Genomic DNA, 72,089 nt, shown 5'->3' on the forward strand with positions numbered 1-72,089 from the left:
CTCTCCTCTTAACGGTTCCCTCATCTCTGCCCTCAGTGGAATCCTCAGCGGAGGCCGGGGAGTGACCCTCCGTATGGGGCGTTGAGAAGGGGTCCACACAGGGGGCCGGGGGAGTTTCCCAGCCTGCAGGTCATCTACGAAGCCCTCCATCCTGTCGAACTTCGAGCTGAGCCTTCCCAGCTCATCCTTTAGAGAGTTGAACTGCTTGTAGAGATCCCCCAGGGCCTCAGACAGGGGCTGAATTCTGGAGAGAGAGAGATTGAGAGAGACAGAGAGAGTGTGAGAGAGAAGTCGTGTCACTGAATTGCTACCCATGAGGCAAAAACTGGTTGAATCAAAGTGGTTTCCACGTCATTTCAACCCTATGTGATGACGTTGAATCAATGTGGAGAACTGATTGGTTTAGAAAAACGTTATTAGAACAAATTCTTATTTTCAATGACGGCCTAGGAACAGTGGGTTTTCTGCCTTGTTCAGGGTCAGAACAACAGATTTTTACCTTGTCAGCTCAGGGATTCGATCTTCCAACCTTTCGGTTACTAGTTCAACACTCTAACCACTAGGCTTCCTGACGCCATCCTTGGCCCACGAAGGCAACGGTAACTGAACCTAATGGCCCCGCATCACTCACCTCTGTCATCACGAGGAGCTTTGACAGACTAGTCAAGGATCAATCTCAATCACTCTGCAAACTGCCCTATCCCATCTGGACAAGAGGAATACCTACACTACCGGTCAAAAGTTTTAGAACACCTGCTCATTCAAGGGTTTTTCTTTACGTTGTCGAATCATAGTGACAACATAAACTATGAAATAATACATATGGAATCATGTAATAACCAAAACAGTGTTGAACAAATCATATGCATTTTATATTTGAGATTCTTCAAATAGCCACCCTTTGCCTTGATGACAGCTTTGCACCCTCTTGGCATTCTCTCAACCAGCTTCATGAGGTAGTCACCTGGAATCCATTTCAATTAACAGGTGTGCCTACTTAAACGTTAATTTGTGGAATATCTTTCCTTCTTAATGTGTTTGAGCCAATCAGTTGTGTTGTGACAAGGTAGGGGGTCTTTACAGAAGATAGCCCTATTTGGTTAAAGACCAAGTCCATATTATGGAAAGAACAGCTGAAATAAGCAAAGAGAAATGACAGTCATTCATTTCTTTATGACATGAAGGTCAGTCAATACAGAAAATGTCAAGAACTTCGAAAAGTTTCAAGTTCAATCGCAAAAACCATCAAGCGCTGTGATGAAACTGGCTCTCATGAGGACCGCCACAGAAATGGACCACCCAGAGTTACCACTGCTGCAGATAAGTTCATTAGAGTTACCAGACTCAGAAACGGCAGCCCAAATAAATGCTTTACAGAGTCCAAGTAACAGACACATCTCAACATCAACTGTTTATAGGAGAATGTGTGAATCAGGTCTTCATGGTCGAATTGCTGCAAAGAAACCACTACCAATAATTAGAATAGACTTGCTTGGGCCAAGAAACACGAGCAATAGACATTAGACCAGTGGAAATGTGTGTTTTGGTCTGGAGTCCAAATTGGAGATTTTTGGTTCCAACCGCCGTGTCTTTGTGAGACGCAGAGTAGGTGAACAGATGATCTCCGCATGTGTATTTCCCACCGTAAAGCATGGAGGAGGAGGTGTTATGGTGAGGGGGTGCTTGGTGGGTGACACTGTCTGTGATTTATTTAGAATTCATTCAAGGCACACTTAACCAGCATGGCTACCACAGCATTCTGCAGATATACGCCATCCCATCTGGTTTGGGCTTATTGGGATGATAATTCGTTTTTCAGCAGGACAATGACCCAACACACCTCCAGGCTGTGTAAGGGCTATTTGACCAAGACGGAGAGTGATGGAGTGCTGCATCAGATGATCCAGCCTCCACAATTCCCCGACCTCAACCAAATTGAGATGCTTTGGGATGAGTCGGACCACAGAGTGAAGGAAAAGCAGCCGACAAGTGCTCAGCATATGTGGAAACTCCTTCAAGACTGTTGGAAAAGCATTCCAGATTAAGCTGGTTGAGAGAATGCCAAGAGTTTGCAAAGCTGTCATCATGGCAACGGGTGGCTATTTGAATCTCAAATACTAATTGATTCCATATTTGTTAATTCATAGTTTTGATGTCTTTACTATTATTCTACAATGTAGAAAATAGTACACATAAAGAAAAACCCTGGAATGAGGAGGTGTCCTAAAACGTTTGACCGGTAGTATATGTAAGAATGCTGTTCATTGACTACCGCTCTTTTATAGCTCAGCATTCAACACCATAGTACCCTCCATGCTCATCATTAAGTTTGAGGACCTGGGTCTGGAGTCCGCCCTGTGCAACTAGGTCCTGGATATCCTGACGGGCCGCCCCCAGATGGTGATGGTAGGAAACAACACCTCCACTTCGCTGATCCTCAACACTGGGGCCCCACAAGGGTGCGTGCTCAGCCCCCTCCTGTACTCCCTGTTCACCCATGACTGGGAGGCTAAGCACGTCTCCAACTCAATCATCACGTTTCAGATGACACAACAGTAGTAGGTTTGATTACCAATGATGACGAGACAGCCTACAGGGAAGAGGTGAGGGCTCACAACCTCTCACTTAACGTCAAAAATCATTGTGGACGCCAGGAAACAGCAGAGGGTGCACCCCCCTATCCACATCGACGGGACCACAGTTGAGAAAGTGGAAAGCTTCAAGTTCCTTGGTGTACACATCACTAACAAACTGAAATGGACCACCCACACAGACAGTGTGGTGAAGAAGGCACAACAGAGCCTCGTTAGCCTCAGGAGGCTAAAAACATTTTGCTTGACACAAAACCCTCACAAACTTTTACAGATGCACAATTGAGAGCATCCTGTCAGGCTGTATCACCACCTAGTATGGCACCTGCACTGCCCGCAACCACAAGGCTCTCCAGTGTGTTGTGTGATCTGCCCAACACATTACCGGGGGCAAATTACCTGCCCTCTAGGACACCTACATCACCCAGTGTCACAGGAAGGCCAAAAGATCATCAAGGACATCAACCACCTGAGCCACTGCCTGTTCACCCCGTTATCATACAGAAGGCGAGGTCAGTACAGGTGCATCAAACCTGGGACGGAGAGACTGAAAAACAGCCTCTATCTCAAGGCCATCAGACTGTTAAACAGCCATCACTAGCACATTAGAGGCTGCTGCCTATAGATATAGACTAGAAATCACTGGCCACTTTAAGAAATGGAACACTGGTCACTTTAATAATGTTTACATGTCTTGCATTACCCATCTCAAATGTATATACTGTATTCTAGACTATTCTAGTGTATCTTAGTCCGTGCATTACCCATCTCAAATGTATATACTGTATTCTAGACTATTCTAGTGTATCTTAGTCCGTGCATTACCCATCTCATATGTATATACTGTATTCTAGACTATTCTAGTGTATCTTAGTCCATGCCGCTCTGACATCGCTCGTCCATATATGTATATAGTCTGAATTCATTCCTTAGATTTGTGTGTATTGGGTTTATGTTGTGTAATTCGTTAGATATTACTTGTTAGATATTTCTGCACTGTCGGAGCTAGAAGCACAAGCATTTCTCTACACCCACAATAACATCTGCTGAACATGTGTATGTGACCAATACAATTTGATTTGATTTGATTTGCTGTTAGCAGTACATTGGTGCTGGTTACAGAGGTCAGTAAGGGAGCAGGGACAGTGAAGGAAGCTGTACTGTTAACAGTACATTGGTGCTGGTTACAGAGGTCAGTAAGGGAGCAGGGACAGTGAAGGAAGCTATACTGTTAGCAGTACATTGGTGCTGGTTGCAGAGCCCAGCACATATACACAGGAGAGGAGCAACAGAGAGGGAATAGTCTAGATTGGGCCACTGTCATGAAAGGATCAGTGAAATAACTCTGGGCCTGTTTCCCGGATACAGTCCTGCAATAAAAAAGCAAGATCGAAGGAGGATCTCCATTGAAAATGTTTTTTAGTCCAGAATAAGGCTTAATCTGTTTCCAATATGTTTTGTTGTTATGACACCATGAAGTCTACACACTGCTTTACACGCTGCTTTACACACTGCTTTACACACTGCTTTACACACTGCTTTACACGCTGCTTTACACGCTGTTTTACACCCTGCTTTACACCCTGCTTTACACACTGCTTTACACACTGCTTTACACGCTGCTTTACACGCTGTTTTACACCCTGCTTTACACCCTGCTTTACACACTGCTTTACACACTGCTTTACACCCTGCTTTACATGTTGCTTTACACGCTGCTTTACACACTGCTTTACAAGTTGCTTTACACACTGCTTTACACACTGCTTTACAAGTTGCTTTACACCCTGCTTTACACCCTGCTTTACATGTTGCTTTACACCCTGCTTTACACCCTGCTTTACACCCTGCTGTACACACTGCTTTACACACTGCTTTACACCCTGCTTTACATATTGCTTTACACCCTGCTTTACACCCTGCTTTACACACTGCTTTACACACTGCTTTACATGTTGCTTTACATGTTGCTTTACATGTTGCTTTACACCCTGCTTTACACCCTGCTTTACACACAGCTTTACACACTGCTTTACACACTGCTTTACATGTTGCTTTACACACAGCTTTACACACAGCTTTACACACTGCTTTATATGTTGCTTTACACACTGCTTTACACACTGCTTTACACACAGCTTTACACACTGATTTACACTTTGCTTTACACACTGCTTTACACACTGATTTACACACTGCTCTACATGTAGCTTTACACACTGCTTTACACGCTGCTATACACGTTTGTGAAATCCCTACTACAATCTAATGGGCCACGCGGCTATGAGGATAGAATATATTCAAATAAAATTTGATGGAAAACATCTCATAGTGTCTGTTTGCAGGAAACATCAGGAGAGAAAACATGGGAAACTAGAGCCTCATTAAACATCAATGACATTCTTCATCAATGAGAGATGTTTTATGGCTTAATGTCAAGCTATGTTATTGTGCACTACAGCCTATCCAGGCGCAGACACACACACACACACACACACACACACACACACACACACACACACACACACACACACACACACTGAGTGTGCACTGCAGCCTGTCCAGGCCTGTTATTGGAGAGTGAGCGCTTACAGTAAGCATGCTGGTACACATGTGTGTTATTGGCTGCCTGCAGGACTCAGAGTAGGAACACTCAGTCTCTCCAGGACTGGTTGGATGGCTGCTAGCTAGTCGTTTTTGATGTCTCAGCCAGAACTCTCAGTTCACCATCCAAAGCAGAGTGCTGATCTGGGATCAGGTCCTCTCTGTCCATATCATATTATTCATTACGATCTAAAACTGATCCCAGATCAGCACTCCTCACTACTCTAAGATGCTTTGTGTTTACAGGCCCAGGAGGCTGCTGCTGTTACAGATCTTCTGACTGGAACTTTCCGTACTGAGGTCATTACCAAAAGGTTGCAAGATCTAATCCCTGAGCTGACAAGGTAAACATTTGTCGTTCTGCCCCTAAACAAGGCAGTTAACCCACTGTTCCTAGTCCATCATTGTAAATAAGAATTTATTCTTAACTTAATTTTTTTCTAGTTAAATAAAGGTAAAATGACACATACAGTGCATTGGAAAAGTATTCAGACCCCTTGACTTTTTCCATGTTTTGTTAGGTTACAGCCTTATTCAAAAATGATTAAGCCGTTTCCCCCCCTCATTCTACACACAATACACTATAATGGCAAAGCAACATTTTACTTTGCAAATGTATTCTAAATTAAAAACTGAAGTGTCTCCCGAGTGGCGCAGTCGTCTAAGGCATCACTACAGACCCCGTTTAGATCCCAGGCTGTATCACAACCGACCGTGATTGGGAGTCCAAAGGGCGGCGCACAATTGGCACAGCGTTGTCTGGGTTAGGGGATGGTTTGGTCGGGACGGCTTTACTTGGCTCATCGCGCTCTAGCGATTCCTTGTGGCGGGCCGGGCGCCTAAGGGCGGACCTCAGTCGTCATTTGAACAGTGTTTCCTCTGACATAATTGTGTGGCTGGCTTCCGGGTTGAGCAGGCAGGTATTACCTGTTTGGGATAGGGAGCGGTATTTTCACGTCCGGATGAAAAGCATGCCCAAAGTAAACTGCCTGCTACTCAGGCTCAGAAGCTAGGATATGCATATAATTGGTAGATTTGGATAGAAAGCACTCTAAAGTTTCTAAAACTGTTAAACTAATGTCTGTGAGTGTAACAGAACTTATTTGGCAGGCGAAACCCCGAGGACAAACCATCCAGGAATTTTTGTTGTTGTTGAGGTGACTCTGTTTTCAATTTCTCTGGGAACCTAGATTTCTGTGGCACTTGGTTGCACTTCCTATTGCTTCCACTAGATGTCAATAGTCTATAGAAATTGGTTTATGTTTTTCTTTAGAGAAATGAAGAAGTACAGAAGGAGGGTCCAGCCTAGTGCTCTCTAATGTTTTGATGAGCGCTCCAGGTCACGCGCTTCACGTTGTTTTTATCCGTTATTGAACACAGTTTACCCTGTCTTAAATTTGATCAATTATTTATGATTTAAAATACCTAAAGTTGGATTCGGAAAGTTGTTTGAAATGTTTGGACAGCGTTTACAGGTAACTTATTAGATATTTTGTACTCATGCTGTGCGAGTTGGAACTGGTGTTTTTCTGAATCAAACGCGCCAAATAAATGGACAGTTTGGACATATAACAACGGAATTAATCGAACAAAAGGACAATTTGTGATGTTAATGGGACATATTGGAGTGCCAACATTAGAAGTTCTTCAAAGCTAAGGAATAAATTATATCGTTATTTCTGAGTTTTATGTCGCGGGTTGAAATCTGATTGTCATGTGTTTGTTTGATGGGGTGATGTCCTCATGTCCTCTAGCGGAACCCCCAGCCATAACAGGTTTTAAGAAGCACGGTTTGGCGGGTCATGTTTCTGAAGTTTGGCAGGTCATGTTTCTGGAGCCCGGAGGAGAAATTGGAGGCGAAATTTCTTCCATTCTTCTCTGCAGATCGACTCAAGCTCTGTTAGTTTGGATCGGGAGCGTTGCTGCACAGCTATTTTCACGTCTCTCCAGAGATGTTTGATCGGGTTCAAGTCCAGGCTCTGGCTGGGCCACTCAAGGACATTCAGAGACTTGTCCCAAAGCCACTCCTGCATTGTCTTGGCTGTGTGCTTAGGGTCGTTGTCCTGTTGGAAGGTGAACCTTTGCCCCCAGTCTGAAGTCCTGAGCGCTCTGAAGCAGGTTTTCATCAAGGATCTCTCTGAACCTTTGCTCCATTCATCTTTCCCAGTCCCTGCCAAGGAAAAACATCCCTACAGCATGATGCTGCCACCACCATGCTTCACCGTAGGGATGCTGCCAGGTTTCCTCCAGATGTGACGCTTGACAATCAGGCCAAATAGTTTAATCAAATAGTTCAATCAGACCAGAGAATCTTGTTTCTAATGGTCTAAGAGTCCTTTAGGTGCCTTTTAGCAAACTCCAAGCAGGCTGTCATGTGCCCTTTACTGAGGAGTGGCTTCCATCTGGCCACTCTACCATAAAGGTTTTGATTGGGTGAGTGCTGCAGAGATGGTTGTCCTTCTGGAAGGTTTTCCCATCTCCACAGAGGAACTCTGGAGCTCTGTCAGAGTGACCATCGGGTTCTTGGTCACCTCCCTGACCAAGGCCCTTCTCCCCCGATTGCTCAGTTTGGCCGGGCGGCCAGCTCTAGGAAGAGTGTTGGGGGTTCCAAACGTCTTCCATTTAAGAAGGATGGAGGCTCTACGGACAATTCCTTCGACATCATGGCTTGATTTTTGACCTGACATGAAACTGTGGGACCTTATATACTGTAGACAAGTATGTGCCTTTCCAAATCATGTCCAATAAATTGAAGTTACCACAGCTGGACTCCAATCAAGTTGTAGAAACATCTCAAGGATAATCAATGGAAACAGAATGCACCTGAGTTTAATTTTGAGTCTCATAACAAAGGGCCTGAATACTTGTGTAAATAAGGTATTTCAGTTTTTTTGCAAAAATGTCTAAAAACCTGTTTTCGTTATGTCATTATGGGGTATTGTGTGTAGATTGATGAGATTATTATTTTTTAAATCCATTTTAAAATAATGCTGTAACATAACAAAATGTGGAAAAAGTCAAAGGGTCTGAATGCTTTCTGAATGCACTGTATGTCAACTGTTTAGCTGGAATGGAATGTTCGTATCCTGATCACTGGACCTCCCTTTCATCTCTCTCTTTCTGACACGTGGTGATGATGTCACCTACCTGACGTATTCTGGCAGGACAGAGGCGTGATCGTTGATCAGCAGGTCCTTCACCTGGTTCATGATGGCGTACTTCCAGTTGTCCAGCACCTGGGTCAGGTTGGAGCAGATCTTAGTCTGGCTTTTATCTGCTGGAGATGACATGGGAATGTTCATTCACCCCTCAGAAACCGAAGGTAGACTATAATATACTGTACTATACTGTACTGTACTATACTGTACTATACTGTACTATACTGTACTGTACTATACTGTACTGTACCACTGGCTGATCATGTCTTGAAGATAACAAGCTGTTACAACACAATATCATTCAATATTAATGGATGTATAGAACATACTGCTTGAAGTGTGCTACATAAGATACTCTACAAGCACATACAGGAAGTAGATATTAGTGACTGTGTCTGGTCTGCCTTACCTCTATCAGACTCTACACATACAGGAAGTAGATTTTAGTGACTGTGTCTGGTCTGCCTTACCTCTATCAGACTCTACACATACAGGAAGTAGATATTAGTGACTGTGTCTGGTCTGCCTTACCTCTATCAGACTCTACACATACAGAAAGTAGATATTAGTGACTGTGTCTGGTCTGCCTTACCTCTATCAGACTCTACACATACAGGAAGTAGATATTAGTGACTGTGTCTGGTCTGCCTTACCTCTATCAGACTCTACACATACAGGAAGTAGATATTAGTGACTGTGTCTGGTCTGCCTTACCTCTATCAGACTCTACACATACAGGAAGTAGATATTAGTGACTGTGTCTGGTCTGCCTTACCTCTATCAGACTCTACACATACAGAAAGTAGATATTAGTGACTGTGTCTGGTCTGCCTTACCTCTATCAGACTCTACACATACAGGAAGTAGATATTAGTGACGGTGTCTGGTCTGCCTTACCTCTATCAGACTCTACACATACAGGAAGTAGATATTAGTGACGGTGTCTGGTCTGCCTTACCTCTATCAAAGAGACTCTACACATACAGGAAGTAGATTACATACTAGTGACTGTGTCTGGTCTATCTTACCTCTATCAAAGAGACTCTACACATGCAGGAAGTAGATTACATACTAGTGACTGTGTCTGGTCTATCTCACCTCTATCAAAGAGACTCTACACATACAGGAAGTAGATTACATGCTAGTGACTGTGTCTGGTCTGCCTTACCTCTTTCAAAGAGACTCTACACATACAGGAAGTGAATGACATGCTAATGACTGTGTCTGGTCTGCCTTACCTCTGTCAGACTCTACACATACAGGAAGTAGATTACATGCTGGTGACTGTGTCTGCCTTACCTCTTTCCCACTCTGATGTCTCCTGCTTCCACTTCTGAGAGACACACAGAGAGAGCAGGGACAGCAGGGCTACAGCCCTCTTCATTGTCATCTTCATCAGAAAAAGAAAATCAAATGTTATTGGTCACATGCAGCATAGACAACAGGTGTAGACTTTACAATGAAATGCTTATTTATGAGCTCATTCAACCCCTCCACCATGTCTGTCAGAGACAAGTCGACATGTGAGGATCTAGAACCAGTGTCACCACAGGTCAACAGGTGCAGACATCATACATGCTGAACTGGTTTTCATTTGACCTTTATTTAACTATGCAAGTCAGTTAAGAACAAGTTCTTATTTTCAATAACAGCCTAGGAACAGTGGATTTCTACCATGTCAGCTCTGGGATTTGATCTAACAACCTTCCGGTTCCTGGCCCAATGCTTTAACCACTAGAATACCTGCCACCCCTTCCTGTTAACATCTCATGGTTGATGACTAGATGAGATTGGACCTGGTTCTGTAGACGATAAGTCTGTGTCTTTGTAGTCCAACACTCAGAAACTGAAGTTACAACTTCCAGTTAAACCAATCACATAATGATGGTGTGTTATCTGCTAACACACACGACTGGTGATAATTAGAGAATAGTCTGTCTGTGCAAAAGCAGATGAAACACCATCATTATGTGATTGGTTTAACTGGAAGTTGTAACTTCAGCTTGGTACAGAATTACACCCCCATCAGTTAGATGAAGAATCAATATAATATCTGAAGGTGATGTCAGAATGTCGTATTATTTACACATTCATTCATTTCAGACTGGTTCACATTCCATTTGACCTGCAGATGTCCAGTGGATGATGGTTTCACTATAGAAAACCTTTTCCTCTGTAAAATACATCTACTATCAATCAATCAATATTGAATATTGATCACTAATATCCAGTGATCTCTGCTAGTGTGTCTGAATATACTCAATCAATCAATCAATCAATAAAAATAATGTATTTTTTTAGATCAGCCGATTTCACAAAGTGCTATATAGAAAACCAGCCCAAAACCCCAAACAGCAGCAATTCAGATGTAGAAGATACTCTACCTGACTGTGAAGCTGAGCTGTGAGCTGGTTTATCCCCAGACCAGATTAGACCAGATTGGACCAGATTAGACCAGACTAGACTAGACCAGACTAGACCAGACCAGACCAGTGTGAGGTAGTAATCCAGTATGACTGAAGCTCTGCAGGAAAACAGGATGTGGACAGCTCTCTAATAAACTCCCTAAACCACCCCCCACCTGCTGGGCTCCTCCCCTTTATTACCAGGACACCACTCTGTAAACGCAAACGCACAAACACACACACACACACACACACACACACACACACACACACACACACACACACACACACACATGGAAAGAAAGAAATGCTGGTCTGGAGGTCTGTTGTGTTACAGTGAAATGTCATCTCTAAAGGCTGTCTGGAGGTCTGTAGTGTTACAGCGAAATGGCATCTCTAAAGTCTGGCCCCAGATACAGTGGAGGTATTTGATGTGGAAGCAGCATCCCTCCTCCTCCCCCCTCCTGCTTCCCCCTCCTCCTTCCTCCTCCTACTCCTCTTCCTCCAGTACTACATTCCTGAAGCCTACAGTAATCATCTGTGGAACATCTGGGCTCTGCCTGCAGCCCGACCAGCTCCAACCCCTCTCTAATACACTTTTCACACTACTGAACTGAAGTGAACTGAACTGAACTGAACTGAGCCAAACCAAGCCGAGACAAGCTGAGAGATTAACCCAGTCTTACAACCAGGGAATCACATACACACACGGACAGCTCATGAAGTTATAATCAAAACATTATTCAGCCGGTAAACTTAGGAGAATAATACGTTACATCATGGTTTGGGCCGAGTCTGAATCATGTGATGGAGCAATGAAACATGTTACATCATGGTTTGGGCCGAGTCTGAATCGTGTGATGGAGCAATGAAACATGTTACATCATGGTTTGGGCCGAGTCTGAACCATGTGATGGAGCAATGAAACACGTTACATCATGGTTTGGGCCGAGTCTGAATCATGTGATGGAGCAATGAAACATGTTACATCATGGTTTGGGCCGAGTCTGAATCATGTGATGGAGCAATGAAACATGTTACATCATGGTTTGGGCCGAGTCTGAATCGTGTGATGGAGCAATGAAACACGTTACATCATGGTTTGGGCTGAGTCTGAATCATGTGATGGAGCAATGAAACACGTTACATCATGGTTTGGGCTGAGTCTGAATCATGTGATGGAGCAATGAAACACGTTACATCATGGTTTGGGCCGAGTCTGAACCATGTGATGGAGCAATGAAACACGTTACATCATGGTTTGGGCTGAGTCTGAATCATGTGATGGAGCAATGAAACACGTTACATCATGGTTTGGGCTGAGTCTGAATCATGTGATGGAGCAATGAAACACGTTACATCATGGTTTGGGCCGAGTCTGAACCATGTGATGGAACAATGAAACACGTTACATCATGGTTTGGGCCGAGTCTGAACCATGTGATGGAGCAATGAAACACATTACATCATGGTTTGGGCCGAGTCTGAACCATGTGATGGAGCAATGAAACACGTTACATCATGGTTTGGGCCGAGTCTGAACCATGTGATGGAGCAATGAAACACGTTACATCATGGTTTGGGCCGAGTCTGAACCATGTGATGGAGCAATGAAACACGTAACAATTTAATGTAAAAACGACACGTATACAACGTTCAAGTTCACAGAAAAGAATACACTTTGTTTCTGTCATGTTGTTGCAGTTTCCATGGTTATACACAGTGTTGCCTCATATTCCAGATGATGTAATAACCTATAGTTCAAGAAAGATCCCATGGAGTTAACCTGACATCATGACAGAAACCAGAGGATTTAATAGACTATAGTTCAAGAAAGATCCCATGGGGTTAACCTGACATCATGATAGAAACCAGATGATGTAATAACCTATAGTTCAAGAAAGATCCCATGGAGTTAACCTGACATCATGATAGAAACCAGATGATGTAATAACCTATAGTTCAAGAAAGATCCCATGGAGTTAACCTGACATCATGACAGAAACCAGATGATGTAATAACCTATTGTTCAATAAAGATCCCATGGAGTTAACCTGACATCATGACAGAAACCAGTACAGAAACACACAGCTTGTTTATTACTCATGGTAACATGTGATCATCCTGGCGCAGTTATAAATGGATCTAATGATCTTGACATAACATGTTTCAATTCAAACATTACCCTACCAGAAAAACAGAGATTCATTCCCTCTGGGGCTGGGATGAGGAGAGGAGAGGATGAGGAGAGGAGAGGAGAGGAAAGGAGAGGAGAGGTGAGGTGAGGTGAGGAGGGAAGGGGAGAGGAGAGGAGAGGAGGGAAGGGGAGAGGAGAGGAGAGGAGGGGAGGGGAGAGGCGAGGAGGGGATGGGTGGGGAGGGGATGGGGAGAGAAGAGGAGGGGAAGGGAGAGTCTGTGGCCAGCCAGCCCAGTAAGGTCCAGCCCAGAGCCTGAGCCAGCTGGGTCTGGAGATCCCTGCAGAGCAGAGAGCCTTCATGGAGTAGTGAGAAGAGATTCATGGCTCCTGTGAGATATACCGTTTGTCTTCTGTGTTTCTAGACTCTGAAATGTTACAAACAGGTGTAAGAACTTTTGGAGAGGAGGAGAGAAAAATAAGAAACCGTTTTGATTAAACTTCTCACCAGATCACAACATTGATGTATTGGAATCTTCTCACCAGATCACAACATTGATGTATTGGAATCTGACAGACCAATGCTCTCTTAGGGACAGCGTGGGTTCCCCAGGAAGAACAGTTGAATGTTGACACTAACTTTTTTTGACACAGGAACCAAAGCACTGACTGGAACCAAAAGATTTGTTCCTAACAGAGACTCAATAAAATAGACCATGTATCAGTGAAGCACAGTCTCTGCTGAAATAGCAGGGAAGGGGAAACATTTAGCCACCCTACAGAACTTTTAATGGCAGGGAAGGGGAAACATTTAGCCACCCTACAGCTCTTTTAATAGCAGGGAAGGGGAAACATTTAGCCACCCTACAGCACTTTTAATAGCAGGGAAGGGGAACATTTAGCCACCTTACAGCACTTTTAATAGCAGGGAAGGGGAAACATTTAGCCACCCTACAACACTTTTAATAGCAGGGAAGGGGAAACATTTAACCACCCTACAACACTTTTAATAGCAGGGAATGGGAAACATTTAGCCACCCTACAACACTTTTAATGGCAGGGAAGGGGAAACATTTAGCCACCCTACAGCACTTTTAATAGCAGGAAGGAAGGGGAAACATTTAGCCACCCTACAACACTTTTAATAGCAGGGAAGGGGAAACATTTAGCCACCCTACAACACCTTTAATAGCAGGGAAGGGGAAACATTTAGCCACCCTACAACACTTTTAATAGCAGGGAAGGGGAAACATTTAGCCACCCTACAACACTTTTAATAGCAGGAAGGAAGGGGAAACATTTAGCCACCCTACAGCACTTTTAATAGCAGGAAGGAAGGGGAAACATTTAGCCACCCTACAGCACTTTTAATAGCAGGAAGGCAGGGGAAACATTTAGCCAACCTACAGCACTTTTAATAGCAGAGAAGGGGAGACATTTAGCCACCCTACAACACTTTTAATAGCAGGGAAGGGGAAACATTTAGCCAGTGTTAATCACTTATTACGACCAAAGGTTTACAAGCTATCTAATGATGATTTATCACAGAAAAGTGTATTACTGTAAGGTAATGTCCAGTGATTACAACAATAATATTTTTGGGGTAAAAGCTTTTCAGGTCATTTGTGAGCAAAATATAGCCCTTTTGACTGCATTCAGGTTATTCATCTGGCAGAATATTCCTCTACTGACAGACCAGAGATGTAGAAACCAGATAGAACCCATTACATGCAGCAATATGCTGTAGAAATAACCTGATCCCATTTATCACTGTGCAGGAATCTGACACACACACACACACACACACACACACACACACACACACACACACACACACACACACACACACACACACACACACACACACACACACACACACACACACACACACACACACACACACACACACACCAGAGAAAGCTAGGTGGAGGTGAAGGCATTCTACACATCAATATAACTAGATAAGCTGTAGCTGGAGTGAGATTGAGAGGGAATGAAATGCATCATATTTTCTCAAACTGCTAAATCCCTCCAAACATTTAAAGTCTTTTCCTACGGTCAAAATTGCAAAAGTTTATATTATATAATGCACAAATATTCATCTTTACATCTACCAGAACACCAGAACCACTGGTGATATACTGAGAGGCTGAAGGGTTTAAACAGGTTGAAAACAGAGAAACTAGTGCTACCATTCATCTGGCATACCTGACGTCCAGCCAGGACAACTGGGAATTCACCCTGTCAGCCAACACAGTACATAACTATGATGAGAGGGGGAGAGAGGGAGAGGGAGAGGGAGCGGGAGAGGGGAAGGGGAATAGAGAGAGAGAGAAATAGAGTGAGTGAGTGAGAGAGAACGGAACTGTACTAATATGTATTGAAAAATGATTCCACACGTCAGAATGTATGGAAAACTGACTACGCTTCAAAGATATGCTTATTTACCCACAGATACGACAAGCTAAGACAAGATAAACTAACTGTATACTTCTCTAAAACATTGGCCCTGTTGTCCACTGAGAGGGTACACCTATAGCTCATAATGCATGATGACGGATGGGGCCACAGTGTCTCCTGACCCCTCCTGTCTCAGCCTCCAGTATTTATGCTGCAGTAGTTTATGTGTCGGGGGGCTGGGGTCAGTTTGTTATATCTGGAGTACTTCTCCTGTCCTATTCGGTGTCCTGTGTGAATCTAAGTGTGCGTTCTCTAATTCTCTCCTTCTCTCTTTCTTTCTCTCTCTCGGAGGACCTGAGCCCTAGGACCATGCCCCAGGACTACCTGACATGATGACTCCTTGCTGTCCCCAGTCCACCTGGCCATGCTGTGTGTTCCAGTTTCAACTGACCTGAGCCCTAGGACCATGCCCCAGGACTACCTGACATGATGACTCCTTGCTGTCCCCAGTCCACCTGGCCATGCTGCTGCTCCAGTTTCAACTTCCACCTGACTGTGCTGCTGCTCCAGTTTCAACTGTTCTGCCTTATTATTATTCGACCCTGCTGGTCATTTATGAACATTTGAACATCTTGGCCATGTTCTGTTATAATCTCCACCCGGCACAGCCAGAAGAGGACTGGCCACCCCACATAGCCTGGTTCCTCTCTAGGTTTCTTCCTAGGTATTGGCCTTTCTAGGGAGTTTTTCCTAGCCACCGTGCTTCTACACCTGCATTGCTTGCTGTTTGGGGTTTTAGGCTGGGTTTCTGTACAGCACTTTGAGATATCAGCTGATGTACGAAGGGCTATATAAATAAATTTGATTTGATTTGATTTGACTGGGTCCTGTCCACTGAGAGGGTACACCTATAGCTCATAACACATGATGACTGGGTCCTGTCCACTGGCCCTGTGGACCACTGAGATGTACCATAACACATGATGACTGGGTTCTGTCCACTGGCCCTGTGGACCACTGAGATGTACCATACACATGATGACTGGGTCCTGTCCACTGGCCCTGTGGACCACTGTCAAGACCCAGTCATCATGTGTATGGTACATCTCAGTGGTCCACAGGGCAAGTGGACAGGACCCAGTCATCGTGTGTGTGTGTGTTTATGTGTGTGTTTATGTGTGTGTGTGTGTTTACTTAATTACTAATTTACTGTCATATCTTACCCCAGGATATTTCAACTGGTAAATATCATCCCTTACCCCAGGATATTTCAACTGGTAACTATCATCCCTTACCCCAGGATACTTCAACTGGTAAATATCATCCCTTACCCCAGGATACTTCAACTGGTAAATATCATCCCTTACCCCAGGATACTTCAACTGGTAAATATCATCCCTTACCCCAGGATACTTCAATTGGTAAATATCATCCCTTACCCCAGGATACGTCAACTGGTAAATATCATCCCTTACCCCAGGATACTTCAACTGGTAAATATCATCCCTTACCCCAGGATACGTCAACTGGTAAATATCATCCCTTACCCCAGGATACTTCAACTGGTAAATATCAGCCCTTACCCCAGGATACTTCAACTGGTAAATATCATCCCTTACCCCAGGATACTTCAACTGGTAACTATCATCCCTTACCCCAGGATACTTCAACTGGTAAATATCATCCCTTACCCCAGGATACTTCAACTGGTAACTATCATCCCTTACCCCAGGATACGTCAACTGGTAAATATCATCCCTTACCCCAGGATACTTCAACTGGTAAATATCATCCCTTACCCCAGGATACGTCAACTGGTAAATATCATCCCTTACCCCAGGATACTTCAACTGGTAAATATCATCCCTTACCCCAGGATACTTCAACTGGTAAATATCATCCCTTACCCCAGGATACGTCAACTGGTAAATATCATCCCTTACCCCAGGATACTTCAACTGGTAAATATCATCCCTTACCCCAGGATACTTCAACTGGTAAATATCATCCCTTACCCCAGGATACGTCAACTGGTAAATATCATCCCTTACCCCAGGATACTTCAACTGGTAAATATCATCCCTTACCCCAGGATACTTCAACTGGTAAATATCATCCCTTACCCCAGGATACGTCAACTGGTAAATATCATCCCTTATCCCAGGATACTTCAACTGGTAAATATCATCCCTTACCCCAGGATACTTCAACTGGTAACTATCGGGAGAATAAAGAAAAAGGAGCACTCTGTTGCTGGGCAGATCTGATAGATTCATTGATGGGACAAGTAAACAATCGGCTGACGTTTCAGCGTGAATCACCTTCATTAGAACCTATCTATGATCATCTATATGAATGAGGTGTGAGGCACAGGGAGTCCAGCCCTGGTTCTTCCAACCCTGGCCTGCTTGATCCTAGGCAGTAAAACTATAATCCCTTCCAGAGCCCTGGGTGCAGGGCCAGCTCCAGCAGCTTCATCAAGCACCTCACTACAGCCCAATCCAACACAGCACCGCCCTGACTGGGGAAAGAATGACAGCACAGGACCAAGGTGCCAAGGAGAAGGGGGATATTACACCATCTCTTTCGCTCTCATATTGTTCACTTTACCTTCTCTCCATCTCTCTCTGTCTCTCATCATGCTCCTGTTTGTTGGTGATGGCAAGACATCTCAGTTTAGCTAATGGATATAACAGACTTATACAACTAGGTCTCAGTCCTATACTGGAAAACAATATCCTCCATGTTCTAACTCTGGGGCCCAGGCAGCCTCTGTGTTCTAACTGGGGACCCAGGCAGCCTCTGTGTTCTAACTGGGGACCCAGGCAGCCTCTGTGTTCTAACTCTGGGGCCCAGGCAGCCTCTGTGTTCTAACTCTGGGGACCCAGGCAGCCTCTGTGTTCTAACTGGGGGCCCAGGCAGCCTCTGTGTTCTAACTGGGGACCCAGGCAGCCTCTGTGTTCTAACTGGGGGCCCAGGCAGCCTCTGTATTCTAACTGGGGACCCAGGCAGCCTCTGTGTTCTAACTCTGGGACCCAGGCAGCCTCTGTGTTCTAACTCTGGGACCCAGGCAGCCTCTGTGTTCTAACTCTGGGACCCAGGCAGCCTCTGTGTTCTCACTCTGGGACCCAGGCAGCATCTGTGCTCTCACTCTGGAGGCCCAGGCAGTCTCTGTGTTCTAACTCTGGGACCCAGGCAGCCTCTGTGTTCTAACTCTGGGGACCCAGGCAGCCTCTGTGTTCTAACTCTGGGGACCCAGGCAGCCTCTGTGTTCTCACTCTGGGACCCAGGCAGCATCCGTGCTCTCACTCTGGAGGCCCAGGCAGCCTCTGTGTTCTAACTCTGGGGACCCAGGCAGCCTCTGTGTTCTAACTCTGGGACCCAGGCAGCCTCTGTGTTCTAACTCTGGGGACCCAGGCAGTCTCTGTGTTCTAACTCTGGGGACCCAGGCAGCCTCTGTGTTCTAACTGGGGACCCAGGCAGCCTCTGTGTTCTAACTCTGGGGACCCAGGCAGTCTCTGTGTTCTAACTCTGGGGCCCATGCAGCATACGAGAAAATAACCTGCATTCAGGTTATTCATCTGGCAGAATATTCCTCTACTGACAGACCAGAGATGTAGAAACCAGATAGAACCCATTACATGCAGCAATATGCTGTAGAAATAACCTGATCCCATTTATCACTGTGCAGGAATCTGACACACACACACACACACACACCAGAGAAAGCTAGGTGGAGGTGAAGGCATTCATTCTACACATCAATATAACTAGATAAGCTGTAGCTGGAGTGAGATTGAGAGGGGCTGAGATGCAACTGGGAGGGAATGAAATGGATCATATTTTCTCAAACTGCTAAATCCCTCCAAACATTTAAAGTCTTTTCCTACGGTCAAAATTGCTAAAGTTTATATTATATAATGCACAAATATTCATCTTTACATCTACCAATCACCCCTCCAGAACACCAGAACCACTGGTGATATACTGAGAGGCTGAAGGGGTTTAAACAGGTTGAAAACAGAGAAACTAGTGCTGCCATTCATCTGGTATACCTGACGCCCAGCCAGGACAACTGGGAATTCACCCTGTCAGCCAGCACAGTACATAACTATGATGAGAGGGGGAGAGAGGGAGAGGGAGAGGGACAGGGAGAGGGAGAGGGGAAGGGGAATAGAGAGAGAGAGAGAAATAGAGTGAGTGAGTGAGTGAGAGAGAACGGAACTGTACTAATATGTATTGAAAAATGATTCCACACGTCAGAATGTATGGAAAACTGACTACGCTTCAAAGATATTGTCACGGTCGTCCTCCTCTTCATCTGAAGAGGAGAGGCGAGAAGGATCGGACCAAAATGCGGCGTCGTAAGTGTCCATGGTAAATCTTTAATAAAGAAAGTACTGACACTGTATACAAAACAATAAACAAATGACGACCGTGAAGCTACAACATAGAGAATCACCCACAAACAAACAGTGCAACCCAGGCTACCTAAGTATGATTCTCAATCAGAGACAACTAATGACACCTGCCTCTGATTGAGAACCATACTAGGCTGAAACATAGAAATACCCAAATCATAGAAAAACAAACATAGACTGCCCACCCAACTCACGCCCTGACCATACTAAATAAATACAAAACAAAGGAAATAAAGGTCAGAACGTGACAGTACCCCCCCCCCCCAAAGGTGCGGACTCCGGCCGCAAAACCTTGACCTATAGGGGAGGGTCTGGGTGGGCGTCTGTCCGTGGTGGCGGCTCTGGCGCGGGACGCGGACCCCACTTAACCATTGTCTTTGTCCGCCTTATTGTCCGCCTCCGTGGCTTTCTAACCATGACCACCCCTCTCAATGACCCCACTGGACAAAGGGGCAGCTCGGGACAGAGGGGCAGCTCGGGACAGAGGGGCGGAAGCTCTGGACAGAGGGGCGGAAGCTCTGGACAGAGGGGCGGAAGCTCTGGACAGAGGGGCGGAAGCTCTGGACAGAGGGGCAGAAGCTCTGGCGCCTCTGGGCTGAGGGGCTCTGGCGCCTCAGACTCCGGCAGCGGCGCCGGACAGGCGGGAGACTCCGGCAGCAGCGCCGGACAGGCGGGAGACTCCGGCAGCAGCGCCGGACAGGCGGGAGACTCCGGCAGCGGCGCCGGACAGGCGGGAGACTCCGGCAGCGGCGCCGGACAGGCGGGAGACTCCGGCAGCGGCGCCGGACAGGCGGGAGGCTCCGGACAGGCGGGAGGCTCCGGCAGCGGCGCCGGACAGGCGGGAGGCTCCGGCAGCGGCGCCGGACAGGCGGGAGACTCCGGCAGCGGCGCCGGACAGGCGGGAGGCTCCGGCAGCGGCGCCGGACAGGCGGGAGGCTCCGGACAGGCGGGAGGCTCCGGACAGGCGGGAGGCTCCGGCAGCGGCGCCGGACAGGTGGGAGGCTCCGGCAGCGGCGCCGGACAGGCGGGAGGCTCCGGCAGCGGCGCCGGACAGGCAGGAGGCTCCGGCAGTGGCGCCGGAGAGGCGGGAGGCTCCGGCAGCGCTGGAGAGGAGGGAGCCCCTGTAAGGATGGGCCGGAGAGACAGCCTGGTGCGGGGGGCTGCCACCGGAGGGCTGGTGCATGGAGGTGGTGACGGATAGACCGGGCCGTGCAGGCGCACTGGAGCTCTTGAGCACCGAGCCTGCCCAACCTTACCCGGTTGAATGGTCCCGGTCGCCCTGCCAGTGCGGCGAGGTGGAATAGCCCGCACTGGGCTATGCAGGTGAACCGGGGACACCGTGCGCAAGGTTGGTGCCATGTAAGCCGGCCCAAGGAGACGCACTGGAGACCAGATGCGTAGAGCCCGGCTTCATGGCACTTGGCTCGATGCCCACTCTAGCCCGGCCGATACGCGGAGCTGGAATGTACCGCACCGGGCTGTGCACCCGCACTGGGGACACCGTGCGCTCCACCGCATAACACGGTGCCTGCCCGGTCTCTCTTGCCCCCCGGTAACCACAGGGAGTTTGCACAGGTCTCCTACCTGGCATAGCCATACTCCCTGTGAGCCCCCCCCCCCAAGAAATTTTTGGGGCTGACTCTCGGGCTTCCATCTGCTCTGCCGTGCTAGTTCCTCATAATGCCGCCTCTCTGCTTTTGCTGCCTCCAGCTCGGCCTTGGGGCGGCAATATTCTCCTGGCTCTGCCCAGGGTCCTTTACCGTCTAGAATCTCCTCCCAAGTCCATCTCTCCAAATAGTGCAGCCTCTCCCACTGCTGCTGCTCCTGCTGCTGCTGCCTCTGTTGCTTCTCCTGCTGCTGCTTTTGCCGTTGCCCATTACCACGCCGCTTGGTCCTTGGTTGGTGGGTGATTCTGTCACGGTTGTCCTCCTCTTCATCTGAAGAGGAGAGGCGAGAAGGATCGGACCAAAATGCGGCGTCGTAAGTGTCCATGGTAAATCTTTAATAAAGAAAGTACTGACACTGTATACAAAACAATAAACAAATGACGACCGTGAAGCTACAACATAGACAATCACCCACAAACAAACAGTGCAACCCAGGCTACCTAAGTATGATTCTCAATCAGAGACAACTAATGACACCTGCCTCTGATTGAGAACCATACTAGGCTGAAACATAGAAATACCCAAATCATAGAAAAACAAACATAGACTGCCCACCCAACTCACGCCCTGACCATACTAAATAAATACAAAACAAAGGAAATAAAGGTCAGAACGTGACAGATATGCTTATTTACCCACAGATACGACAAGCTAAGACAAGATAAACTAACTGTATACTTCTCTAAAACATTGGCCCTGTTGTCCACTGAGAGGGTACACCTATAGCTCATAATGCATGATGACTGGGTCCTGTCCACTGAGAGGGTACACCTATAGCTCATAACACATGATGACTGGGTCCTGTCCACTGGCCCTGTGGACCACTGAGATGTACCATAACACATGATGACTGGGTTCTGTCCACTGGCCCTGTGGACCACTGAGATGTACCATACACATGATGACTGGGTCCTGTCCACTGGCCCTGTGGACCACTGTCAAGACTCAGTCATCATCTGTATGGTACATCTCAGTGGTCCACAGGGCAAGTGGACAGGACCCAGTCATCGTGTGTGTGTGTGTTTATGTGTGTGTTTGTGTGTGTGTGTGTGTGTTTACTTAATTACTAATTTACTGTCATATTTTACCCCAGGATATTTCAACTGGTAAATATAATCCCTTACCCCAGGATATTTCAACTGGTAACTATCATCCCTTACCCCAGGATACTTCAACTGGTAAATATCATCCCTTACCCCAGGATACTTCAACTGGTAAATATCATCCCTTACCCCAGGATACTTCACCTGGTAAATATCATCCCTTACCCCAGGATACTTCAACTGGTAAATATCATCCCTTACCCCAGGATACTTCAACTGGTAAATATCATCCCTTACCCCAGGATACGTCAACTGGTAAATATCATCCCTTACCCCAGGATACGTCAACTGGTAAATATCATCCCTTACCCCAGGATACTTCAACTGGTAACTATCATCCCTTACCCCAGGATACTTCAACTGGTAAATATCATCCCTTACCCCAGGATACTTCAACTGGTAACTATCATCCCTTACCCCAGGATACTTCAACTGGTAAATATCATCCCTTACCCCAGGATACTTCAACTGGTAAATATCATCCCTTACCCCAGGATACTTCAACTGGTAAATATCATCCCTTACCCCAGGATACGTCAACTGGTAAATATCATCCCTTATCCCAGGATACGTCAACTGGTAAATATCATCCCTTATCCCAGGATACTTCAACTGGTAACTATCGGGAGAATAAAGAAAAAGGAGCACTCTGTTGCTGGGCAGATCTGATAGATTCATTGATGGGACAAGTAAACAATCGGCTGACGTTTCAGCGTGAATCACCTTCATTAGAGCCTATCTATGATCATCTATATGAATGAGGTGTGAGGCACAGGGAGTCCAGCTCTGGTTCTTCCAACCCTGGCCTGCTTGATCCTAGGCAGTAAAACTATAATCCCTTCCAGAGCCCTGGGTGCAGGGCCAGCTCCAGCAGCTTCATCAAGCACCTCACTACAGCCCAATCCAACACAGCACCGCCCTGACTGGGGAAAGAATGACAGCACAGGACCAAGGTGCCAAGGAGAAGGGGGATATTACACCATCTCTTTCGCTCTCATATTGTTCACTTTACCTTCTCTCCATCTCTCTCTGTCTCTCATCATGCTCCTGTTTGTTGGTGATGGCAAGACATCTCAGTTTAGCTAATGGATATAACAGACTTATACAACTAGGTCTCAGTCCTATACTGGAAAACAATATCCTCCATGTTCTAACTCTGGGGCCCAGGCAGCCTCTGTGTTCTAACTCTGGGGCCCAGGCAGCCTCTGTGTTCTAACTCTGGGGCCCAGGCAGCCTCTGTGTTCTAACTCTGGGGACCCAGGCAGCCTCTGTGTTCTAACTCTGGGGACCCAGGCAGCCTCTGTGTTCTAACTCTGGGGACCAGGCAGCCTCTGTATTCTAACTGGGGACCCAGGCAGCCTCTGTGTTCTAACTCTGGGGACCCAGGCATTCTCTGTGTTCTAACTGGGGACCCAGGCATTCTCTGTGTTCTAACTGGGGACCCAGGCAGCCTCTGTGTTCTAACTCTGGGGACCCAGGCAGCCTCTGTGTTCTAACTCTTGGGACCCAGGCATTCTCTGTGTTCTAACTGGGGACCCAGGCATTCTCTGTATTCTAACTGGGGACAAAGGCAGCCTCTGTGTTCTAACTCTGGGGACCCAGGCAGCCTCTGTGTTCTAACTCTGGGGACCCAGGCATTCTCTGTGTTCTAACTGGGGACCCAGGCAGCCTCTGTGTTCTAACTCTGGGGACCCAGGCATTCTCTGTATTCTAACTGGGGACAAAGGCAGCCTCTGTGTTCTAACTCTGGGGACCCAGGCAGCCTCTGTGTTCTAACTGGGGACCCAGGCAGCCTCTGTGTTCTAACTCTGGGGACCCAGGCATTCTCTGTATTCTAACTGGGGACAAAGGCAGCCTCTGTGTTCTAACTCTGGGGACCCAGGCAGCCTCTGTGTTCTAACTCTGGGGACCCAGGCAGCCTCTGTGTTCTAACTCTGGGGACCCAGGCAGCCTATGTATTCTAACTGGGGACCCAGGCATTCTCTGTATTCTAACTGGGGACAAAGGCAGCCTCTGTGTTCTAACTCTGGGGACCCAGGCAGCCTCTGTGTTCTAACTCTGGGGACCCAGGCATTCTCTGTATTCTAACTGGGGACAAAGGCAGCCTCTGTGTTCTAACTCTGGGGACCCAGGCAGCCTCTGTGTTCTAACTCTGGGGACCCAGGCAGCCTCTGTGTTCTAACTCTGGGGACCCAGGCAGCCTATGTATTCTAACTGGGGACCCAGGCATTCTCTGTATTCTAACTGGGGACCCAGGCATTCTCTGTATTCTAACTGGGGACAAAGGCAGCCTCTGTGTTCTAACTGGGGACCCAGGCAGCCTCTGTATTCTAACTGGGGACCCAGGCAGCCTCTGTGTTCTAACTCTGGGGACCCAGGCAGCCTCTGTGATCTAACTGGGGACCCAGGCAGCCTCTGTATTCTAACTGGGGACCCAGGCAGCCTCTGTGTTCTCACTCTGGGACCCAGGCAGCATCTGTGCTCTCACTCTGGAGGCCCAGGCAGCCTCTGTGTTCTAACTCTGGGGACCCAGGCAGCCTCTGTATTCTAACTGGTGACCCAGGCAGCCGCTGTGTTCTAACTCTGGGGACCCAGGCAGCCTCTGTGTACTAACTGGGAACCCAGGCAGTCTCTGTGTTCTAACTCTGGGGACCCAGGCAGCCTCTGTGTTCTAACTCTGGGGACCCAGGCATTCTCTGTGTTCTAACTCTGGGGACCCAGGCAGCCTCTGTATTCTAACTCTGGGGACCCAGGCAGCCTCTGTGTTCTAACTCTGGGGACCCAGGCAGCCTCTGTGTTCTAACTCTGGGGACCCAGGCAGCCTCTGTGTTCTAACTCTGGGGACCCAGGCATTCTCTGTATTCTAACTGGGGACAAAGGCAGCCTCTGTGTTCTAACTCTGGGGACCCAGGCAGCCTCTGTGTTCTAACTCTGGGGACCCAGGCAGTCTCTGTGTTCTAACTCTGGGGACCCAGGCAGCCTATGTATTCTAACTGGGGACCCAGGCATTCTCTGTATTCTAACTGGGGACCCAGGCATTCTCTGTATTCTAACTGGGGACAAAGGCAGCCTCTGTGTTCTAACTGGGGACCCAGGCAGCCTCTGTATTCTAACTGGGGACCCAGGCAGCCTCTGTGTTCTAACTGGGGACCCAGGCAGCCTCTGTGTTCTAACTCTGGGGACCCAGGCAGCCTCTGTGATCTAACTGGGGACCCAGGCAGCCTCTGTATTCTAACTGGGGACCCAGGCAGCCTCTGTGTTCTCACTCTGGGACCCAGGCAGCATCTGTGCTCTCACTCTGGAGGCCCAGGCAGCCTCTGTGTTCTAACTCTGGGGACCCAGGCAGCCTCTGTATTCTAACTGGGGACCCAGGCAGCCGCTGTGTTCTAACTCTGGGGACCCAGGCAGCCTCTGTGTTCTAACTCTGGGGAACCAGGCAGCCTCTGTGTTCTAACTCTGGGGACCCAGGCAGCCTCTGTGTTCTAACTCTGGGGACCCAGGCAGCCTCTGTGTTCTAACTCTGGGGACCCAGGCATTCTCTGTATTCTAACTGGGGACAAAGGCAGCCTCTGTGTTCTAACTCTGGGGACCCAGGCAGCCTCTGTGTTCTAACTCTGGGGACCCAGGCAGTCTCTGTGTTCTAACTCTGGGGACCCAGGCAGCCTATGTATTCTAACTGGGGACCCAGGCATTCTCTGTATTCTAACTGGGGACCCAGGCATTCTCTGTATTCTAACTGGGGACAAAGGCAGCCTCTGTGTTCTAACTGGGGACCCAGGCAGCCTCTGTATTCTAACTGGGGACCCAGGCAGCCTCTGTGTTCTAACTGGGGACCCAGGCAGCCTCTGTGTTCTAACTCTGGGGACCCAGGCAGCCTCTGTGATCTAACTGGGGACCCAGGCAGCCTCTGTATTCTAACTGGGGACCCAGGCAGCCTCTGTGTTCTCACTCTGGGACCCAGGCAGCATCTGTGCTCTCACTCTGGAGGCCCAGGCAGCCTCTGTGTTCTAACTCTGGGGACCCAGGCAGCCTCTGTATTCTAACTGGGGACCCAGGCAGCCGCTGTGTTCTAACTCTGGGGACCCAGGCAGCCTCTGTGTTCTAACTCTGGGGAACCAGGCAGCCTCTGTGTTCTAACTCTGGGGACCCAGGCAGCCTCTGTATTCTAACTGGGGTCCCAGGCATCCTCTGTGTTCTAACTCTGGGGACCCAGGCAGTCTCTGTGTTCTAACTCTGGGACTCAGGCAGCCTCTGTGTTCTAAATGGGGACCCAGGCAGCATCTGTGCTCTCACTCTGGAGGCCCAGGCAACATCTGCACTCTAACTCTGGGGCCCATGCAGAATACGAGAAAACACAGATCAGCAGAGACCCAGGCCTCTCCTCCTTGGATGGCACCCTATTCCCATATTGGACTACATTTGACCAGGGCCCAAAGAAGGGAAATGCCAGATTGAGGCCAGATAGAGAGAAATGGACACCTGTGATTTATGGTGGAGGATTTTCCATAACCCTGGACTAATCCTACACACACAGGAATACACAGTACTACACAGGAAGAGATAGTACTACACAGGAAGAGACAGAAAGGACAGTACTACACAGGAAGAGACAGTACTACAAAGGAAGAGACAGAAAGGACAGTACTACACAGGAAGAGACAGTACTGCACTGGAAGAGACAGTACTGCACAGCAAGAGACAGTACTGCACAGGAAGAGATTGTACTGTACAGGAAGAGACAGTACTGCACAGGAAGAGACAGTACTGCACAGGAAGAGACAGTACTGCACAGGAAGAGACTGTACTACACAGGAAGAGACGGTACTGCACAGGAAGAGACAGTACTGCACAGGAAGAGACTGTACTAAACAGGAAGAGATAGTACTATACAGGAAGAGACAGGAAGGACAGTACTACACAGGAAGAGACTGTACTAAACAGGAAGAGATAGTACTAAACAGGAAGAGACAGGAAGAGACAGTACTATACAGGAAGAGACAGTACTATACAGGAAGGACAGTAATACACAGGAAGAGACAGTACTGCACAGGAAGAGACAGTACTGCACAGGAAGAGACAGTACTGCACAGGAAGAGACTGTACTACACAGGAAGAGACAGTACTGCACAGGAAGAGACAGTACTGCACAGGAAGAGACAGTACTGCACAGGAAGAGACTGTACTACACATGAAGTGACAGTACTACACAGGATGAGACAGTACTGCACAGGAAGAGACAGTACTGCACAGGAAGAGACAGTACTGCACAGGAAGAGACGGTACTAAACAGGAAGAGACAGGAAGGACAGTACTGCACAGGAAAAGACAGTACTGCACAGGAAGAGAGTACTGCACAGGAAGAGACTGTACTACACATGAAGTGACAGTACTACACATGAAGTGACAGTAATACACAGGAAGAGACAGTAATACACAGGAAGAGATAGTACTACACAGGTAGAGACAGGAAGGACAGTACTACACAGGAAGAGACTGTACTGCACAGGAAGAGACAGTAGTGCACAGGAAGAGACAGTACTATACAGGAAGAGACAGGAAGGACAGTAATACACAGGAAGAGACAGTACTGCACAGGAAGAGACAGTACTGCACAGGAAGAGACAGTACTGCACAGGAAGAGACTGTACTACACAGGAAGAGACAGTACTGCACAGGAAGAGACAGTACTGCACAGGAAGAGACAGTACTGCACAGGAAGAGACAGTACTGCACAGGAAGAGACTGTACTACACATGAAGTGACAGTACTACACAGGATGAGACAGTACTGCACAGGAAGAGACAGTACTGCACAGGAAGAGACAGTACTGCACAGGAAGAGACGGTACTAAACAGGAAGAGACAGGAAGGACAGTACTGCACAGGAAAAGACAGTACTGCACAGGAAGAGAGTACTGCACAGGAAGAGACTGTACTACACATGAAGTGACAGTACTACACATGAAGTGACAGTAATACACAGGAAGAGACAGTAATACACAGGAAGAGATAGTACTACACAGGTAGAGACAGGAAGGACAGTACTACACAGGAAGAGACTGTACTGCACAGGAAGAGACAGTAGTGCACAGGAAGAGACAGGAAGAGACAGTACTATACAGGAAGAGACAGGAAGGACAGTAATACACAGGAAGAGACAGTAATACACAGGAAGAGATAGTACTACACAGGTAGAGACAGGAAGGACAGTACTACACAGGAAGAGACAGTACTGCACAGGAAGAGACAGTACTGCACAGGAAGAGACAGTACTGCACAGGAAGAGACTGTACTACACAGGAAGAGACAGTACTGCACAGGAAGAGACAGTACTGCACAGGAAGAGACAGTACTGCACAGGAAGAGACTGTACTACACATGAAGTGACAGTACTACACAGGATGAGACAGTACTGCACAGGAAGAGACGGTACTAAACAGGAAGAGACAGGAAGGACAGTACTGCACAGGAAGAGACAGTACTGCACAGGAAGAGAGTACTGCACAGGAAGAGACTGTACTACACATGAAGTGACAGTACTACACATGAAGTGACAGCACTACACAGGAAGAGACTGTACTACACAGGAAGAGACTGTACTACACAGGAAGAGACTGTACTACACATGAAGTGACAGTAATACACAGGAAGAGACTGTACTACACATGAAGTGACAGTACTACACATGAAGTGACAGTAATAAACAGGAAGAGACAGTACTGCACAGGAAGAGACTGTACTACACATGAAGTGACAGTAATACACAGGAAGAGATAGTACTACACAGGTAGAGACAGTATTACACATAAATAAACAGTACTACACTGGAAGGAACAGTACTACATATGAAAAGACAGTAATACACATGAAGAGACATAAGGACAGTACTACACAGGAAGAGACTGTACTGCACAGGAAGAGACAGTAGTGCACAGGAAGAGACTGTGCTACACAGGAAGACACAAAGGAGCTGATCGTGGACAACAGGAAAAGGCGATCCTAACAGGCCCCCATTAACATCGATGGGGCCTGTAGTGTAGCAGGTCGAGAGTTTCCAGTTCCCTGGTGTCTACATCACCAACGAACTATCATGGACCAAACACATCAAGACAGTTGTGAAGAGGGCATGACAAAACATTTTCCCCCTCAGGAGACTGAAAACATTTGGCAGTGTGGAGGCTATATACACACTGACTCGGTACTGGTACCCCCTGTATATAGCCTCCACACTGCCTCGTACTGGTACCCCCTGTATATAGCCTCCACACTGCCTCGTACTGGTACCCCCTGTATATAACCTCCACACTGCCTCGTACTGGTACCCCCTGTATATAGCCTCCACACTGCCTCGTACTGGTACCCCCTGTATATAACCTCCACACTGCCTCGTACTGGTACCCCCTGTATATAGCCTCCACACTGCCTCGTACTGGTACCCCCTGTATATAGCCTCCACACTGCCTCGTACTGGTACCCCCTGTATATAGCCTCCACACTGCCTCGTACTGGTACCTCCTGTATATAGCCTCCACACTGCCTCGTACTGGTACCCCCTGTATATAGCCTCCACACTGCCTCGTACTGGTACCCCCTGTATATAGCCTCCACACTGCCTCGTACTGGTACCCCCTGTATATAGCCTCCACACTGCCTCGTACTGGTACCCCCTGTATATAGCCTCCACACTGCCTCGTACTGGTACCCCCTGTATATAGCCTCCACACTGCCTCGTACTGGTACCCCCTGTATATAGCCTCCACACTGCCTCGTACTGGTACCCCCTGTATATAGCCTCCACACTGCCTCGTACTGGTACCCCCTGTATATAGCCTCCACACTGCCTCGTACTGGTACCCCCTGTATATAGCCTCCACACTGCCTCGTACTGGTACCCCCTGTATATAGCCTCCACACTGCCTCGTACTGGTACCCCCCTGTATATAGCCTCCACACTGCCTCGTACTGGTACCCCCTGTATATAGCCTCCACACTGCCTCGTACTGGTACCCCCTGTATATAGCCTCCACACTGCCTCGTACTGGTACCCCCTGTATATAGCCTCCACACTGCCTCGTACTGGTACCCACGGTATATAGCCTCCACACTGCCTCGTACTGGTACCCCCTGTATATAGCCTCCACACTGCCTCGTACTGGTACCCCCTGTATATAGCCTCCACACTGCCTCGTACTGGTACCCCCTGTATATAGCCTCCACACTGCCTCGTACTGGTACCCCCTGTATATAGCCTCCACACTGCCTCGTACTGGTACCCCCTGTATATAGCCTCCACACTGCCTCGTACTGGTACCCCCTGTATATAGCCTCCACACTGCCTCGTACTGGTACCCCCTGTATATAGCCTCCACACTGCCTCGTACTGGTACCCCCTGTATATAACCTCCACACTGCCTCGTACTGGTACCCCCTGTATATAGCCTCCACACTGCCTCGTACTGGTACCCCCTGTATATAGCCTCCACACTGCCTTCGTACTGGTACCCCCTGTATATAGCCTCCACACTGCCTCGTACTGGTACCCCCTGTATATAGCCTCCACACTGCCTCGTACTGGTACCCCCCCTGTATATAGCCCCCACACTGCCTCGTACTGGTACCCCCTGTATATAGCCTCCACACTGCCTCGTACTGGTACCCCCTGTATATAACCTCCACACTGCCTCGTACTGGTACCCCCTGTATATAGCCTCCACACTGCCTCGTACTGGTACCCCCTGTATATAACCTCCACACTTGCCTCGTACTGGTACCCCCTGTATATAGCCTCCACACTGCCTCGTACTGGTACCCCCTGTATATAGCCTCCACACTGCCTCGTACTGGTACCCCCTGTATATAGCCTCCACACTGCCTCGTACTGGTACCTCCTGTATATAGCCTCCACACTGCCTCGTACTGGTACCCCCTTGTATATAGCCTCCACACTGCCTCGTACTGGTACCCCCTGTATATAGCCTCCACACTGCCTCGTACTGGTACCCCCTGTATATAGCCTCCACACTGCCTCGTACTGGTACCCCCTGTATATAGCCTCCACACTGCCTCGTACTGGTACCCCCTGTATATAGCCTCCACACTGCCTCGTACTGGTACCCCCTGTATATAGCCTCCACACTGCCTCGTACTGGTACCCCCTGTATATAGCCTCCACACTGCCTCGTACTGGTACCCCCTGTATATAGCCTCCACACTGCCTCGTACTGGTACCCCCTGTATATAGCCTCCACACTGCCTCGTACTGGTACCCCCTGTATATAGCCTCCACACTGCCTCGTACTGGTACCCCCTGTATATAGCCTCCACACTGCCTCGTACTGGTACCCCCTGTATATAGCCTCCACACTGCCTCGTACTGGTACCCCCTGTATATAGCCTCCACACTGCCTCGTACTGGTACCCCCTGTATATAGCCTCCACACTGCCTCGTACTGGTACCCACGGTATATAGCCTCCACACTGCCTCGTACTGGTACCCCCTGTATATAGCCTCCACACTGCCTCGTACTGGTACCCCCTGTATATAGCCTCCACACTGCCTCGTACTGGTACCCCCTGTATATAGCCTCCACACTGCCTCGTACTGGTACCCCCTGTATATAGCCTCCACACTGCCTCGTACTGGTACCCCCTGTATATAGCCTCCACACTGCCTCGTACTGGTACCCCCTGTATATAGCCTCCACACTGCCTCGTACTGGTACCCCCTGTATATAGCCTCCACACTGCCTCGTACTGGTACCCCCTGTATATAGCCTCCACACTGCCTCGTACTGGTACCCCCTGTATATAACCTCCACACTGCCTCGTACTGGTACCCCCTGTATATAGCCTCCACACTGCCTCGTACTGGTACCCCTGTATATAGCCTCCACACTGCCTCGTACTGGTACCCCCTGTATATAGCCTCCACACTGCCTCGTACTGGTACCCCCTGTATATAGCCTCCACACTGTCTCGTACTGGTACCCCCTGTATATAGCCCCCACACTGCCTCGTACTGGTACCCCCTGTATATAGCCTCCACACTGCCTCGTACTGGTACCCCCTGTATATAGCCTCCACACTGCCTCGTACTGGTACCCCCTGTATATAGCCTCCACACTGCCTCGTACTGGTACCCCCTGTATATAGCCTCCACACTGCCTCGTACTGGTACCCCCTGTATATAGCCTCCACACTGCCTCGTACTGGTACCCCCTGTATATAGCCTCCACACTGCCTCGTACTGCTACCCCTGTATATAGCCTCCACACTGCCTCGTACTGGTACCCCCTGTATATAGCCTCCACACTGCCTCGTACTGGTACCCCCTGTATATAGCCTCCACACTGCCTCGTACTGGTACCCCCTGTATATAGCCTCCACACTGCCTCGTACTGGTACCCCCTGTATATAGCCTCCACACTGCCTCGTACTGGTACCCCCTGTATATAGCCTACACACTGCCTCGTACTGGTACCCCCTGTATATAGCCTCCACACTGCCTCGTACTGGTACCCCCTGTATATAGCCTCCACACTGCCTCGTACTGGTACCCCCTGTATATAGCCTCCACACTGCTTCGTACTGGTACCCCCTGTATATAGCCTCCACACTGCTTCGTACTGGTACCCCCTGTATATAGCCTCCACACTGCCTCGTACTGGTACCCCCTGTATATAGCCTCCACACTGCCTCGTACTGGTACCCCCTGTATATAGCCTCCACACTGCCTCGTACTGGTACCCCCTGTATATAGCCTCCACACTGCCTCGTACTGGTACCCCCTGTATATAGCCTCGTTATTGCTATGTTTTTGTGTTACGTTTTATAATTAAATTTGTTGGTATTTTTGTATTTTTTTCCCCCAAATCTTTTTTTCAATATTTGTCTTAACTCTTCTTGAACTGCACTGTTGGTTAAGGGCTTGTAAGTATGCATTTCGCAGTAAGGTCTACATTTGTTGTCGTTGTATTCGGCGCATGTAATAAATAAAGTTTGATTTGATTTACTACACAGGAAAAGACGCCCTCCTTTGGAGAGAGCATGTTTGTCAGCTACTGTAATCACCAATAGATGAATTCTCCAATATGATATTGTACAGTCCTGTGTGTGTGTGTGTGTGTGTGTGTGTGTGTGTGTGTGTGTGTGTGTGTGTGTGTGTGTGTGTGTGTGTGTGTGTGTGTGGTGTGTGTGTGTGTGTGTGTGTGTGTGTGTGTGTGTGTGTGTGTGTGTGTGTGTGTGTGTGTGTGTGTGTGTGTGTGTGTGAGGGAGGGAGGGAGGGAGAAGAGTCCATATACTATACTGTAGAAATCATTTTCCCCTCGTTCCCAAAGGTCCATTATAAAGAATAGACCACTAGATTGTCGGGTGTGTAAATAATTGAACGTTTTGTTTACAGTCAAATCAGGCATTCAAATATGTTCACATCATATTCACATCGGAAGCATCTGAAGACTAGACTGATTAAATGGTTCAGGTGTTGATGTTTTGAAATATTGCAAACCCTGCTGAAGAGTTGGACAGAGTAAGGAGACCTGTGGGAGCTGCTAATAGAAATCAGTATGGAGTAATGGAGTTAATATCCTCTGAAGGAGCACTGAGCTGCATAGTACAAACACGCACACACACACACGCACGCACACACACACACACACGCACGCACGCACGCACACACACACACACACACTGCATGGCTTCTGGAGTCAGACAGGTTCCATGCAGAGAAGTGATTAGCTGTTTAACATGTTCATATACAGTTGCTATAACAACACACACCAGTCAGCTAGGTAACATGTTCATATACAGTTGCTATAACAACACACACCAAAGTCAGCTGTTTACCATGTTCATATACAGTTGCTATAACAACACACACCAGTCAGCTATGTAACATGTTCATATACAGTTGCTATAACAACACACACCAAAGTTTGCCATTTCGACCGCTCTTGAGAGCTGCTTGGACCCCTTCGTTCTATGGGTGGAAAAGTGTGTGACTGTGGTGGTCTCAGTGGAAACTGAGATCATTCACTGGCAAGTTGAGGCCGTAATTCCAGTAGAATAATTGTCTTAATAGAGCAGAATGAATCTGGTCACTGTAACTCACGTTCACGTCAAATCATTTATGGTCAATTGGAGGGACAATCTGTTCCAGAGAGAGTATAATCTACGGATTTCATGACACTAGGTGACTGGCCATGAGGAGGAAGGTGTTGAGTTGGCCAGCAGTCCCAGAACAGCAGAAAACATTTAATAACCTGGAAGATCTGCACATATTCCTCTCCTCAGTATACAGTGCCTTGCGAAAGTATTCGGCCCCCTTGAACTTTGCGACCTTTTGCCACATTTTAGGCTTCAAACATAAAGCTATAAAACTGTATTTTTTTGTGAAGAATCAACAACAAGTGGGACACAATCATGAAGTGGAACGACATTTATTGGATATTTCAAACTTTTTTAACAAATCAAAAACTGAAGAATTGGGCGTGCAAAATTATTCAGCCCCTTTACTTTCAGTGCAGCAAACTCTCTCCAGAAGTTCAGTGAGGATCTCTGAATGATCCAATGTTGACCTAAATGACTAATGATGATAAATACAATCCACCTGTGTGTAATCAAGTCTCCGTATAAATGCACCTGCACTGTGATAGTCTCAGAGGTCCGTTAAAAGCGCAGAGAGCATCATGAAGAACAAGGAACACACCAGGCAGGTCAGAGATACTGTTGTGAAGAACTTTAAAGCCGGATTTGGATACAAAAAGATTTCCCAAGCTTTAAACATCCCAAGGAGCACTGTGCAAGCGATAATATTGAAATGGAAGGAGTATCAGACCACTACAAATCTACCAAGACCTGGCCGTCCCTCTAAACTTTCAGCTCATACAAGGAGAAGACTGATCAGAGATGCAGCCAAGAGGCCCATGATCACTCTGGATGAACTGCAGAGATCTACAGCTGAGGTGGGAGACTCTGTCCATAGGACATCAATCAGTCGTATATTGCGCAAATCTGGCCTTTATGGAAGAGTGGCAAGAAGAAAGCCATTTCTTAAAGATATCCATAAAAAGTGTTGTTTAAAGTTTACCACAAGCCACCTGGGAGACACACCAAACATGTGGAAGAAGGTGCTCTGGTCAGATGAAACCAAAATTGAACTTTTTGGCAACAAGGCAAAACGTTATGTTTGGTGTAAAAGCAACACAGCTCATCACCCTGAACACACTATCCCCACTGTCAAACATGGTGGTGGCAGCATCATGGTTTGGGCTTGCTTTTCTTCAGCAGGGACAGGGAAGATGGTTAAAATTGATGGGAAGATGGATGGAGCCAAATACAGGACCATTCTGGAAGAAAACCTGATGGAGTCTGCAAAAGACCTGAGACTGGGACGGAGATTTGTCTTCCAACAAGACAATGATCCAAAACATAAAGCAAAATCTACAATGGAATGGTTCAAAAATAAACATATCCAGGTGTTAGAATGGCCAAGTCAAAGTCCAGACCTGAATCCAATCGAGAATCTGTGGAAAGAACTGAAAACTGCTGTTCACAAATGCTCTCCATCCAACCTCACTGAGCTCGAGCTGTTTTGCAAGGAGGAATGGGAAAAAATGTCAGTCTGTCGATGTGCAAAACTGATAGAGACATACCCCAAGCGACTTACAGCTGTAATCGCAGCAAAAGGTGGCGCTACAAAGTATTAACTTAAGGGGGCTGAATAATTTAGCACGCCCAATTTTTCAGTTTTTGATTTGTTAAAAAAGTTTGAAATATCCAATAAATGTCGTTCCACTTCATGATTGTGTCCCACTTGTTGTTGATTCTTCACAAAAAAATACTGTTTTATATTATTAAGTTCAAGGGGGCCGAATACTTTCACAAGGCACTGTATCTCCCTCTCTGCACTGACATACTCTGAACCAAAACAGGATGCAAAGCAACAAGAAGATCCAAGACAAATAGAGGATGAGAGGACTGGGAGTAAAACTACAGGAGACCTGGACCTGAGACCTACCAGCTACCTACTGGGACAAACCTGGACCTGAGACCTACCATCTACCTACTGGGACAAACCTGGACCTGAGACCTACCAGCTACCTACTGGGACAAACCTGGACCTGAGGTCTACCAGCTACCTACTGGGACAAACCTGGACCTGAGGTCTACCAGCTACCTACTGGGACAAACCTGGACCTGAGGTCTACCAGCTACCTACTGGGACAAACCTGGACCTGAGACCTACCAGCTACCTACTGGGACAAACTGGACCTGAGGTCTACCATCTACCTACTGGGACAAACCTGGACCTGAGGTCTACCATCTACCTACCGGGACAAACCTGGACCTGAGACCTACCAGCTACCTACTGGGACAAACCTGTACCTGAGACCTACCAGCTACCTACTGGGACAAACCTGGACCTGAGACCTACCAGCTACCTACTGGGACAAACCTGGACCTGAGACCTACCAGCTACCTACTGGGACAAACCTGGACCTGAGACCTACCAGCTACCTACTGGGTCAAACCTGGACCTGAGAGCTACCATCTACCCACTGGGACAAACCTGGACCTGAGGTCTACCAGCTACCTACTGGGACACACCTTGACCTGAGGTCTACCAGCTACCTACTGGGACAAACCTGGACCTGAGACCTACCAGCTACCTACTGGAACAAACCTGGACCTGAGACCTACCAGCTACCTACTGGGATAAACCTGGACCTGAGACCTACCAGCTACCTACTGGGACAAACCTGGACCTGAGGTCTACCAGCTACCTACTGGGACAAACCTGGACCTGAGGTCTACCATCTACCTACTGGGATAAACCTGGACCTGAGACCTACCAGCTACCTACTGGGACAAACCTGGACCTGAGACCTACCAGCTACCTACTGGGACAAACCTGGACCTGAGGTCTACCAGCTACCTACTGGGACAAACCTTGACCTGAGGTCTACCATCTACCTACTGGGACAAACCTGGCCTTGGAGCCTGGAGGTGTCATCTCTGAGGTGATGGATGACTGGAGGTGTCAACTCTGAGGTGATGGATGACTGGAGGTGTCAACTCTGAGGTGATGGATGACTGGAGGTGTCAACTCTGAGGTGATGGATGACTGGAGGTGTCAACTCTGAGGTGATGGATGACTGGAGGTGTCAACTCTGAGGTGATGGATGACTGGAGGTGTCAACTCTGAGGTGATGGATGACTGGAGGTGTCAACTCTGAGGTGATGGATGACTGGAGGTGTCAACTCTGAGGTGATGGATGACTGGAGGTGTCAACTCTGAGGTGATGGATGACTGGAGGTGTCAACTCTGAGGTGATGGATGACTGGAGGTGTCAACTCTGAGGTGATGGATGACTGGAGGTGTCAACTCTGAGGTGATGGATGACTGGAGGTGTCAACTCTGAGGTGATGGATGACTGGAGGTGTCAACTCTGAGGTGATGGATGACTGGAGGTGTCAACTCTGAGGTGATGGATGACTGGAGGTGTCAACTCTGAGGTGATGGATGACTGGAGGTGTCAACTCTGAGGTGATGGATGACTGGAGGTGTCAACTCTGAGGTGATGGATGACTGGAGGTGTCAACTCTGAGGTGATGGATGACTGGAGGTGTCAACTCTGAGGTGATGGATGACTGGAGGTGTCAACTCTGAGGTGATGGATGACTGGAGGTGTCAACTCTGAGGTGATGGATGACTGGATCTCAGAGATGGACTGCAGCACTTCAAATACAAAGCTACTCCTGATTGCGATATAAACATGCTTCTGAATACAAAGCTACTCCTGATTGTGATATAAACATGCTTCTGAATACAAAGCTACTCCTGATTGTGATATAAACATGCTTCTGAATACAAAGCTACTCCTGATTGCGATATAAACATGCTTCTGAATACAAAGCTACTCCTGATTGCGATATAAACATGCTTCTGAATACAAAGCTACTCCTGATTGTGATATAAACATGCTTCTGAATACAAAGCTACTCCTGATTGTGATATAAACATGCTTCTGAATACAAAGCTACTCCTGATTGTGATATAAACATGCTTCTGAATACAAAGCTACTCCTGATTGTGATATAAACATGCTTCTGAATACAAAGCTACTCCTGATTGTGATATAAACATGCTTCTGAATACAAAGCTACTCCTGATTGTGATATAAACATGCTTCTGAATACAAAGCTACTCCTGATTGCGATATAAACATGCTTCTGAATACAAAGCTACTCCTGATTGTGATATAAACATGCTTCTGAATACAAAGCTACTCCTGATTGTGATATAAACATGCTTCTGAATACAAAGCTACTCCTGATTGTGATATAAACATGCTTCTGAATACAAAGCTACTCCTGATTGTGATATAAACATGCTTCTGAATACAAAGCTACTCCTGATTGTGATATAAACATGCTTCTGAATACAAAGCTACTCCTGATTGTGATATAAACATGCTTCTGAATACAAAGCTACTCCTGATTGCGATATAAACATGCTTCTGAATACAAAGCTACTCCTGATTGTGATATAAACATGCTTCTGAATACAAAGCTACTCCTGATTGTGATATAAACATGCTTCTGAATACAAAGCTACTCCTGATTGTGATATAAACATGCTTCTGAATACAAAGCTACTCCTGATTGTGATATAAACATGCTTCTGAATACAAAGCTACTCCTGATTGCGATATAAACATGCTTCTGAATACAAAGCTACTCCTGATTGTGATATAAACATGCTTCTGAATACATTAAATACATTAATACATTGCAGCCCTAGATTGGTGTTGTGGGATTGACAGTGTTAACAATATGTAACCACTGATTGACAGTGTTAACAATGTGTAATCACTGATTGACAGTGTTAACAATGTGTAACCACTGACTGACAGTGTTAACAATGTGTAACCACTGACTGACAGTGTTAACAATGTGTAACCACTAATTGACAGTGTTAACAATGTGTAATCACTGATTGACAGTGTTAACAATGTGTAACCCCTGACTGACAGTGTTAACAATGTGTAACCACTAATTGACAGTTTTAACAATGTGTAACCACTGATTGACAGTGTTAACAATGTGTAACCACTGATTGACAGTGTTCACAATATGTAACCACTGATTGACAGTGTTAACAATGTGTAACCACTAATTGACAGTGTTCACAATGTGTAACCACTGAATGACAGTGTTAACAATGTGTAACCACTGATTGACAGTGTTAACTATGTGTAACCACTGATTGACAGTGTTCACAATGTGTAACCACTGACTGACAGTGTTCACAATGTGTAACCACTGATTGACAGTGTTCACAATGTGTAACCACTGATTGACAGTGTTAACAATGTGTAACCACTAATTGAGGATTATTTTTAGTTATGGGCTGGCATATCAAACCATAAGAGATTCACTTTTACTGCCAAAGTGGATTTTTCCAGAGACAAGGTATTTAGAGGTATTTTACTGTGTAGAGAGAGAAATAGACCACATCACTGACCATACTGTGATAAATGAAACCTTTCCTCCTCCTTACCCTACAGATTCTTAACGAGCTGGAAGTGCTTTTTGTTGTGTCCAGGGGTGGAATTTAAAAAAAAAGTTATTCTGGAAACTCAGCACTGTAATATAAATAACCATGGGAACTCAACTAAAAAAATATACTAAAAATAATATTTAGTGTCTAAATGGGGCTTTGGGATATTGGTTTCCATGCGTTCCCTCCATTTCCACCCCTGGTTGTGTCTAAAGTTTGCTATTGTTTTCACTTCATTCTTTTTGAATGAATTATATCTACCATAGAGACACTCATTGGCTAAAACACACAACATGCTCACAACATTCTCACAATTCTGTATTATGATGTAATTCCACAGTCTCATCACATGGCTGTTGTGGATCAAAGTGGGATCTGTTCCCTGAGCATCTCTTCTTCCTGTAACACTCAGGAGAAGTTGGCCTGAGTAGACACTGATCTTGGGTCAGTTTGGCATTTTCCCCACTAATGGTTAAGGTTAGGATTGGGGAGGGTAAGCTGATCTTAGATCTGTACCTAAGGGAAACTTCACCCTGGAGTGTAACAGTCAATGAGGCGTGATCTGATTACTTCTTAATCGCCTGCACTGTGACTCTCACATGATGCTGCTAGAATCCCTGGGAGCCCTGGACTATATTCATTAGGAACCAAACAAAAGCAACGGTCCAAAACAGGGAGTGTTCTACATGAATTTGACCAATAAGAAACTCTCGTTCTGTTACAAGTTATTTTGCTACAGTGTAGATGAATGAATACACTCTTCTGTCTGCTGGAGCTCTGAGCTAACTACACACCCACCCACCACACTGCATAGAGCTGTGTTGATCTGGCTTCCACCACCTCAACTCTCTCCCTTTCTCCTCAGACAGTCTCCTCTCCTCTCCTCTAGACTGGTAAACTGACCGGAAGACGGGGAGAACAGCCTCTCACACACTGATTAGCTGAGGACAAGGGGAGAATCGTCCATCACACATTGATTCGTTGAGAGGACAGAGGAAGAATAGTTTCTGAGAGGACAGGAGAATAATATTTTCTGAAAGAACAAGGGAGGAATAGTTTCTGAGCGGACAGGAGAAGAATAGTTTCTGAGCGGACAGGAGAAGAATAGTTTCTGAGCGGACAGGAGAAGAATAGTTTCTGAGAGGACAGAGGGAGAACCGTTTCCTGGCAGCTAGGAAGATGAGGAGATTGCAGTCCATGAGATGGTTTAGTTTTCCCTGGTTGAGGAGAGAGACCTCACAGACTGAGACCAGCCCACTCATACCAAAGGTACAGTAACTGTATGTCTGTCTGACAACCTGTATGCTGTTAGTTATGTACTCACTGTACATACTATTGAATAGAGTTTACAGTCCCCTCAACGTTGCAAGCATAGACAAATAATTGAATAAAAGGACTTGCAACCTTTAACCCTGTCAATTTGACTGGTAAAGTCATGCGTAAACTCCAATGGCTACCAGTCCACCCGTTATGCAATTCTTGACTTAGATGGGGAGACCCATTCTATAGATTCTAATTCTATGGTTGCAAGTAGGCTAAACCTAAAGACAACGACCACTACAGACTGAACTTGATGAGTTATTTTTGCCTCAGTGAAATCTCATTGTTTATTGTCTGTCCTCTTTCCTCTTTGAAGACAGACACAGATAGAGAGTTGTCAGGAGTCCTCCAGGGGACTGACGAGAGCAGCACAGAAGAACAGGCTCCAGAACTAGGACCGAATGATGGACCTGGGAACCAGGGTAGAACCAGGGAGGTAAAACCCAGAACCCGTAGCAGGCCCTTCTCCCTGAGAGACTGCCTTCTCAAGTACCTCCTGTTCTTCAGCAACCTCCTCTTCACGGTGCTAGGCCTGGTGGTCCTGGCTCTGGGACTGTGGGGCCTCATCAACAAGGAATCCTTCGCTCAGGAGAAAATAGGACAGATCACCACCGACCCCATGCTGGTTTTTGTGGTGCTGGGCTTGGTGCTGTCTATCCTCTGCCTGTCAGGCTGTGTGGGGGCTCTGAGAGAGAACTGCTGCCTGCTCCAGGTCTTCTCAGCCACCGTGCTGGTCCTGGTAGCAGCCCAGGTCCTAGCGGCCATTGTGGCCTACAGCTTCCAGGGACAGATAGAGGGATACCTGAGGTCAGGTATGCTGGCTGCCATGGTACATTACCAGGATGACCTGGACCTGAGGTTCATCACAGATGAAATCCAGATAGGACTGCAGTGCTGCGGGGCCGACAACTACAGAGACTGGGAGGTCAACATGTGAGTGAGATGTGACTGACCAGACCATTGACATGATGACTTGATGGACATGATGGACATGGTCCATTGACTGACACACAGCCCTGCGAACTGATGTCTGTCAATGTGGGTTGTTACTATCATCTTACTATCATTTTGATAGTTTTGTTAGTTTTGAGCAGGTCTCTCTTGTAAAATAGAGTTCATCTCAGAGAATAACATGTATGAACAAAGATAAAATCAAATGTATAAAATATAAATCTGTCAAAGATGATATGTTACATAACTAGGCTTATTGCTTTTATGTCACATACCATTATCCAAGCAGCCAAGTGAATTGCTTCTCCCCTCCTATGTCCTCTTCATCCCAGGTACTATAACTGCTCTGCCCCAGGGGTGCTGTCCTGTGGGGTCCCTGCTACCTGCTGTGTGGACCCCCTGGAGAACGGCACGGTGTGGAACTCCCAGTGTGGAGTAGGATCCCAGCAGCTGGATGAGTTCTCTGCTCAGAGCGTCATCTTCCTGGGGGGCTGTCTGGGGGGCATGTCCCGCTGGATAGAGCAGCACACAGGCCTGATAGGAGCCGTGGGTATCGTCCTACTGGGGGTTCAGATCATCACTCTGTTCATCACCACACGACTGATGGATAACATCCAGTGCAGTAAAGCTACAAGTTAATAAGACCCAGTGGAGTAAAGCTACATGATAATAAGACCCAGTGGAGTAAAGCTACATGATAACATCTAGTGGAGTAAAGCTACAAGTTAATTAGACCCAGTGGAGTAAAGCTACATGATAACATCTAGTGGAGTAAAGCTACAACATAATAACATCTAGTGGAGTAAAGCTACAAGTTAATAAGACCCAGTGCAGTAAAGCTACATGATAACATCTAGTGGAGTAAAGCTACATGATAACATCTAGTGGAGTAAAGCTACAACATAATAACATCTAGTGGAGTAAAGCTACAACATAATAACATCTAGTGGAGTAAAGCTACATGATAACATATAGTGGCTAAAGCTACATGATAACATCTAGTGGAGTAAAGCTACAACATAATAACATCTAGTGGAGGAATGCTACAAGATAACATCTAGTGGAGTAATGCTACAAGATAACATCTAGTGGAGTAATGCTACAAGATAACATCTAGTGGAGTAATGCTACAAGATAACATCTAGTGGAGTAATGCTACAAGATAACATATAGTGGAGTAATGCTACAAGATAACATACAGTGCCTTGCGAAAGTATTCGGCCCCCTTGAACTTTGCGACCTTTTGCCACATTTCAGGCTTCAAACATAAAGATATAAAACTGTATTTTTTTGTGAAGAATCAACAACAACTGGGACACAATCATGAAGTGGAACGACATTTATTGGATATTTCAAACTTTTTTTACAAATCAAAAACTGAAAAATTGGGCGTGCAAAATTATTCAGCCCCCTTAAGTTAATACTTTGTAGCGCCACCTTTTGCTGCGATTACAGCTGTAAGTCGCTTGGGGTATGTCTCTATCAGTTTTGCACATCGAGAGACTGACATTTTTCCCATTCCTCCTTGCAAAACAGCTCGAGCTCAGTGAGGTTGGATGGAGAGCATTTGTGAACAGCAGTTTTCAGTTCTTTCCACAGATTCTCGATTGGATTCGGGTCTGGACTTTGACTTGGCCATTCTAACACCTGGATATGTTTATTTTTGAACCATTCCATTGTAGATTTTGCTTTATGTTTTGGATCATTGTCTTGTTGGAAGACAAATCTCCGTCCCAGTCTCAGGTCTTTTGCAGACTCCATCAGGTTTTCTTCCAGAATGGTCCTGTATTTGGCTCCATCCATCTTCCCATCAATTTTAACCATCTTCCCTGTCCCTGCTGAAGAAAAGCAGGCCCAAACCATGATGCTGCAACCACCATGTTTGACAGTGGGGATAGTGTGTTCAGGGTGATGAGCTGTGTTGCTTTTACGCCAAACATAACGTTTTGCATTGTTGCCAAAAAGTTCAATTTTGGTTTCATCTGACCAGAGCACCTTCTTCCACATGTTTGGTCTGTCTCCCAGGTGGCTTGTGGCAAACTTTAAACGACACTTTTTATGGATATCTTTAAGAAATGGCTTTCTTCTTGCCACTCTTCCATAAAGGCCAGATTTGTGCAATATACGACTCATTGTTGTCCTATGGACAGAGTCTCCCACCTCAGCTGTAGATCTCTGCAGTTCATCCAGAGTGATCATGGGCCTCTTGGCTGCATCTCTGATCAGTCTTCTCCTTGTATGAGCTGAAAGTTTAGAGGGACGGCCAGGTCTTGGTAGATTTGCAGTGGTCTGATACTCCTTCCATTTCAATATTATCGCTTGCACAGTGCTCCTTGGGATGTTTAAAGCTTGGGAAATCTTTTTGTATCCAAATCCGGCTTTAAACTTCTTCACAACAGTATCTCGGACCTGCCTGGTGTGTTCCTTGTTCTTCATGATGCTCTCTGCGCTTTTAACGGACCTCTGAGACTATCACAGTGAAGGTGCATTTATACGGAGACTTGATTACACACAGGTGGATTGTATTTATCATCATTAGTCATTTAGGTCAACATTGGATCATTCAGAGATCCTCACTGAACTTCCGGAGAGAGTTTGCTGCACTGAAAGTAAAGGGGCTGAATAATTTTGCACGCCCAATTTTTCAGTTTTGGATTTGTTAAAAAAGTTTAAAATATCCAATAAATGTTGTTCCACTTCATGATTGTGTCCCACTTGTTGTTGATTCTTCACAAAAAAATACAGTTTTATATCTTTATGTTTGAAGCCTGAAATGTGGCAAAAGGTCGCAAGGTTCAAGGGGGCCGAATACTTTCGCAAGGCACTGTATAGTGGAGTAATGCTACAAGATAACATATAGTGGAGTAATGCTACAAGATAACATATAGTGGAGTAATGCTACAAGATAACATATAGTGGAGTAATGCTACAAGATAACATCTAGTGGAGTAATGCTACAAGATAACATCTAGTGGAGTAATGCTACAAGATAACATCTAGTGGAGTAATGCTACAAGATAACATATAGTGGAGTAATGCTACAAGATAACATCTAGTGGAGTAATGCTACAAGATAACATCTAGTGGAGTAATGCTACAAGATAACATATAGTGGAGTAATGCTACAAGATAACATCTAGTGGAGTAAAGCTACAAGTTAATAAGACCCAGTGGAGTAAAGCTACATGATAACATCTAGTGGAGTAAAGCTACAAGTTAATACGACCCAGTGGAGTAAAGCTACATGATAACATCTAGTGGAGTAAAGCTACAACATAATAACATCTAGTGGAATAAAGCTACAACATAATAACATCTAGTGGAGTAAAGCTACATGATAACATCCAGTGCAGTAAAGCTACAGCATAATAACATCCAGTGGATTAAAGCTACATGATAACATCTAGTGGAGTAAAGCTACATGATAACATCTAGTGGAGTAAAGCTACAACATAATAACATCTAGTGGAGTAAAGCTACATGATAACATCTAGTGGAGTAAAGCTACAACATAATAACATCTAGTGGAGTAAAGCTACAAGATAACATCTAGTGGAGTAAAGCTACAAGATAACATCTAGTGGAGTAAAGCTACAAGATAACATCTAGTGGAGTAAAGCTACATGATAACATCCATGATGCTAGCTGGACTCGTATTATCACTATGGACAAAAACTGTAACACAGTAAATGTCCTGGCTATCGTGTTAGTGGAACACTACAATGTATTGGCTAGTGTGTTAGTGGAACACTACAATGTATTGGCTAGTGTGTTAGTGGAACACTACAATGTATTGGCTAGTGTGTTAGTGGAACACTACAATGTATTGGCTAGTGTGTTAGTGGAACACTACAATGTATTGGCTAGTGTGATAGTGGAACACTACAATGTATTGGCTAGTGTGTTAGTGGAACACTACAATGTATTGGTTAGCGTGTGTGTTGTAATAGTGCAATAGAGCAGTGTTCAGTTAGGATTCAGTTAGGAATTCAACATGAAATTCCATCCAGGACTACGTTGGAAACAAGTTGAATCTATTTAACATGTTGGTCCCTTGTTATATTGTTGTTAAAGACAGGAAGCTGTAATAGTCTAGAATGTGTCTGCCAACAGAGAGATCTTATCAGTACCAAGACCATCCATCCCTGGAATATCATCTCCAAACCTGAGGAACACAATCAACATCACTTTGTTATTATAGAACATTATTAGGACAACCAGATCATCAACTGTAAACTATATAAATGTTGTCACTGTTGAGGTTGTATGGCTGAACATGAATTGTATCACACTGTATATTCGAATCATTACTCTAATCATTATTTCTCCACCAGTGGTGGCTAGTGGGCAGAGATATCAGAGGATCAGCTCATTGTAATCAACTACATTTCAGCCATTAGAATAGGCCTGTACTCCTATATCTTCACCCAGCAGCCTCCTCTGTTCTCTACCCACAAAAGCATTGAGTACCACCGAATTACCTTGTATAGAAATCAAATGAAAAGTGCTGAAGTCAGGTCTATTGGTAACACTGCTGACTAGAATAGTGCTGGAGTCAGGTCTATTGGTAACACTGCTGACTAGAATAGTGCTGAAGTCAGGTCTATTGGTAACACTGCTGACTGGAATAGTGCTGGAGTCAGGTCTATTGGTAACACTGCTGACTAGAATAGTGCTGGAGTCAGGTCTATTGGTAACACTGCTGACTAGAATAGTGCTGAAGTCAGGTCTATTGGTAACACTGCTGACTGGTATAGTGCTGGAGTCAGGTCTATTGGTAACACTGCTGACTAGAATAGTGCTGAAGTCAGGTCTATTGGTAACTCTGCTGACTGGAATAGTGCTGGAGTCAGGTCTATTGGTAACACTGCTGACTAGAATAGTGCTGGAGTCAGGTCTAGTGGTAACACTGCTGACTGGAATAGTGCTGGAGTCAGGTCTAGTGGTAACACTGCTGACTAGAATAGTGCTGGAGTCAGGTCTAGTGGTAACACTGCTGACTAGAATAGTGCTGGAGTCATGTCTAGTGGTAACACTGCTGACTAGAGTAGTGCTGGAGTCATGTCTAGTGGTAACACTGCTGACTGGAATAGTGCTGGAGTCAGGTCTATTGGTAACACTGCTGACTGGTATAGTGCTGGAGTCAGGTCTATTGGTAACACTGCTGACTAGAATAGTGCTGAAGTCAGGTCTATTGGTAACACTGCTGACTAGAATAGTGCTGAAGTCAGGTCTATTGGTAACACTGCTGACTAGAATAGTGCTGAAGTCAGGTCTATTGGTAACACTGCTGACTGGAATAGTGCTGGAGTCAGGTCTATTGGTAACACTGCTGACTAGAATAGTGCTGGAGTCAGGTCTAGTGGTAACACTGCTGACTAGAATAGTGCTGGAGTCAGGTCTAGTGGTAACACTGCTGACTAGAATAGTGCTGGAGTCAGGTCTAGTGGTAACACTGCTGACTAGAATAGTGCTGGAGTCATGTCTAGTGGTAACACTGCTGACTATAGTAGTGCTGGAGTCATGTCTAGTGGTAACACTGCTGACTGGAATAGTGCTGGAGTCAGGTCTATTGGTAACACTGCTGACTAGAGTAGTGTTGGAGTCAGGTCTAGTGGTAACACTGCTGACTAGAGTAGTGCTGTAGTCATGTCTGGTGACACTGCTGACTAGAATAGTGCTGGAGTCATGTCTAGTGGTAACACTGCTGACTAGAGTAGTGCTGGAGTCAGGTCTAGTGGTAACACTGCTGACTAGAATAGTGCTGGAGTCAGGTCTAGTGGTAACACTGCTGACTAGAGTAGTGCTGGAGTCATGTCTGGTGACACTGCTGACTAGAATAGTGCTGGAGTCATGTCTAGTGGTAACACTGCTGACTAGAATAGTGCTGGAGTCAGGTCTAGTGGTAACACTGCTGACTAGAATAGTGCTGGAGTCAGGTCTATTGGTAACACTGCTGACTAGAATAGTGCTGAAGTCAGGTCTATTGGTAACACTGCTGACTGGAATAGTGCTGGAGTCAGGTCTATTGGTAACACTGCTGACTAGAATAGTGCTGGAGTCAGGTCTATTGGTAACACTGCTGACTAGAATAGTGCTGAAGTCAGGTCTATTGGTAACACTGCTGACTGGTATAGTGCTGGAGTCAGGTCTATTGGTAACACTGCTGACTAGAATAGTGCTGAAGTCAGGTCTATTGGTAACACTGCTGACTGGAATAGTGCTGGAGTCAGGTCTATTGGTAACACTGCTGACTAGAATAGTGCTGGAGTCAGGTCTAGTGGTAACACTGCTGACTGGAATAGTGCTGGAGTCAGGTCTAGTGGTAACACTGCTGACTAGAATAGTGCTGGAGTCAGGTCTAGTGGTAACACTGCTGACTAGAATAGTGCTGGAGTCATGTCTAGTGGTAACACTGCTGACTGGAATAGTGCTGGAGTCAGGTCTATTGGTAACACTGCTGACTGGTATAGTGCTGGAGTCAGGTCTATTGGTAACACTGCTGACTAGAATAGTGCTGAAGTCAGGTCTATTGGTAACACTGCTGACTAGAATAGTGCTGAAGTCAGGTCTATTGGTAACACTGCTGACTAGAATAGTGCTGAAGTCAGGTCTATTGGTAACACTGCTGACTGGAATAGTGCTGGAGTCAGGTCTATTGGTAACACTGCTGACTAGAATAGTGCTGGAGTCAGGTCTAGTGGTAACACTGCTGACTAGAATAGTGCTGGAGTCAGGTCTAGTGGTAACACTGCTGACTAGAATAGTGCTGGAGTCAGGTCTAGTGGTAACACTGCTGACTAGAATAGTGCTGGAGTCATGTCTAGTGGTAACACTGCTGACTATAGTAGTGCTGGAGTCATGTCTAGTGGTAACACTGCTGACTGGAATAGTGCTGGAGTCAGGTCTATTGGTAACACTGCTGACTAGAGTAGTGTTGGAGTCAGGTCTAGTGGTAACACTGCTGACTAGAGTAGTGCTGTAGTCATGTCTGGTGACACTGCTGACTAGAATAGTGCTGGAGTCATGTCTAGTGGTAACACTGCTGACTAGAGTAGTGCTGGAGTCAGGTCTAGTGGTAACACTGCTGACTAGAATAGTGCTGGAGTCAGGTCTAGTGGTAACACTGCTGACTAGAGTAGTGTTGGAGTCATGTCTGGTGACACTGCTGACTAGAATAGTGCTGGAGTCATGTCTAGTGGTAACACTGCTGACTAGAGTAGTGCTGGAGTCAGGTCTAGTGGTAACACTGCTGACTAGAATAGTGCTGGAGTCAGGTCTAGTGGTAACACTGCTGACTAGAATAGTGCTGGAGTCAGGTCTAGTGGTAACACTGCTGACTAGAGTAGTGCTGGAGTCAGGTCTAGTGGTAACACTGCTGACTAGAATAGTGCTGGAGTCATGTCTAGTGGTAACACTGCTGACTAGAATAGTGCTGGAGTCAGGTCTAGGGTAACACTGCTGACTCCAGATCACACACAGACCCACTGGAGATGGGGTTACTAATCCTGCCTCAGCCCCTACTCTCTGTCACCCTCTCTACCTTACCACTCTCACTGACCTTAAACAATACAATATAAACAAATATATATGTAAAATATATAAATAAATCAGAGATAAAATTAGAAATACATTTGGAAATGTTTAGAAATCTTTATTTTAGAACTAAATCAAATGAATAGTGACTCATCCAATGACCCCCCTCTTTATGGGCTTGCTTTTAAACTGTAATGTATAGCTGTCACGCCCTGACCTTAGAGAGCCGTTTTGTTTCTCTATTTGGTTAGGTCAGGGTGTGATTTGGGGTGGGCATTCTATGTTGTATATTTCTTTGTTTTTGGCCGACTATGGTTCCCAATCAGAGGCAGCTGTCTATCGTTGTCTCTGATTGGGAATCATACTTAGGCAGCCCTTATTCCCACTTTCTGGTGTTGGATCTTGTTTTTCTATAGTTGCCTTGTGCACTGCAATAATGCACGTTCATTATATTCTTTGTTGTTTTTGTTGTAAGTTTCACTATTAAAGAATGTGGAACTCTACGCACGCTGCGCCTTGGTCCGATCCTTTCAACGAACCTAACAGTAACTCTGTTTGAACTTGGGGGGCCCCTTGGTTGGGGAGCGAGGACAGGTGGCTGATGGTGCCCAGGTTATTCATGGTTCTGTTGGTCTGTGTGGGGACACTGGGTCTGTAGACTGTCTGTCTGTGGTGGTTTCTGGTTTGGTTACACTGATGGAATGAAGACGCGATGTCAGGTATCTTGTATAGTTTGAATAAATATCTATGGCGCTTAATATAATTAATTTGGTTGAGATGGGGCATCTCAAGAGATCTAATCTGAAAAATGTCAAATAAATAACTAAATATAATCCCTCTCATAGCTCTTTAAACTGTTCTAAACTAGGCACTCTTACCTCCACTGAGTCATATATTAGTGCCACAGACATATAACCCCCCCCCCCCCCCCACACACACACACAGTTCTGAGAGGAGATAAAATAACCTCTTAATTTACATGAAGCTATAAATAAGGAGAGGAGGAGGGGAAGCAGGTGTCCTGGGGGAGAAAGGGTGCAACGCATCACTGCCTGTAACTCAGTGTCAGAACTAGAACACGTCCCTGGTGATTGACTCTGATAACTAGAGATAGTAGACATGAAACTATCAGCTGGTCTTTGGGTGGGACTGAAACCAGTGGTCTACAGACAGCTGTTCCTGTTGTAAAGTACATGTAGATCTTTCCTCAGTCATTATTGGAGGTCCTACGTCCTCCTCTGGTGGACTTTGACTGACCTGGAGCTTCTATTCTGATCACTGACGCAGAATGTGAAACACAGAATGTGAAACACAACATGACATGACTCTATATGTTGGACCAATCCTAACTTCCACTTAAGAGGATACTTCAGAATTTTGGCAATGAGGCCCTTTATATACTTCCCCAGAGTCAGATGGACTTGTTCATACCATTTGTTTGTCTCTGTGTCCAGTTTGAAGGAAGTTAGAGTTAGTTTAGTCAGTCAATGTTAACTAGCGTTTCCCATAGACTTCCAGTCATTGTTCGATCTTCATCTGACTCTGGGGAAGTAGATTAAGGACCTCATTGAGTGTTTACTTAGTCATGGGTTGATGTCAGTGGGAGACTAAGTGAAGGTCAGACCTGTACAGTAGATATTACTGCTGAAATGATACTGAGTCCAACATCTAATGTTAATACAAGAGAACAGTTTATACCATGTAATAATGACAGCTTCAAACGCTCTCAACATTGACCTGGAGGCCGGGGTTCTAGTCTGATATACCTGTCACGTTGGTATAAAGGGATTGTATAAAATTCCTACCCAAATTACAGCGTGCCATGTACAGGCACGGGGATGAAGACCAAACAAACACCTATACAAAACCCAGGGTTGAAACCCTAACAAAAGAGTGAGGAGCACTTCGAATAAATACACAGGCGCACAATGATACCACACGGGATGACACCCGTAATCTGCACAATACACACTGCACAGAAGCCAAAACTACACAGCACAGGTACTCACACGAACCAACAGACATTGTAACAATAATTGACAGCCCAATGGTGAACCAAAGGGCAAACATACAATTACTAATCATTGGGAAGTGGGTACCAGGTGTGGTTAATCAACAGTTCTGGAGGGAACCGTGACAATACCGGGATCCTTCTCTTTCTCTCAGCCTAAGTTCTGTAACTTTCTCTCCCTCCTGTGTCTCCAAGGGTCCCTGGTTCCACATCCCTCCATCCTCCTCCATCTTGGTTCAATAGTTTCCAGAATCCACCTCATTCAGTGCTGTGAACAGTTCTGCCTACATTTCCATAATAATAATAACATGATCTTCAATGTAAGGCTACAGTCAACTGTTAGGTCATCTCTGGTTGGTCAGAATCCTTGTTATGATAGTAAACTAGGTAAGGATTCTGGGCTCCTCTGTCTTGGTTCAATTTAAATAGTCATTATCCAGAATCAATCATTTAGAGCTGCTAACACTGATGTTCATCAACATGCTCTAATACAAACACTTGTTCTTTAGAATGTTCTTTATTGAATATCCACAATACAGCAAAGCTTTAACTATTCCTTTATCATTAGTAATTCAACTCATTTCACAATAGTAGAGAGATCTAGTCATCATGACAGTGTTTCAGATGTTATGTTCTAGAGAACATGATGCTGGTACAGTGAATGCATCAATAGTAACTTGTGATGAGAAACAACTATTTGACATCACATTGGTTATGGTCATACTATTCACTGCTGCATTCAGACTTCAGCCCAATACCATCCATGTTGTTAGGATTTTAACTTCTATATTTAACAGCAAAGATCAACACATCACTTAACAGTTCTAATGAAATAACAGCTGCACTCATTCTGAAGCATTAACAAACTATCAGTTGTATTGATTGTCTGAAACTATTGATTTACAGACTGCAACTAGTCTTTCTGATCTCTTTCTCAGAGAATGTTGACCCCAACGACACTTTACATGTGAACACCACGTCCTTGTCCCAGTCTGCAGTCTGAATGGTCAGATAGCTGCTGATCCTGAAGGTGTTGTCTGGTTGCTGCTCAGCAGGGCTGGTAGAAACATCTTCTGTTACTGACTCACCGCTAGACATCCAGCTGACATCTGCCAACCCCTTGGATCTCTGAGACAGGTCACTAGTCAGACACACCAGTGTTGCTCTGCTGGACTTGAGGTCTTCAGTGGATGGAGGGAACAGAGTCACAGCAGGTGTAGCCAGATCTCCATCTGTAGAAAGTAGTCAACGGATGGGATGAGAACAAAACACAATGGATCAGTTTATATTTCAGTACATGTGGGTATCATTACCAAAACACAATGGATACCAGTTTATATTTCAGTACATGTGGGTATCATTACCAAAACACAATGGATACCAGTTTATATTTCAGTACATGTGGGTATCATTACCAAAACACAATGGATACCAGTTTATATTTCAGTACATGTGGGTATCATTACCAAAACACAATGGATACCAGTTTATATTTCAGTACATGTGGGTATCATTACCAAAACACAATGGATACCAGTTTATATTTCAGTACATGTGGGTATCATTACCAAAACACAATGGATACCAGTTTATATTTCAGTACATGTGGGTATCATTACCAAAACACAATGGATACCAGTTTATATTTCAGTACATGTGGGTATCATTACCAAAACACAATGGATACCAGTTTATATTTCAGTACATGTGGGTATCATTACCAAAACACCTGCATTAAGAGGAAACAGATGCAGCAATTAAATAGAGAACTGCTCTTCATGATGTTTACAATGATACTGATAGAAGGAACCATACAGTGTTAAGGTGTTAAAATGAGAGGCAGAGCAATTTATTAATACGTTACTTACAATATTACATCACAGCTCTGGAAGACTAAAAGACTCAAAGATGAACGAAATGTGGACATTTTAAATGTAAAATTCTAATAATTCACAATCAAATGGGATTTAAAAAATATATATAAATATTTGTCTAAGAAATTGAGCTGGATAACATTTCTGGAGATGAAAGATCTCCTTTACATTGAGTTATAAAGACAACAGAAACACAAGATATGAATGATAAAACACTTTGAGATGAAAGATCTCCTTTACATTGATTTATACAGACAACAGAAACACAAGATATTCATGATTAAACATGAACAGAGCAGACCAACCAGAGACATTAACACTGTCATCAAACTGTTTCATAAGTCATTTACAAACAACATATGAGACAGGATTAAAGCAGGTGCAAAATATTAAATGAGTGAATATAAATGACATTTTATTAAATAAATATTTTTAAAAAATATATATATATATATCTGACCAGCAGTATATTAGAAACAAAACCTATTCTGTAGATTAAAACATTAGAAGGGAACTCACCAGTGACAATGAGCTTGGTTCCTGGTCCGAATACCACAGTGATTCAGTTTGTATACACAGCCGTACAATAACCTCCCCACTCTGAGAGGACAGGAACTGAACCATCCCATTCAGACAGAGCTTCACTCTCTCTACTGAGAGGACAGGAACTGAACCATCCCATTCAGACAGAGCTTCACTCTCTCTACTGAGAGGACAGGAACTGAACCATCCCATCCAGACAGAGCTTCACTCTCTCTACTGAGAGGACAGGAACTGAAACTTCCCATCCAGACAGAGCTTCACTCTCTCTACTGAGAGGACTGGAACTGAACCATCCATTCCAGACAGAGCTTCACTCTCTCTACTGAGAGGACAGGAACTGAAACATCCCATTCAGACAGAGCTTCACTCTCTCTACTGAGAGGACAGGAACTGAAACATCCCATTCAGACAGAGCTTCACTCTCTACTAAGAGGACAGGAACTGAACCATCCCATTCAGACAGAGCTTCACTCTCTACTGAGAGGACAGGAACTGAACCATCCCATTCAGACAGAGCATCACTCTCTCTACTGAGAGGACAGGAACTGAAACATCCCATTCAGACAGAGCTTCACTCTCCACTGAGAGGACAGGAACTGAACCATCCCATTCAGACAGAGCATCACTCTCTCTACTGAGAGGACAGGAACTGAAACATCCCATTCAGACAGAGCTTCACTATCTACTGAGAGGACAGGAACTGAAACATCCCATTCAGACAGAGCTTCACTCTCTCTACTGAGAGGACAGGAACTGAAACATCCCATTCAGACAGAGCTTCACTCTCTCTACTGAGAGGACAGGAACTGAACCATTCCATTCAGACAGAGCTTCACTCTCTACTGAGAGGACAGGAACTGAAACATCCCATTCAGACAGAGCTTCACTCTCTCTACTGAGAGGACAGGAACTGAACCATTCCATTCAGACAGAGCTTCACTCTCTACTGAGAGGACAGGAACTGAAACATCCCATTCAGACAGAGCTTCACTCTCTCTATTGAGAGGACAGGAACTGAAACATCCCATTCAGACAGAGCTTCACTCTCTCTACTGAGAGGACAGGAACTGAACCATCCCATTCAGACAGAGCTTCACTCTCTACTAAGAGGACAGGAACTGAACCATCCCATTCAGACAGAGCTTCACTCTCTACTGAGAGGACAGGAACTGAACCATCCCATTCAGACAGAGCATCACTCTCTCTACTGAGAGGACAGGAACTGAAACATCCCATTCAGACAGAGCTTCACTCTCCACTGAGAGGACAGGAACTGAACCATCCCATTCAGACAGAGCATCACTCTCTCTACTGAGAGGACAGGAACTGAAACATCCCATTCAGACAGAGCTTCACTATCTACTGAGAGGACAGGAACTGAAACATCCCATTCAGACAGAGCTTCACTCTCTCTACTGAGAGGACAGGAACTGAAACATCCCATTCAGACAGAGCTTCACTCTCTCTACTGAGAGGACAGGAACTGAACCATTCCATTCAGACAGAGCTTCACTCTCTACTGAGAGGACAGGAACTGAAACATCCCATTCAGACAGAGCTTCACTCTCTCTACTGAGAGGACAGGAACTGAACCATTCCATTCAGACAGAGCTTCACTCTCTACTGAGAGGACAGGAACTGAAACATCCCATTCAGACAGAGCTTCACTCTCTCTATTGAGAGGACAGGAACTGAAACATTCCATTCAGACAGAGCTTCACTCTCTCTACTGAGAGGACAGGAACTGAACCATTCCATTCAGACAGAGCTTCACTCTCTACTGAGAGGACAGGAACTGAAACATCCCATTCAGACAGAGCTTCACTCTCTCTATTGAGAGGACAGGAACTGAAACATTCCATTCAGACAGAGCTTCACTCTCTCTACTGAGAGGACAGGAACTGAACCATTCCATTCAGACAGAGCTTCACTCTCTACTGAGAGGACAGGAACTGAAACATCCCATTCAGACAGAGCTTCACTCGCTCTACTGAGAGGACAGGAACTGAACCATTCCATTCAGACAGAGCTTCACTCTCACTACTGAGAGGACAGGAACTGAAACATTCCATTCAGACAGAGCTTCACTCTACAAACATCTCAGGCTTTTCTAGAGTTCCAGTTCCTCTCTATGAAGTAACAGTATATAGTAAAGCATCATATTCTGCTGTTTGTGTCTGGTCCTTTTAAATCCATCAGTTAAAGCACTATCCATATGATGCAGTATTGACCTGATGATGATGATGATGATGATGATGATGATGATGATCACAACAAGAGAGACAACATCAGTTTCCTTTCAGACAATGTCTTCTTATAATCCTTTTGACATGTAGTAATGGATGGTTCCTCCATTTCCAGATCTCCCATTGTGTATATAATGTTATAATAATCACTGATCAACTGATGTTTCTTAGAGTTCACCCCTCTGCCACGCATGAAGCAGAAGTGAGTGTATTTGGTGAGGAGGTTTTGTCATGGTGTATATGACTGTGATAGGAGAGTCATTTTGAGTCTGACAGTAATACACTGATGAGTCTGTCTCCTCCACATTGTTAATAATCAAAAAATAATCTGATTTAGACTGATGATTAGATGTGAATCTAGGAGAGGAGAAACCAGAGCCATATTCTACAGATCTCCAACCAGTGTGGTACCACATTAACACGTACTGAGGGACTCCTCCTGGAACGTGTTTATACCAACCAGTAATATTATCAACAGTCCCCAGGTTACAGTCCATAGTGGCCGTCTCTATTATCAACAGTCCCCAGGTTACAGTCCATAGTGGCCGTCTCTATTCTCAACAGTCTCCAGGTTACAGTACAGAGTGGCCGTCTCTATTCTCAACAGTCTCCAGGTTACAGTACAGAGTGGCCGTCTCTATTCTCAACAGTCCCCAGGTTACAGTCCATAGTGGCCATCTCTATCATCAACAGTCCCCAGGTTACAGTCCATAGTGTTTGTCTCTATTCTCAACAGTCCCCAGGTTACAGTCCAGAGTGGCCGTCTCTATTATCAACAGTCCCCAGGTTACAGTCCATAGTGGCCATCTCTATCATCAACAGTCTCCAGGTTACAGTCCATAGTGGCCTTCTCTATTATCAACAGTCCCCAGGTTACAGTCCATAGTGGCCATCTCTATCATCAACAGTCCCCAGGTTACAGTCCATAGTGTTTGTCTCTATTCTCAACAGTCCCCAGGTTACAGTCCAGAGTGGCCGTCTCTATTATCAACAGTCCCCAGGTTACAGTCCATAGTGGCCATCTCTATCATCAACAGTCCCCAGGTTACAGTCCATGGTGGCCATCTCTCCTTTCCTCACTGTCACAACAGGAGGCTTCTGTGTCACCACAGTCACACCACTGACACCTGGGAAATAAGATGACATTAAGTAAATAGAAACATACAGACTCATTATTAATAAACCAGGAAGTAAAACCTCCAGGAAGTCAGACTCCTTACATGTTACAGCAGTGATGAGAGTGCAGAGTGTCCCCAGCATGTTGTCAGTGTGTGGTGTGAACGGCCCTTACTGTCCAGCTGAGAGATGAGCAGGGTTGGAGTGTGAGGAGGGGAGAGGCTGCAGGACCCACCTATAAGGAGACAGACAGGGAGGATCGGGGGGAGGGGCCTCTACATCTCAGCCTATCAGCTTCTGAGAACATGGTTTTCTGATTAATTTAAATTACTTTAACTATTAAACTATCAAAAATATCAATGTTTTAAATTGGACCAACAAAAACCAAATGGGATAATTTTGGTTACACTTTAGTTTCATGTGAGTTATGTTGGTAGGTTTACTGAAATCAGTATGTCATAATATAGATAATAACATTATAATAATGTAATCTGGACCTGATGGTGGGGTTCTGAACTAACAGTACATCACTAAATGACTGTTGATGTAATATGTCTCTACTGTAAACCAGGGGACTGACTATCATGGAGGTTATCTGATACATGGAGTCTTCTGTTAGGACTGAACCTTCTGGAATATCACTTTATCATTCCTGCTTTGTGACAACTAGGTTTAATTGTTTATGACAACATTCTAGTAAATGTGTGAAGGGTTTTGTGTAAAACACAAGCATGGAATGTTCTCCTCCTGCAGACACACTGGTTCAGGATGACTTGACATTCAGTTAGTGTTTATATTCAGAACATCTGAAAGCAGAAGTGAGTGTAGGAGGTTTTTGTCATGGTGTATATCACTGTGATACGTGCACTTTAACAGACTTGTCCCATGTATGACAGTAATACACTGCTGAGTCTGTCTCCTCCACATTACTGATTATAAACTGATAATCCTTATCAGACGTGGCTTTAGATGTGAAACGATCAGAGGAGAAACCAGATCCATATTCATCAGGAGAGCCATGAGTACGGTAAAACCTTAACACATACTGAGGAGCTCCTCCTGGAACCTGTTTATACCATAATACATATTGGCTTTCATATTTGGTGATGTCACAGTGAAAAGTGGCAGTCCCCTTTGTACTGACAGTCAGTACTGAAGGTGTCTGTGTCACTGCTTTCTGGCAACTGACATCTGTGGGAATGAAATACAATTTAAGACATTTAATCAAACATGAATGAACAACTTCTAATGGCTTTCTTTGATTCATGTTGAACATATAGTAAATTCCTTACATGTTAGAGCAGTGATGAGAGTGCAGAGTGTCCCCAGCATGTTGTCAGTGTGTGGTGTGAACGGCCCTTACTGTCCAGCTGAGAGATGAGCAGGGTTGGAGTGTGAGGAGAGGAGAGGCTGCAGGACCCACCTATAAGGAGACAGACAAGGAGGATCAGGGGGAGGGTTCTCTACAGTTAACCTATCACCAAGCCATGGATGACCAGTGGGAGGGGCCTCTACAGTTAACCTATCACCAAGCCATGGATGACCAGAGGGAGGGGCCTCTACAGTTAACCTATCACCAAGCCATGGATGACCAGAGGGAGGGGCCTCTACAGTTAACCTATCACCAAGCCATGGATGACCAGAGGGAGGGGCCTCTACAGTTAACCTATCACCAAGCCAGGGATGACCAGAGGGAGGGGCCTCTACAATCAACCTACCACCAAGCCATGGATGACCAGAGGGAGGGGCCTCTACAGTTAACCTATCACCAAGCCATGGATGACCAGAGGGAGGGGCCTCTACAGTTAACCTATCACCAAGCCAGGGATGACCAGAGGGAGGGGCCTCTACAATCAACCTACCACCAGCTACTCTCATTGTTGATTGTTATTATTATTTTTCACTGTAATTTTTCTGAATGATCAAAGTAACCAGAATATATGAGAGACTAGTATGATCATTGTTCTACATGAGATCCTGTCTTCTTCACTGACTCATATTCTACCTTCATCAAATCATATCTGTAGTTTAATATCCTATACTAGTTCTACACAGGACCAACATAATGACGAGGTATCTAATCTCCTACCTCCATCAAAACATGAATGGAGTTTATTATCCTACACTAGATCTACAAGGGACCAACATAATTATGAGGTACTTAGGATGTCTCCCTATTCCCCTTATAGTGCACTACTGTTGACCAGAACCCAACGGGCCTTTGTCAAAAGTAGTGCACTATAAAGGGAATATAGTGCCATTTGACAAACATTTTCAGTTTCAGTCCACTCCTCTGGTCACCTGCAAACCCCCCTAACTCCCCCCTCCCCCCACACAGATCTGAGAGGAGATAAAACAACCCTTTAATTTACATGAAGCTATAAATAAGGAGAGGAGGAGGGGAAGCAGGTGTGTCCTGGGGGAACAACACATCACTGCCTGTAACTCAGTGTCAGATCTAGAACACGTCCCTGGTGAATGACTCTGATAACTAGAGATAGTAGATATGAAACCACCAGCTGGTCTTTGGGTGGGACTGAAACCAGTGGTCTGTAGACAGCTGTTCCTGTTGAAATGTACATGTAGATCTTTCCTCAGTCATTATTGGTGGTCCTACGTCTGGTTTACTTTGGCAGAACTTCAGACTCTATTCTGATCACTGAGGCAGGATGGTGTGAATCCTAACTTCTAATTAAGGTGAATCTTTACTTAGTCATGCATTGATACCAATGATGCCAATGGGAGACTAAGTGAAAATGTGACTGAACTGCTAGTTAGGATTCTCCCCAATGTGAACAAGACCAGACTTAGAGTGAGGGCACCAATGAGGACAGATGTGAAGAACAAGATGAGGACACAGAGAGAGAAAATGGAACAGGACAAGGGTTCATGAGGACCAGAGGAAGGAGGGTCCCTAAACCTTAGTTAGACTGATATAGTCTCTCTACTACTAAACCCATCCACTAGTACCAGAGGAAGGAGGGTCCCTAACCCTTAGTTAGACTGATATAGTCTCTCTACTACTACACCCATCCACTAGGACCAGAGGAAGGAGGGTCCCTAACCCTTAGTTAGACTGATATAGTCTCTCTACTACTACACCCATCCACTAGGACCAGAGGAAGGAGGGTCCCTAAACCTTAGTTAGACTGATATAGTCTCTCTACTACTACACCCATCCACTAAGACCAGAGGAAGGAGGGTCCCTAACCCTTAGTTAGACTGATATAGTCTCTCTACTACTACACCCATCCACTAGGACCAGAGGAAGGAGGGTCCCTAACCCTTAGTTAGACTGATATAGTCTCTCTACTACTACACCCATCCACTAAGACCAGAGGAAGGAGGGTCCCTAACCCTTAGTTAGACTGATATAGTCTCTCTACTACTACACCCATCCACTAGGACCAGAGGAAGGAGGGTCCCTAACCCTTAGTTAGACTGATATAGTCTCTCTACTACTACACCCATCCACTAGGACCAGAGGAAGGAGGGTCCCTAAACCTTAGTTAGACTGATATAGTCTCTCTACTACTACACCCATCCACTAGTACCAGAGGAAGGAGGGTCCCTAAACCTTAGTTAGACTGATATAGTCTCTCTACTACTACACCCATCCACTAGTACCAGAGGAAGGAGGGTCCCTAAACCTTAGTTAGACTGATATAGTCTCTCTACTACTACACCCATCCACTAGGACCAGAGGAAGGAGGGTCCCTAAACCTTAGTTAGACAGATATAGTCTCTCTACTACACCCATCCACTAGGACCAGAGGAAGGAGGGTCCCTAACCCTTAGTTAGACTGATATAGTCTCTCTACTACTACACCCATCCATTAAGACCAGAGGAAGGAGGGTCCCTAACCCTTAGTTAGACTGATATAGTCTCTCTACTATTACACCCATCCACTAGGACCAGAGGAAGGAGGGTCCCTAACCCTTAGTTAGACTGATATAGTCTCTCTACTACTACACCCATCCACTAGGACCAGAGGAAGGAGGGTCCCTAAACCTTAGTTAGACTGATATAGTCTCTCTACTACTACACCCATCCACTAGTACCAGAGGAAGGAGGGTCCCTAAACCTTAGTTAGACTGATATAGTCTCTCTACTACTACACCCATCCACTAGGACCAGAGGAAGGAGGGTCCCTAAACCTTAGTTAGACTGATATAGTCTCTCTACTACTACACCCATCCACTAGGACCAGAGGAAGGAGGGTCCCTAACCCTTAGTTAGACTGATATAGTCTCTCTACTACTACACCCATCCACTAGGACCAGAGGAAGGAGGGTCCCTAACCCTTAGTTAGACTGATATAGTCTCTCTACTACTACACCCATCCACTAGGACCAGAGGAAGGAGGGTCCCTAAACCTTAGTTAGACTGATATAGTCTCTCTACTACTACACCCATCCACTAAGACCAGAGGAAGGAGGGTCCCTAACCCTTAGTTAGACTGATATAGTCTCTCTACTACTACACCCATCCACTAGGACCAGAGGAAGGAGGGTCCCTAACCCTTAGTTAGACTGATATAGTCTCTCTACTACTACACCCATCCACTAAGACCAGAGGAAGGAGGGTCCCTAACCCTTAGTTAGACTGATATAGTCTCTCTACTACTACACCCATCCACTAGGACCAGAGGAAGGAGGGTCCCTAACCCTTAGTTAGACTGATATAGTCTCTCTACTACTACACCCATCCACTAGGACCAGAGGAAGGAGGGTCCCTAAACCTTAGTTAGACTGATATAGTCTCTCTACTACTACACCCATCCACTAGTACCAGAGGAAGGAGGGTCCCTAAACCTTAGTTAGACTGATATAGTCTCTCTACTACTACACCCATCCACTAGTACCAGAGGAAGGAGGGTCCCTAAACCTTAGTTAGACTGATATAGTCTCTCTACTACTACACCCATCCACTAGGACCAGAGGAAGGAGGGTCCCTAAACCTTAGTTAGACAGATATAGTCTCTCTACTACACCCATCCACTAGGACCAGAGGAAGGAGGGTCCCTAACCCTTAGTTAGACTGATATAGTCTCTCTACTACTACACCCATCCATTAAGACCAGAGGAAGGAGGGTCCCTAACCCTTAGTTAGACTGATATAGTCTCTCTACTATTACACCCATCCACTAGGACCAGAGGAAGGAGGGTCCCTAACCCTTAGTTAGACTGATATAGTCTCTCTACTACTACACCCATCCACTAGGACCAGAGGAAGGAGGGTCCCTAAACCTTAGTTAGACTGATATAGTCTCTCTACTACTACACCCATCCACTAGTACCAGAGGAAGGAGGGTCCCTAAACCTTAGTTAGACTGATATAGTCTCTCTACTACTACACCCATCCACTAGTACCAGAGGAAGGAGGGTCCCTAAACCTTAGTTAGACTGATATAGTCTCTCTACTACTACACCCATCCACTAGGACCAGAGGAAGGAGGGTCCCTAACCCTTAGTTAGACTGATATAGTCTCTCTACTACTACACCCATCCACTAGGACCAGAGGAAGGAGGGTCCCTAAACCTTAGTTAGACTGATATAGTCTCTCTACTACTACACCCATCCACTAAGACCAGAGGAAGGAGGGTCCCTAACCCTTAGTTAGACTGATATAGTCTCTCTACTACTACACCCATCCACTAGGACCAGAGGAAGGAGGGTCCCTAACCCTTAGTTAGACTGATATAGTCTCTCTACTACTACACCCATCCACTAGGACCAGAGGAAGGAGGGTCCCTAAACCTTAGTTAGACTGATATAGTCTCTCTACTACTACACCCATCCACTAGTACCAGAGGAAGGAGGGTCCCTAAACCTTAGTTAGACTGATATAGTCTCTCTACTACTACACCCATCCACTAGTACCAGAGGAAGGAGGGTCCCTAAACCTTAGTTAGACTGATATAGTCTCTCTACTACTACACCCATCCACTAGGACCAGAGGAAGGAGGGTCCCTAAACCTTAGTTAGAAAGATATAGTCTCTCCACTACACCCATCCACTAGGACCAGAGGAAGGAGGGTCCCTAACCCTTAGTTAGACTGATATAGTCTCTCTACTACTACACCCATCCACTAAGACCAGAGGAAGGAGGGTCCCTAACCCTTAGTTAGACTGATATAGTCTCTCTACTACTACACCCATCCACTAGGACCAGAGGAAGGAGGGTCCCTAACCCTTAGTTAGACTGATATAGTCTCTCTACTACTACACCCATCCACTAGGACCAGAGGAAGGAGGGTCCCTAAACCTTAGTTAGACTGATATAGTCTCTCTACTACTACACCCATCCACTAGTACCAGAGGAAGGAGGGTCCCTAAACCTTAGTTAGACTGATATAGTCTCTCTACTACTACACCCATCCACTAGTACCAGAGGAAGGAGGGTCCCTAAACCTTAGTTAGACTGATATAGTCTCTCTACTACTACACCCATCCACTAGGACCAGAGGAAGGAGGGTCCCTAAACCTTAGTTAGACAGATATAGTCTCTCCACTACACCCATCCACTAGGACCAGAGGAAGGAGGGTCCCTAAAACTTAGTTAGACTGATATAGTCTCTCTACTACTACACCCATCCACTAGGACCAGAGGAAGGAGGGTCCCTAAACCTTAGTTAGACTGATATAGTCTCTCTACTACTACACCCATCCACTAGTACCAGAGGAAGGAGGGTCCCTAAACCTTAGTTAGACTGATATAGTCTCTCTACTACTACACCCATCCACTAGGACCAGAGGAAGGAGGGTCCCTAACCCTTAGTTAGACTGATATAGTCTCTCTACTACTACACCCATCCACTAGGACCAGAGGAAGGAGGGTCCCTAACCCTTAGTTAGACTGATATAGTCTCTCTACTACTACACCCATCCACTAAGACCAGAGGAAGGAGGGTCCCTAAACCTTAGTTAGACTGATATAGTCTCTCTACTACTACACCCATCCACTAGGACCAGAGGAAGGAGGGTCCCTAAACCTTAGTTAGACTGATATAGTCTCTCTACTACTACACCCATCCACTAGGACCAGAGGAAGGAGGGTCCCTAAACCTTAGTTAGACTGATATAGTCTCTCTACTACTACACCCATCCACTAGTACCAGAGGAAGGAGGGTCCCTAAACCTTAGTTAGACTGATATAGTCTCTCTACTACTACACCCATCCACTAGGACCAGAGGAAGGAGGGTCCCTAAACCTTAGTTAGACTGATATAGTCTCTCTACTACTACACCCATCCACTAGTACCAGAGGAAGGAGGGTCCCTAAACCTTAGTTAGACTGATATAGTCTCTCTACTACTACACCCATCCACTAGTACCAGAGGAAGGAGGGTCCCTAAACCTTAGTTAGACTGATATAGTCTCTCTACTACTACACCCATCCACTAGGACCAGAGGAAGGAGGGTCCCTAACCTTAGTTAGACAGATATAGTCTCTCCACTACACCCATCCACTAGGACCAGAGGAAGGAGGGTCCCTAACCCTTAGTTAGACTGATATAGTCTCTCTACTACTACACCCATCCACTAGGACCAGAGGAAGGAGGGTCCCTAAACCTTAGTTAGACTGATATAGTCTCTCTACTACTACACCCATCCACTAAGACCAGAGGAAGGAGGGTCCCTAAACCTTAGTTAGACTGATATAGTCTCTCTAATACTACACCCATCCACTAAGACCAGAGGAAGGAGGGTCCCTAAACCTTAGTTAGACTGATATAGTCTCTCTACTACACCCATCCACTAGGACCAGAGGAAGGAGGGTCCCTAAACCTTAGTTAGACAGATATAGTCTCTCCACTACACCCATCCACTAGGACCAGAGGAAGGAGGGTCCCTAAAACTTAGTTAGACTGATATAGTCTCTCTACTACTACACCCATCCACTAGGACCAGAGGAAGGAGGGTCCCTAAACCTTAGTTAGACTGATATAGTCTCTCTACTACTACACCCATCCACTAGTACCAGAGGAAGGAGGGTCCCTAAACCTTAGTTAGACTGATATAGTCTCTCTACTACTACACCCATCCACTAGGACCAGAGGAAGGAGGGTCCCTAACCCTTAGTTAGACTGATATAGTCTCTCTACTACTACACCCATCCACTAGGACCAGAGGAAGGAGGGTCCCTAACCCTTAGTTAGACTGATATAGTCTCTCTACTACTACACCCATCCACTAAGACCAGAGGAAGGAGGGTCCCTAAACCTTAGTTAGACTGATATAGTCTCTCTACTACTACACCCATCCACTAGGACCAGAGGAAGGAGGGTCCCTAAACCTTAGTTAGACTGATATAGTCTCTCTACTACTACACCCATCCACTAGGACCAGAGGAAGGAGGGTCCCTAAACCTTAGTTAGACTGATATAGTCTCTCTACTACTACACCCATCCACTAGTACCAGAGGAAGGAGGGTCCCTAAACCTTAGTTAGACTGATATAGTCTCTCTACTACTACACCCATCCACTAGGACCAGAGGAAGGAGGGTCCCTAAACCTTAGTTAGACTGATATAGTCTCTCTACTACTACACCCATCCACTAGTACCAGAGGAAGGAGGGTCCCTAAACCTTAGTTAGACTGATATAGTCTCTCTACTACTACACCCATCCACTAGTACCAGAGGAAGGAGGGTCCCTAACCTTAGTTAGACTGATATAGTCTCTCTACTACTACACCCATCCACTAGGACCAGAGGAAGGAGGGTCCCTAAACCTTAGTTAGACAGATATAGTCTCTCCACTACACCCATCCACTAGGACCAGAGGAAGGAGGGTCCCTAACCCTTAGTTAGACTGATATAGTCTCTCTACTACTACACCCATCCACTAGGACCAGAGGAAGGAGGGTCCCTAAACCTTAGTTAGACTGATATAGTCTCTCTACTACTACACCCATCCACTAAGACCAGAGGAAGGAGGGTCCCTAAACCTTAGTTAGACTGATATAGTCTCTCTAATACTACACCCATCCACTAAGACCAGAGGAAGGAGGGTCCCTAAACCTTAGTTAGACTGATATAGTCTCTCTACTACACCCATCCACTAGGACCAGAGGAAGGAGGGTCCCTAAACCTTAGTTAGACTGATATAGTCTCTCTACTACTACACCCATCCACTAAGACCAGAGGAAGGAGGGTCCCTAAACCTTAGTTAGACTGATATAGTCTCTCTACTACACCCATCCACTAGGACCAGAGGAAGGATGGTCCCTAAACCTTAGTTAGACAGATATAGTCTCTCCACTACACCCATCCACTAGGACCAGAGGAAGGAGGTCCCTAACCCTTAGTTAGACTGATATAGTCTCTCTACTACTACACCCATCCACTAGGACCAGAGGAAGGAGGGTCCCTAACCCTTAGTTAGACTGATATAGTCTCTCTACTACTACACCCATCCACTAGGACCAGAGGAAGGAGGGTCCCTAAACCTTAGTTAGACTGATATAGTCTCTCTACTACTACACCCATCCACTAAGACCAGAGGAAGGAGGGTCCCTAACCCTTAGTTAGACTGATATAGTCTCTCTACTACTACACCCATCCACTAGGACCAGAGGAAGGAGGGTCCCTAACCCTTAGTTAGACTGATATAGTCTCTCTACTACTACACCCATCCACTAGGACCAGAGGAAGGAGGGTCCCTAAACCTTAGTTAGACTGATATAGTCTCTCTACTACTACACCCATCCACTAGTACCAGAGGAAGGAGGGTCCCTAAACCTTAGTTAGACTGATATAGTCTCTCTACTACTACACCCATCCACTAGTACCAGAGGAAGGAGGGTCCCTAAACCTTAGTTAGACTGATATAGTCTCTCTACTACTACACCCATCCACTAGGACCAGAGGAAGGAGGGTCCCTAAACCTTAGTTAGAAAGATATAGTCTCTCCACTACACCCATCCACTAGGACCAGAGGAAGGAGGGTCCCTAACCCTTAGTTAGACTGATATAGTCTCTCTACTTCTACACCCATCCACTAAGACCAGAGGAAGGAGGGTCCCTAACCCTTAGTTAGACTGATATAGTCTCTCTACTACTACACCCATCCACTAGGACCAGAGGAAGGAGGGTCCCTAACCCTTAGTTAGACTGATATAGTCTCTCTACTACTACACCCATCCACTAGGACCAGAGGAAGGAGGGTCCCTAAACCTTAGTTAGACTGATATAGTCTCTCTACTACTACACCCATCCACTAGTACCAGAGGAAGGAGGGTCCCTAAACCTTAGTTAGACTGATATAGTCTCTCTACTACTACACCCATCCACTAGTACCAGAGGAAGGAGGGTCCCTAAACCTTAGTTAGACTGATATAGTCTCTCTACTACTACACCCATCCACTAGGACCAGAGGAAGGAGGGTCCCTAAACCTTAGTTAGACAGATATAGTCTCTCCACTACACCCATCCACTAGGACCAGAGGAAGGAGGGTCCCTAACCCTTAGTTAGACTGATATAGTCTCTCTACTACTACACCCATCCACTAGGACCAGAGGAAGGAGGGTCCCTAAACCTTAGTTAGACTGATATAGTCTCTCTACTACTACACCCATCCACTAAGACCATAGGAAGGAGGGTCCCTAAACCTTAGTTAGACTGATATAGTCTCTCTAATACTACACCCATCCACTAAGACCAGAGGAAGGAGGGTCCCTAAACCTTAGTTAGACTGATATAGTCTCTCTACTACACCCATCCACTAGGACCAGAGGAAGGAGGGTCCCTAAACCTTAGTTAGACTGATATAGTCTCTCTACTACTACACCCATCCACTAAGACCAGAGGAAGGAGGGTCCCTAAACCTTAGTTAGACTGATATAGTCTCTCTACTACACCCATCCACTAGGACCAGAGGAAGGATGGTCCCTAAACCTTAGTTAGACAGATATAGTCTCTCCACTACACCCATCCACTAGGACCAGAGGAAGGAGGGTCCCTAACCCTTAGTTAGACTGATATAGTCTCTCTACTACTACACCCATCCACTAGGACCAGAGGAAGGAGGGTCCCTAACCCTTAGTTAGACTGATATAGTCTCTCTACTACTACACCCATCCACTAGGACCAGAGGAAGGAGGGTCCCTAAACCTTAGTTAGACTGATATAGTCTCTCTACTACTACACCCATCCACTAAGACCAGAGGAAGGAGGGTCCCTAACCCTTAGTTAGACTGATATAGTCTCTCTACTACTACACCCATCCACTAGGACCAGAGGAAGGAGGGTCCCTAACCCTTAGTTAGACTGATATAGTCTCTCTACTACTACACCCATCCACTAGGACCAGAGGAAGGAGGGTCCCTAAACCTTAGTTAGACTGATATAGTCTCTCTACTACTACACCCATCCACTAGTACCAGAGGAAGGAGGGTCCCTAAACCTTAGTTAGACTGATATAGTCTCTCTACTACTACACCCATCCACTAGTACCAGAGGAAGGAGGGTCCCTAAACCTTAGTTAGACTGATATAGTCTCTCTACTACTACACCCATCCACTAGGACCAGAGGAAGGAGGGTCCCTAAACCTTAGTTAGAAAGATATAGTCTCTCCACTACACCCATCCACTAGGACCAGAGGAAGGAGGGTCCCTAACCCTTAGTTAGACTGATATAGTCTCTCTACTACTACACCCATCCACTAAGACCAGAGGAAGGAGGGTCCCTAACCCTTAGTTAGACTGATATAGTCTCTCTACTACTACACCCATCCACTAGGACCAGAGGAAGGAGGGTCCCTAACCCTTAGTTAGACTGATATAGTCTCTCTACTACTACACCCATCCACTAGGACCAGAGGAAGGAGGGTCCCTAAACCTTAGTTAGACTGATATAGTCTCTCTACTACTACACCCATCCACTAGTACCAGAGGAAGGAGGGTCCCTAAACCTTAGTTAGACTGATATAGTCTCTCTACTACTACACCCATCCACTAGTACCAGAGGAAGGAGGGTCCCTAAACCTTAGTTAGACTGATATAGTCTCTCTACTACTACACCCATCCACTAGGACCAGAGGAAGGAGGGTCCCTAAACCTTAGTTAGACAGATATAGTCTCTCCACTACACCCATCCACTAGGACCAGAGGAAGGAGGGTCCCTAAAACTTAGTTAGACAGATATAGTCTCTCTACTACTACACCCATCCACTAGGACCAGAGGAAGGAGGGTCCCTAAACCTTAGTTAGACTGATATAGTCTCTCTACTACTACACCCATCCACTAGTACCAGAGGAAGGAGGGTCCCTAAACCTTAGTTAGACTGATATAGTCTCTCTACTACTACACCCATCCACTAGGACCAGAGGAAGGAGGGTCCCTAACCCTTAGTTAGACTGATATAGTCTCTCTACTACTACACCCATCCACTAGGACCAGAGGAAGGAGGGTCCCTAACCCTTAGTTAGACTGATATAGTCTCTCTACTACTACACCCATCCACTAAGACCAGAGGAAGGAGGGTCCCTAAACCTTAGTTAGACTGATATAGTCTCTCTACTACTACACCCATCCACTAGGACCAGAGGAAGGAGGGTCCCTAAACCTTAGTTAGACTGATATAGTCTCTCTACTACTACACCCATCCACTAGGACCAGAGGAAGGAGGGTCCCTAAACCTTAGTTAGACTGATATAGTCTCTCTACTACTACACCCATCCACTAGTACCAGAGGAAGGAGGGTCCCTAAACCTTAGTTAGACTGATATAGTCTCTCTACTACTACACCCATCCACTAGGACCAGAGGAAGGAGGGTCCCTAAACCTTAGTTAGACTGATATAGTCTCTCTACTACTACACCCATCCACTAGTACCAGAGGAAGGAGGGTCCCTAAACCTTAGTTAGACTGATATAGTCTCTCTACTACTACACCCATCCACTAGTACCAGAGGAAGGAGGGTCCCTAAACCTTAGTTAGACTGATATAGTCTCTCTACTACTACACCCATCCACTAGGACCAGAGGAAGGAGGGTCCCTAAACCTTAGTTAGACAGATATAGTCTCTCCACTACACCCATCCACTAGGACCAGAGGAAGGAGGGTCCCTAACCCTTAGTTAGACTGATATAGTCTCTCTACTACTACACCCATCCACTAGGACCAGAGGAAGGAGGGTCCCTAAACCTTAGTTAGACTGATATAGTCTCTCTACTACTACACCCATCCACTAAGACCAGAGGAAGGAGGGTCCCTAAACCTTAGTTAGACTGATATAGTCTCTCTAATACTACACCCATCCACTAAGACCAGAGGAAGGAGGGTCCCTAAACCTTAGTTAGACTGATATAGTCTCTCTACTACACCCATCCACTAGGACCAGAGGAAGGAGGGTCCCTAAACCTTAGTTAGACTGATATAGTCTCTCTACTACTACACCCATCCACTAAGACCAGAGGAAGGAGGGTCCCTAAACCTTAGTTAGACTGATATAGTCTCTCTACTACACCCATCCACTAGGACCAGAGGAAGGATGGTCCCTAAACCTTAGTTAGACAGATATAGTCTCTCCACTACACCCATCCACTAGGACCAGAGGAAGGAGGGTCCCTAACCCTTAGTTAGACTGATATAGTCTCTCTACTACTACACCCATCCACTAGGACCAGAGGAAGGAGGGTCCCTAACCCTTAGTTAGACTGATATAGTCTCTCTACTACTACACCCATCCACTAGGACCAGAGGAAGGAGGGTCCCTAAACCTTAGTTAGACTGATATAGTCTCTCTACTACTACACCCATCCACTAGGACCAGAGGAAGGAGGGTCCCTAACCTTAGTTAGACTGATATAGTCTCTCTACTACTACACCCATCCACTAGGACCAGAGGAAGGAGGGTCCCTAACCCTTAGTTAGACTGATATAGTCTCTCTACTACTACACCCATCCACTAGGACCAGAGGAAGGAGGGTCCCTAAACCTTAGTTAGACTGATATAGTCTCTCTACTACTACACCCATCCACTAGTACCAGAGGAAGGAGGGTCCCTAAACCTTAGTTAGACTGATATAGTCTCTCTACTACTACACCCATCCACTAGGACCAGAGGAAGGAGGGTCCCTAAACCTTAGTTAGACTGATATAGTCTCTCTACTACTACACCCATCCACTAGGACCAGAGGAAGGAGGGTCCCCTAACCTTAGTTAGACAGTATAGTCTCTCCTACTACACCCATCCCTAGGACCAGAGGAAGGAGGGTCCCTAACCCTTAGTTAGATGATATAGTCTCTCTACTTACTACACCCATCCACTAGGACAGAGGAAGGAGGGTCCCTAAACCTAGTTAGATGATATAGTCTCTCTACTACTACACCCCATCCACTAAGACCAGAGGAAGGAGGGTCCCTAAACCTTAGTTAGACCTGATATAGGTCTCTCTACTACTACACCATCCCTAAGACCAGAGGAAGGAGGGTCCCT

General features: G+C 45.9%; 2 protein-coding genes across 2 annotated transcripts; one reads left to right on the top strand and one right to left on the bottom strand.

Moving 5' to 3' along the window:
* The first annotated feature begins 22,112 nt into the window (after nucleotides 1-22,112).
* LOC116359873 (tetraspanin-10-like) lies at nucleotides 22,113-42,955 on the top strand. Its single transcript, XM_031813749.1, has 3 exons — nucleotides 22,113-22,145; nucleotides 41,682-42,298; nucleotides 42,649-42,955. The coding sequence occupies exons 1-3, from the start codon at nucleotides 22,113-22,115 to the stop codon at nucleotides 42,953-42,955; spliced, it is 957 nt and encodes a 318-aa protein (XP_031669609.1).
* A 9,406-nt stretch (nucleotides 42,956-52,361) lies between these two features.
* Nucleotides 52,362-59,069, bottom strand: LOC109877512 (immunoglobulin lambda-1 light chain). The gene is made up of 4 exons (XM_031814080.1): nucleotides 58,935-59,069; nucleotides 58,505-58,833; nucleotides 54,257-54,290; nucleotides 52,362-53,095 (listed from the first exon to the last, which is right to left on the bottom strand). Exons 1-4 carry the CDS (start codon nucleotides 58,972-58,974, stop codon nucleotides 52,764-52,766), a joined length of 735 nt encoding a protein of 244 aa, XP_031669940.1. The 5' UTR covers nucleotides 58,975-59,069; the 3' UTR covers nucleotides 52,362-52,763.
* Between the last annotated feature and the right edge of the window lie 13,020 nt (nucleotides 59,070-72,089).

Source organism: Oncorhynchus kisutch, unplaced genomic scaffold (assembly GCF_002021735.2).
Source record: "Oncorhynchus kisutch isolate 150728-3 unplaced genomic scaffold, Okis_V2 Okis06b-Okis10b_hom, whole genome shotgun sequence".
Classification (NCBI taxonomy): domain Eukaryota; kingdom Metazoa; phylum Chordata; class Actinopteri; order Salmoniformes; family Salmonidae; genus Oncorhynchus; species Oncorhynchus kisutch.

Excerpts from the sequence above, each read along its gene's own strand:
- LOC109877512 (XM_031814080.1), bottom strand. The coding sequence starts at position 58,974 with ATGCTGGGGACACTCTGCACTCTCATCACTGCTCTAACAT. Across the intron at positions 58,834-58,934 it reads TCTCATCACTGCTCTAACAT|ATGTCAGTTGCCAGAAAGCA; the intron begins GTAAGGAATTTA and ends TCATTCCCACAG. Across the intron at positions 54,291-58,504 it reads ACAAGTCTGTTAAAGTGCAC|GTATTCGGACCAGGAACCAA; the intron begins GTATCACAGTGA and ends TGAATCACTGTG.
- LOC116359873 (XM_031813749.1), top strand. The coding sequence starts at position 22,113 with ATGCATGATGACTGGGTCCTGTCCACTGAGAGG. Across the intron at positions 22,146-41,681 it reads GGGTCCTGTCCACTGAGAGG|ACAGACACAGATAGAGAGTT; the intron begins GTACACCTATAG and ends TCCTCTTTGAAG. Across the intron at positions 42,299-42,648 it reads AGAGACTGGGAGGTCAACAT|GTACTATAACTGCTCTGCCC; the intron begins GTGAGTGAGATG and ends TCTTCATCCCAG.